The sequence below is a fragment of the Cololabis saira genome, chromosome 20 (assembly GCF_033807715.1).
Source record: "Cololabis saira isolate AMF1-May2022 chromosome 20, fColSai1.1, whole genome shotgun sequence".
In the NCBI taxonomy this organism is placed as follows: Eukaryota; Metazoa; Chordata; class Actinopteri; order Beloniformes; family Belonidae; genus Cololabis; species Cololabis saira.
The window spans coordinates 2,333,568-2,394,515 of record NC_084606.1 but is presented as its reverse complement, the minus strand read 5'-3'; the positions used below and the strand labels follow the sequence as shown (position 1 = coordinate 2,394,515).

General features: G+C 40.3%; 1 protein-coding gene across 1 annotated transcript; it reads left to right on the top strand.

The window, feature by feature from the left end:
• Nucleotides 1-15,275: 15,275 nt before the first annotated feature.
• LOC133420910 (NLR family CARD domain-containing protein 3-like) lies at nt 15,276-30,404 on the top strand. Its single transcript, XM_061710792.1, has 11 exons — nt 15,276-15,358; nt 15,600-15,603; nt 16,583-16,677; nt 16,784-16,862; nt 17,219-17,284; nt 17,565-17,772; nt 26,292-28,086; nt 28,424-28,597; nt 28,708-28,878; nt 29,612-29,661; nt 29,765-30,404. Exons 1-11 carry the CDS (start codon nt 15,276-15,278, stop codon nt 30,322-30,324), a joined length of 3,285 nt encoding a protein of 1,094 aa, XP_061566776.1. The 3' UTR covers nt 30,325-30,404.
• Nucleotides 30,405-60,948: the final 30,544 nt, after the last annotated feature.

The window sequence follows — 60,948 nt, the reverse complement described above, 5'->3', positions numbered from 1 at the left end:
AGTGGACACATACATTACTGCATTTAAATGCATTTATTTTGCCCTCTAGTGAACACATAAATTACTGTATTTAAATGCATTCATTTGCCCTCTAGTGGACACATAAATTACTGCCTTTAAATGCATTTATTTGCCCTCTAGTGGACATATAAATTACTGCATTTAAATGTATTTATTCGCCCTCTAGTGGTCACATTAGTTACTGCATTTAAATGCATTTATTTGCCCTCTAGTGGACATATAAATTACTGCATTTAAATGCATTTATTTGCCCTCTAGTGGACACATAAATTACTGCATTTAAATGTATTTATTTGCCCTCTAGTGGACACATAAATTACTGCATTTAAATTTATTCATTTGCCCTCTAGTGGACACATAAATTACTGCGTTTAAATAGATTAATTTGCCCTCTAGTAGACACATACATTACTGCATTTAAATGCATTTATTTTGCCCTCTAGTGAACACATAAATTACTGTATTTAAATGCATTTATTTGCCCTCTAGTGGACATAAAGGTTACTGCATTTAAATGCATTTATTTGCCCTCTATTGGACACATAAGTTACTGCATTAAAATTACTTATTTGCCCTCTAGTGGACACATAAATTAATGCATTTAAATGCATTTATTTGCCCTCTAGTGGACATATAATGTACTGCATTTAAATGCATTTATTTGCCCTCTAGTGGACACATAATGTACTGCATTTAAATGCATTTATTTGCCCTCTAGTGGACATAAACATTACTGAATTTAAATGCATTTATTTGCCCTCTAGTGGACACATAAATTACTGCATTTAAATGCATATATTTGCCCTCTAGTGGACATAAACGTTACTGCATTTAAATGCATATATTTGCCCTCTAGTGGACACATAAATAACTGCATTTAAATTACTTATTTGCCCTCTAGTGGACACATAAATTACTGCATTTAAATGCATATATTTGCCCTCTAGTGGACATAAACGTTACTTCATTTAAATGCATTTATTTGCCCTCTAGTGGACACATGAAGTTACTGCATTTAAATGCATTTATTTGCCCTCTAGTGGACACATAAATTACTGCATTTAAATGCATTTATTTGCCCTCTAGTGGACATAAAGGTTACTGCATTTAAATGCATTCATTTGCCCTGTAGTGGACACATAAATTACTGCATTTAAATGCATTTATTTGCCCTCTAGTGGACACATAAATAACTGCATTTAAATTACTTATTTGCCCTCTAGTGGACACATAAATTACTGCATTTAAATGCATTTATATGCCCTCTAGTGGACATATAAGTTACTGCATTTAAATGCATTTATTTGCCCTCTAGTGGACACATAAAGTACTGCATTTAAATGTATTTATTCGCCCTCTAGTGGTCACATTAGTTACTTAATTTAAATGCATTTATTTGCCCTCTAGTGGACACATAAGTTACTGCATTTAAATGCATTTATTTGCCCTCTAGTGGACACATAAATTACTGCATTTAAATGCATTTATTTGCCCTCTAATGGACACATAAATTACTGCATTTAAATGCATTTATTTGCCCTCTAGTGGTCACATAAATTACTGCATTTAATTGCATATATTTGCCCTCTAGTGGACACATAAATTACTGCATTAAAATTATTTATTTGCCCTCTAGTGGATACATAAATTACTGCCTTTAAATGCATTTATTTGCCCTCTAGTGGTCACATTAGTTACTTCATTTAAATGCATTTATTTGCCCTCTAGTGGACACATAAGTTACTGCATTTAAATGTATTTATTTGCCCTCAAGTGGACATATAAGTTACTGCATTTAAATTCATTTATTTGCCCTCTAGTGGACAAATAAGTTACTGCATATTTAAATGTATTTATTTGCCCTCTAGTGGACATATGAGTTACTGCATTTAAATTCATTTTTTTGCCCTCTAATGGACACATAAATTACTGCATTTAAATGCATTTATTTGCCCTCTAGTGGACACATAAATTACTTCATTTAAATGCATTTATTTGCCCTCTAATGGACATATAAATTACTGCATTAAAATACATTTATTTGCCCTCTAGTGGACACATAAATTACTGCATTTAAATGACTTATTTGCCCTCTAGTGGACACATAAAGTACTGCATTTAAATGCATATATTTGCCCTGTAGTGGACACATAAAGTACTGCATTTAAATGCATATATTTGCCCTGTAGTGGACACATAAATTACTGCATTTAAATGCATTTATTTGCCCTCTAGGGGACACATAAATTACTGCATTAAAATTACTTATTTGCCCTCTAGTGGACACATAAATTACTGCATTTAAATGCATTTATTTGCCATCTAGTGGACACATAAATTACTGCATTTAAATACATTTATTTTCCCTCTAGTGGACACATAAGATACTGCATTTAAATGCATTTATTTGCCCTCTAGTGGACATAAAAGGTACTGCAATTAAATGTATTTATTTTCCCTCTAGTGGACACATAAGTTACTGCATTTAAATGTATTTATTTGCCCTCAAGTGGACATATAAGTTACTGCATTTAAATTCATTTATTTGCCATCTAGTGGACAAATAAGTTACTGCATATTTAAATGTATTTATTTGCCCTCTAGTGGACATATGAGTTACTGCATTTAAATTCATTTATTTGCCCTCTAGTGGACACATAAATTACTGCATTTAAATGCATTTATTTTCCCTCTAGTGGACACATAAATTACTGCATTTAAATGCATTTATTTGCCCTCTAATGGACACATAAATTAAATAATTTAAATGCATTTATTGCCCTCTAGTGGACATATAAATTACTGCATTAAAATACATGTATTTGCCCTCTAGTGGACACATAACTTACTGCATTTAAATGCATTTATATGCCCTTTAGTGGACACATAACTTACTGCATTTAAATGCATTTATTTGCCCTCTAGTGGACACATGAGTTACTGCATTAAAATGACTTATTTGCCCTCTAGTGGACACATAAATTACTGCATTTAAATGCATTTATTTGTCCTCTAGTGGACATAAAAGGTACTGCATTTAAATGCATTTATTTGCCCTCTAGTGGACACATGAATTACTGCATTTAAATGCATTTATTTGCCCTCTAGTGGACACATAAATTACTGCATTAAAATGCATTTATTTGCCCTCTAGTGGACACATAAGTTACTACATTAAAATACATATATATTTGCCCTCTAGTGGACACATGAATTACTGCATAAAAATTACTAATTTGCCCTCTAGTGGACACTTAAATTACTGCATTTAAATTACTTATTTGCCCTCTAGTGGACATATAAATTACTGCATTTAAATGCATTTATTTGCCCTCTAGTGGACACATAAATACCGCATTTAAATGCATTTATTTGCCCTCTAGTGGACACATAAATTACTGCATTTAAATAAATTTATTTGCCCTCTAGTGGACACATAAGTTACTGCATTTAAATGCATTTATTTGCCCTCTAGTGGACATATAAGTTACTGCATTTAAATTCATTTATTTGCCCTCTAGTGGACATATAAGTTACTGCATTTAAATTAATTTATTTGCCCTCTAGTGGACACATAAATTACTGCATTTAAATGCATGTATTTGTCCTCTAGTGGACACATAAATTACTGCATTTAAATGCATTTATTTGCCCTCTAGTGGACACATAAATTACTGCATTTAAATGCTTTTATTTGCCCTCTAGTGGACATAAAAGGTACTGTATTAAAATGCCTTCATTTTCCCTCTAGTGGACATAAGAATTACTGCATTTAAATGCATTTATTTGCCCTCTAGTGGACACATAAATTACTGCATTTAAATGCCTTTATTTGCCCTCTAGTGGACACATAAATTACTGCATTTAAATGCCTTCATTTGCCCTCTAGTGGACACATAAATTACTGCATTTAAATGCATTTATTTGCCCTCTAGTGGACACATAAATTACTGCATTTAAATGCATTTATTTGCCCTCTAGTGGGCACATAAATTACTGCATTTAAATGCATTTATTTGCCCTCTAGTGGACACATATATTCCATCCATCCATTATCTTACCCGCTTTATCCCTTGCGGGGTCACGGGGGTCTGCTGGAGCCTATCCCAGCTCATTTTAGGTGAGAGGCAGGGGTTACCTGGACAGGTCACCAGTCCATCACAGGGCCACATATAAACACACAAACCATGCTCACAACCACACTCACGCTCACACCTACGGGCAATTTAGAATCATCAATTAACCTAATATTTTTTAACTAATAATTTTTGGACTGTGGGAGGAAGCCGGAGTACCCGGAGAAAACCCACGCAAGCACGGGGAGAACATGCAAACTCCACACAGAAAGGCCCCTGCCGGGCCTGGGAGTCGAACCGGGGACCTTCTTGCTGTGAGGCAACAGTGCTAACCACTAAGCCACCGTGCTGCCCTGTGGACACATGTGGACACATAAATTACTACATTAAAATTACTTATTTGCCCTCTAGTGCAGGGGTTCTTAACCTTTCTGACCTTGGGGCCCAACTTTTTCAGTACAGAGTGGCCCGGGGCCCATTAAATATAAACACTGTATAGCAGGGGTATTCAACTAAAACTTTAAGAGGTCCATTTAGAGAAAATTTACTCAAGCGAAGGTCCAGAACATTATTATATATATATATATATATACACATACATATATATATATATATATATATATATATATATATATATATATATATATATATATATATATATATATATGTATATGTATATGTGTGTGTGTGTGTGTGTGTGTGTGTGTTGAACTACTAAACTGGGGAAAAAAAGGATAATGGTGATCATTAATGGTGCTTAAGACAGAAAGGGAGCGGAGGGAAAGTACAGCAGGCATGTATGAGTGTAGTTGTGTGAATGTATGTTTGTGCACTGCCTGCAGTCAGGGGGGGACTGCACTCAGTGAGGGAGCCGCTCCGTCACATTCACTGACCAGGCGGAGACGGCTCTGCTCTTTCACTAGCCGGTTTATCTAGAGGAAGGAAACGAACAGCTTTACAGTCACAAACAAAGGCAGACTCCAACTCTAACGTCCTGGTCAAACTCCCAACAATTGAATTAGAACACCAGAAGAAAACTCCCCTCCCTCTTCCTGCCTCCGGCACGCTCCCTTCATGACATCACATTCCTGTGACCGGCAGAGAGACGAGAGAATTCAGGCTGATCTCCCCAACTCTCCCATATCAGGTTCGCTACAACACTTTCAACTTTATAAATTCAGAGTTTAATTCAGTTGTGTTATGAGGAAGATATTTAAGTTGAAAGAGGGATTAAAACCCTGTTGGAGGTTAATAAATACATTCAGGTCAATTCACCAAGTGATATCTGTGGCAGGGTGGAGGAGCTGCAGGCACTCAGATGTGGCCCGTCAACCTCTCCACCCTGCCAGCCTTATAAGGGAGAGACAGAGAAGCTGCTGCTGAGAAGCTGCTGTTGATGTTGGCTGATGTGCTTGTGCACGTGTGGCGGTGATTTGGATTAATAAAAGGTTCTGCACAAAACTCCGTGTCCTCTTTATCCTGTCGGCCGGCCCCCCGTAGCACTCGCCGTGCTACAATATCATTCTTTCTTAATGTTTTATGTTTTGGTTTTGGGCTGCTTGTGTCGGGCTGGTTTTCAGAGTCTCTTTCACCGCTTTTCCTCATCAGACCTGGCAACCAGAGCAGCTCGGCTGGGCCTTCCATGCACACTAACGTCTAATGTAGATAAAATGCAAGTCAAGCTCTCCTGGATGAAAGTCACAGAGAGGCTGACGGCATCACTTATGGTTTTTGTTAGGAATATTAATGTAATTAAAATTAAAATTCCTGAATTGTTTCTATAACTAACTGACACGTAGCTCTGGCGTACATACATACCACACGAGGCCACCAGAGGGCGCTATAGTTCCTGAAGCTAGAACACAATCAATCAGAGAACAGTTCTATTTGGAGCCGTGAAAGAATGGAACTCTCTTCCGTCAAATAGCCCTACGCCTGTAAACAATTCTGCACATGTAGACGTACACACACACACACACACACACACACACACACACACATACACACACACACACACACACACACACACACACACACTTATAATGATATTTATTTATTTTATATTTTATTATCATTATTACTTTTTAATCTAATTTTGTTATTGAGGTTATCTTGCATTATTACTATTACTATTAAGGTTATATATACCTATATTGTTTGATGCTGTTTGCTGTGTTGCTCGGTCATTGTGTTAAACACATGTCGTCGTTGTAAACTCTTGTAGGTTGAACACGTGTGTCTGAATTCTGCTACTCGGCTTGAATCCAACATCACTGGATGTCATTAGATTTTTATCTCCAGTTTGATACCCAGGCCTGGTCTGGCCATAGGGAGAACCGGGAGTATTCCCGATGGGCTGGTCTAGGATTGGCCTGCTGGCCTGCCGCCTGCGTAACTTTCTCTTTTTTTTTTAAAGGCTGCTGGTGCGCACTTTTTTTCTAATTTAAAGAGTCTGGCCAGGCCAATCAGAGGCCACTCAGGCCAGTAGCATTTGAGGAGGGCAAGATGATTGGTTTGTTTCGATTAACACCCGCCCCAACAGTCCGTATCACCAAAAAGACGCATGTCGCGTGTCTGTGTGCGTGTGCGTGTGCGTGTAAGCGAGTGGACCGGGAGAGGAAACGAGTCCAGAGGCAAATAATGGACACCCAGCCGGGTAAAAAAAAAGAGAAAAGGCGGCGCCGAGAGGGAGAGAGAGAAAAAAAGGCGCTGGAGGAAGACACGGCCAAATGTCAAAAAATAGTGGATTTATTCAATAACACCAGAAAAATAACTTATTTGAAAATGTTCACCTGTTTCAAGTACATTTTCACTTGAAATAAGTCTGAATCATCCCCCCTGAAATAAAAAGGGTCCAAATCATCCCCCCTGAAATAAAAACGGTCCAAATCATCCCCCCCTGAAATAAAAACGGTCCAAATCATCCCCCTGTAAAACTGCCATCCCTCCTTTCCATCCCTTATGTCATTTCATCAATGAATGTGGTTTTACTGCTATTTCAACATTTAGAGTCATCACCAGAAAAATAACACCAGAAAAATAACTTATTTGACAATTTTCACCTGTTTCAAGTAAATTTTCACTTGAAATAAGTAGGAAAATCTGCCAGTGGGACAAGATTTATCTTCTAAGCAAAAAAATCTTGTTCCACTGGCAGATTTTTCTACTTATTTTAAGTGAAAATCTACTTGAAACAGGTGAAAATTGTTGTTTTTTTCCAGTAATGAGTCTTGTTTTAAGTGTAATGAGATTTTTTTACTAAAATGAGACATTTTAACTAGAAATAGGACACATTATTCTTGTTAAGATTTAGAGTTTTTGCAGTGATCCATGTTACTTATCCTGTGAAGGACAGAGTCATATTGATAAGTTCAGAAAACTGTTTTTTATTGTTGTGTTTTGATGTATGTTGTGCTGTAATCAGCACAAATTATCTGTCCCCATATGCTAAAATCTACCATCCCCCCTGATTTTTTTTTACAACTCGAGTACTGATTATAATTATTTACTGATTTTGAAATTATTTATCTGGGCAACAAATGGGGTAGCCTATAATCATTCAATTATTATGTATATGAATACAAGGCCCAATCAAATGAGACATAGGCTACTCTATCAGAAAATATCAGAATACTTTATTGTCAGTGTACCTGGGTACAGTGAGATTTGAAGCAGCATCACCTCTCCAGTGCAAGACAATAACACTAGTGCAAACAATAAGAAATATTAGAAATATAAATAATATAAAAAATATAAAAAAGGTTAAGGTGCATTTGAATAGTTCTATTTTTTTTTTACAGACGACAGTATATACACAATTCAATTCAATTCAATTCAATTTTATTTATATAGCGTCTAATACAACAGAGTTGTCTCTAGACGCTTTACAGAGACCCATACCCAGAACATGACCCCCGAGCAGTTATTACATAAACAATGGCAGGTAAAAACTCCCCTAGTGGGAGAAAAACCTTAAGCCAAACAGTGGCAAGGAAAAACTCCCCTTTAGGAGGGAAGAAACCTTGAGCAGGACCAGGCTCATCAGGGGGGACCCTCCTGCCGAGGGCCAGACTGGTGGGTCAGGGACGGCAAGAGCACAGCAGGCAGGTGGAAGCAGCAACGGGATGACCGGGGGTGGGGACCGCAGGCCAGCACACAGCTCCCGAAGCTCCGGCCCAATCAGCAAGTCCCAGGTTGGGGTGCAGGGTCAGGAAAAGACTTGTGCTCCGTAATGCAAGCTACAAGCCACCCACGGCCACCTGCAGGACAAAAGAGAGAAAAGGGAGGAGAAGGGGGGGGGCAGCAACGGGATGACCAGGGGTGGGGACCGCAGGCCAGCACGCAGCTCCCGAAGCTCCGGCCCAATCAGCAAGTCCCAGGTTGGGGTGCAGGGTCGGGGAAAGACTTGTGCTCCGTAATGCAAGCTACAAGCCACCCACGACCACCTGCAGGTTCCGGTGTCCGGCAAAGGATGCTGCAACATGGACAAAAGAGAGAAAAGGGAGGAGAAGGGGGGTGCCAGCACAAGAAACCACAGGAGCGACTCTGACACACTAAAGTTTACACTACCTAGAGATTTACCAACACCAGCTAGAGGTTTACTAAACACTAACTATAGGCTTTACTAAACAGAAATGTTTTAAGTTTAGTTTTAAAGGTGGAGGTGGTGTCAGCCCCCTTAACCCAGATTGGAAGTTGGTTCCATAGTAGTGGCGCCTGATAGCAGAACGCCCGCCCTCCAAATCTACATTTAGATACTCTAGGAACTACAAGTAAACCTGCACTCTGAGAACGGAGAGCTCTGACAGGAACATAAGGCACTATCAGGTCTTGCAAATAATGCGGAGCTAAGCCGTTTTGGGCTTTATACGCAAGTAATACAATTTTAAATTGGATTCTGAATTTTACGGGTAACCAATGGAGTGACGCTAACACTGGAGAGACGTGGTCTCTCCTGCTAATTCCTGTCAGTACTCGTGCTGCTGCATTTTGGATCAGCTGGAGCCTATTCAGCAAATTACTTGGACAGCCTGCTAACAACACATTACAGTAATCTAGTCTAGAAGATACAAACGCATGAACTAGCTTTTCTGCATCACTCTGTGAGAGGATTTTCCTAATCTTTGCAATATTACGGAGATGGAAAAAGGCTATTTTACAAACCTGATTGACATATGGTTTAAACGACAAATCCTGATCGAAAATAACACCAAGATTTCTCACAGTTGCACTGGAAGCCATCGCAACACCATCTAATCCCTTCCTAAGATGCTCTGGACCAAGAATGATAACCTCTGTTTTATCTGAATTTAGAAGCAGGATATTTCTGGACATCCAGTCCTTGATGTCCCTAAGACATGCCTGAAGTTTAACTAACGGTTCTGTTTCATCCGGCTTCATAGACAAATAGAGCTGCGTATCATCAGCATAACAATGAAAGTGTATGCCGTGATTCTGGATTATACTTCCCAACGGCTGCATGTATAAACTGAACAAGATTGGCCCTAGCACTGAACCCTGCGGAACACCATAACAGACCCTTGACTGTTCTGAAGAAACCTCATGTACATGAACAAACTGGAACCTGTCAGATAGGTATGATTTAAACCAACATAGAGCTGTCCCTTTAATCCCAACAACATGCTCTAACCTGTGCAGTAAAATGCCATGATCTATAGTGTCAAAAGCAGCACTGAGGTCCAGTAGAACCAGTATGGACACTAACCCCTTATCTGAGGCCATAAGGAGGTCATTCGTGACTCGAACAAGTGCTGTCTCTGTGCTATGATGCATTCTGAACCCTGACTGAAAGACTTCAAACAGATCATTTCTATACAAATAGTCACATAACTGGCTTGAAACTGCCTTTTCCAGAATTTTAGACACAAATGGAAGGTTGGAAATTGGTCTATAATTAGCTAAGGTGTCTGGGTCAAGAGAAGGTTTTTTAAGTAAAGGTTTAATTACTGCGACTTTGAAAACCTGTGGTACATATCCTAAACTTAGGGATAAGTTAATTTGGTCCAGTATTGTCGTACCAATAAGAGAAAAAATATGTTTGAATAGACGAGTCGGGATGGGGTCTAACATACATGTGGTTGACTTAGCTCTATTAACGAGTGAAGTCAGCTCAGGGAGGTCTATAGGATCAAAACAGTCTAGAGACAAGTCAGAGCCTAGGGAAGTCGCTAAAGCTGAAGAAACACCTACAACCGGCTGGTTGATTTCTTCTCTAATTCTCGCGATTTTACTGTTGAAGAAGCTCATAAAGTCCTCACTACTGAGAGCTGCAGGAATGCACGGCTCAACAGAGTTGTGACTCTTTGTTAGCCTGGCTACAGTGCTGAACAGAAAACGTGGGTTACTTTTGTTATCCTCTATCAACGTTGAATAATAAGCTGTTCTGGCTTTGCGAATGGCTTTTTTATATACTATTAGAATATCTTTCCATTCACGATGAGAGTCTACAGACCTACAAGAGTACCACTTCCTTTCCATTTTACGCACGTTTTGTTTCAACATGCGGATATCTGAATTATACCAGGGAGTTAAGCTCCTGTGGCTAGAAACCCTCCTTTTCAAAGGAGCAACTTCATCTAAAGCTGAATGCAACAAATCAGCAGTGTTACTAGCAAGGAAATCAACATCTGCAGAGGTAGAACCCAGGTCACTGGCCTCGACTACATCACTATTTCGCACTGTCGTAAGATAAGCAATGGCCTCCCTAAATTTAACAATAACTTCATCAGACAAACATCTGCTAAAATAATACCTCCTATTTTGCACTTCAACATCAACAAAATTAAATTCAAACGTTATTAAGTAATGGTCGGATAAAAGGGAGTTTACAGGTGACACCAACAGACCATCAGTTTCAACACCGTAGGTGAGAACGAGATCGAGAGTATGATTAAAACAGTGCGTCGGTTTATCCACTTTTTGTGAGATACCCATTGATTCTAGAAGAGAATCGAAGGCTAATTTAAGATTATCGCTTTCAACATCCATATGAATGTTAAAATCACCCACTATGATGAATTTATCTGTGCTGATCAATAATCCAGAAAGGAAATCTGAAAACTCAGACAAAAACTCCAGATACGCACCAGCAGGGGGCCGGTACACTACCACTAACACAACTGGCTTCTCTGATTTCCGGCTCGGAAATTTCAGACCAAGCATGAGGCTTTCAAATGTATTATAGTTGCACTTAGGTTCAATTTTTGTTTGGAGACCGGAGTTATAAATTGCTGCGACTCCTCCGCCTCGGCCCGTGCTTCTAGGAATGTGATGATTAAAGTAGCCGGGCGGAGTTGATTCATTCAAACTAACATACTCTTCCTCCTGTAACCATGTTTCTGTTAAGCAGAAAATATCACTCCTGCTCTCTGTAATTATATCATTTACTAACAGAGACTTAGAGCTTAATGATCGTATATTTAGTAGTCTGCATCTAATTTTTCGGTCTGTAATTGGTACCAAATGTGCATTGGTTTTAATTTTTACAAGGTTATCTTGGTTAACGCCTCTATAACGCTGCACCTGGTGAACTTTTGGAGGGCGGGGATCCAGACACAATCTTCCTGTATGAACTATAGTGTATGAAAAAACACTGTAAGCACATGTTGGCTATTCAAAGGTGGTGATGGTGATGACAGCAGTCCTTCTGCGGCTTCAGGAGAAATTGCAGAGCAATTGGCAGAAGGTACAGAAGCATTTCTACAGTAGAGCAACAACATGCAAAAGTTGCAGACATATGAACACCACCAGGCATGGCCTTTTGACGTTTAGGCTCTCATCTGTAATGGTAACTTTATTGGCACTATAGCGTTTTTCTATTAAGCGATTGTGTTGTTGAATTTTTCTGTCTGTTGCTGACTTGCTGTTATAACAGCAAGTAAATCCAAGGTTTCCTGTTTGTGCTGGGATACATGTATGTATCCCAGCACAAACATGAAACCTTGGATTTACTGTAGGTTGGGGTTCATTAGTATGATGATGTGCCACTGAGGCAGTTGATATTCTACATGTCATGGCTATTTATGTATAGCTCTAACCTTGACACTACTTATTATATAAAACCTTTATTCTCTTCTATTAAAGTAGTACCATCACAAATACAGCAGTAAAGTTACTGTATATTCCAACCTTAGAAGTCACAGTAGGTCCCATATGTGGACTTCTTTGGTGGATCAACACCTCCACAGTTGAGTCATGGCCTGAAAATGTCCATGTGACATTAGGTAATGTTTTTAGTGGCTATTATTCTTTGGAGTGCGTTTTGATTTAAATCAGCCAAAAACATACATTATTAATAAAAAAAATTAAGGAAACAATTTTTGAAAAAAAAAAAAAATAAAAATAAACAATTAAAAAAAATAAATAAAAAATGAATAAATAAATTGAATAAAAAAATTAATAAAAAAATAGATGTATCCACTCATTCCTCTTTAAATTAATCCCAGTCTTTCTGCGCTGCTTGTTCCCTCTCCCGTCTGTCGCCATGACGATTATAAAACATCCCAACCATGATGGTTCCTCCTCCGTGCTTCACATAGATGTTCTCAGCTCCGCCCACTTTTCCTTGTTCGGGACTAAATTTAGCAAAATAATGCTACGATGACGCTAGTTCCTGGTGATGTGTGTGTGTCTGGTGTGTGTTACTGTGTATCTGGTGTGTACATGGGTGTGTATTCAGTGTGTGTGTGTGTGTGTGTGTGTGTGTGTGTGTGTGTGTGTGTGTGTGTGTGCCTGTTACATGACTGACTCCTGGCCTGAAAAAGTTTCCCAGTCCGGACCTGTTGATACCTATGTTTTAAAGTCTGAATTAGGCTTTTAATCAGGTTTGACATAATGACTAAAATCCCTGGAGCTGAAACCTCATGTGAATCGTTCTGACCGTGTTGCTGCTGCTGTGGTTGTCGAGGGCGGATCTGGGGCTTGGTTTTTTAGTGATTATGTTTTAACAGGATGTTTAGGTCAAAGGGGCTATCAAGAATGCTCCGCCCCCCCCGGCTGGAAACCTGCTCCGCCCCTGCTGGCAACCCTGGTTGTGTCGCAGATACTTTAGTCAAGTTTACTTTCACTTCCTCCTGGACGGGTTTGTGGGTGTGCAGCTCCGTGTGAAGGTGATCGGAGCAGTTTTTAAACTCCCAGCAGCTCCGTTTCTGGACAAAAGTGCCAGAGATAATTCCTGTTAACGGACTCAGCTGGAACTGAAGGACGAAGGAGCCGACGGTTTGACGTGTCCAGATGTTGGAGCGGAGTCGGTGAACGAGCAGCAGTTCAGGTAGGTGATGGTCAGCAGGACCAGAGCTGTTTCTGGTGACTGAAGCAGTTTTACCGTCTCCGTCCGTGTGGAGGAGGCGGAGATGCTGCTCTCCCGCTGTCCGACACTCTGAACCCGCTGGAGCTGAGCTGAGTTTTCAACCTTTCCCCGACCCTGCACCCCAACCTGGGACCTGATGATTGGGCCGGAGCTTCAGGAGCTGCATGCTGGCCTGTGGTCCCCACCCCTGGTCATCCCGTTGCTGCTTCCACCTGCCTGCTGTTGCCGTGCCTGATCCCCAGTCTGGCCCTCGGCAGGAGGGTCCCCCCTTATGGTCCAGGTCCTGGTCCAGGTTTCTTCCTCCTAAAGTTTTTCTTGCCACTGTTTGGCTTAAGGTTTTTCTCCCACTAGGGGAGTTTTTACCTGCCATTGTTTATTTAATAATTGCTCGGGGGTTCATGTTCTGGGTCTCTGTAAAGCGTCTAGAGACAACTTTTGCTGTATTAGACGCTATATAAATAAAATTGAATTGAATTGAATTGAATTGAATTGAATTTAATTTAATTTAATTTAATTGAGCGGAGACGCTGTCCGCGGAGACGATAAGGAGCTCAGTATCAGATCATTATTGTGTTTGTGGGGGAAGAAAGAGCTGCCGGCCCGAATAGATCAGAAATATGTGGAGACTAACGGTCCAAGTTCAGGTTCACGCCTAAAAGGAGGAAATGAACGTGATTAGAAACTCCTCCTGGCAGGGGCGAAAATCCCGGGGGGGACAGGGGGGACAAGTCCCCCCCATTAGTAAAGCTGTCCCCCCCTAGAATCATTTGAGACAGAATTAATAATTTTGGAACAATGCAGTAGTATTTAGTAGTGATGCACCAACATGAACATTTGTGGCCCAAACCCAAAATAATAATAAACAGTAAAATCTCATTACACTTAAAACAAGTAGAAAAATCTGCCAGTGGAACAAGATTTATCTTCTCATTACAAGCAAAACAATCTTGTTCCACTGGCAGATTTTTCTACTTATTTTAAGTGAAAATCTACTTGAAACAGGTGAAAATTGTTGTTTTTTCCAGTGATGAGTCTTGTTTTAAGTGTAATGAGATTTTTTTTAACTAAAAATGAGACATTTGAAGTAGAAATAAGACAGATATTCTTGTTAAGATTGTGGGTTTTTGTATCAGTGTATTATGTCAGATGTGCTGTATTATTGCACCTTCCACCTAATACCATTGTTTTTTATTGCTCTAAGAAAGCTCTTCTGCCTGTTTGCAAGATAGAGATGAAAATGTCAAAATGCTGTATTAAAGGAAGGATCAAACTTTTATTCCTTGTCCCCCCCTGGATTTATTCTCTAAAATGTTACTGTTTATTGTCCCAAACAACTATGAAACGGGATTTTCGCCCCTGCCTCCTGGTCTCCATCTAGTCCAATCGCCGGATGTTCTGGCTCCATTTTATGGAGAATTGACCCAGTTAAAGATTTAGACCAGAACGGCGTTTTTAACCAGACTGTAAATATGTTTCTTTCTGCTGTAAAGTTGGACTGATGGAGCCTCTAGTGGTCAGTGGAGGAACTGCAACCAGCCTTCTGGACTCTCTAGTGTCTCAGGTGTTTCAGTAATTCAGAGTCAATTATGATATTCTGTCCTGGAGACAGAAACTAAGAGCAAACGTGTGATTAAATGGAGTGTAAATGTGGGTTGAGGGTGTGAGCTGAGCTGCAGCTCCACGACTCCATCTAGTGGTCGGATAGTAGAAGTGCAGCAGCTTCCTCACTGCTGTCGGACATGAAGCTGAAGAGAAGATCAGTCAGAGCTGCTCGTTGTACATCTACCATGACATGTGTTTCCTCTGCAGATGAAGGTAGAAGGTGTGTGAGCTGAAGTGAATCCAGCAGCATGGGTCAGGTTGAGAGCAGAGAGGAGGGAGTCCTTCCCTCCAAAACCTCCCCCAGGGGAAAACCTGAGAGAGAAGAAGAGAGGTGAGATGATCTAACTGTCCATGACTCTTCTGCACGTCAGAGTTCAGCCCTCACGTCACCAAACACCTTTATTACAGGAGACGACCTGGACCTGGACCTGGACCTGGACCTGACCCTGGACCTGGACCTGGACCTGAACCTGAACCTGAACCTGGACCTGGTCCCAGCTGTGTGTCTTTAAAGAGTGATGCATCAAAGGATTTACCTATCGTTTTTAAAGATGCTCCTGGTTTTCCTTCAGAGAGGTGAGTTGTTTGTAAATGTTGTTTCTGAAAAACGTAACTGAGACTGAAACGTTTTTATTGTAACATGATTATTTTAGTTTGAGAAATATGTGTCTTGATAATTTTCACTTCAGTTTTATCTATAAAGCATCAATTACAATACAAGTTGTGTCTAGGATCTTTCCAGAGACCAGAACACGACCTGACGTCACCAAACACCTTTATTACAGGAGACAACATGAACCTGGACCTGGACCTGGACCTGGACCTGGACCTGGACCTGGACCTGGACCTGGATCTGAACCTGGACCTGGACCTGGACCTGAGCCCAGCTGTGTGTCCTTCAAGAGTGATAGATCAAAGGATATAATTTTAGATTTTAAAGATACCCAACATTCTCCCTCAGTGAGGTGAGTTTTACATAAATGTTTCTGAAAAACATAAGGGACTGAAATGATTTTATCGTAACATGATTATTTTAGTTTTAGAAATATGTGTCTTGATAATTTTCACTTCAGTTTTATCTATAAAGCATCTATTACAATACAAGTTGTGTCTAGGATCTTTCCAGAGACTGTGGTGGCAAAAAGTGTTGTTTAAAAATGAATGTCAGGACACCTCAGCTGTCTTTCTGAAGTTTTAATGAAAAGAGGAAAAATTACACTGAATTGAATGGAGGGTCACACAAAATACCGATCTGATCAGATGAACAGTCGGTCCAAATGCCCTCCCGCTGTGATCCGCCCATCCTATCTTATTGTCTCAGTCAGGCTGAGAACAAAGACAAAACATACGTATCACCCTGACAACCGTACTGTGTCAAAGGCGCATGACCTCGGCAAGGAATGTTCACTTGAAACAGGATCTGTGATCAGAATTTATATGTTATACCAAAATTTCCCATTACAAGACCAGAACATGTCCTGACGTCACCAAACACCTTTATTACAGGAGACAATCTGGACCTGGACCTGAACCTGGACCTGGATCTGAACCTGGACCTGAACCTGGTCCCAGCTGTGTGTCCTTGAAGAGTGATGCATCAAAGGATTTACCTATCCTTTTTAAAGATGCTCCTGGTTTTCCTTCAGACGGGTGAGTTGTTTGTAAACGTTGTTTCTGAAAAACGTAACTGAGACTGAAACGTTTCCATGGTAACATGTTTAGAGTGAACATTTCTCTGTTTTGTTGCCGTTGTTAGACGGTTGTTGATGTTTCCAGAAACACAGCAGACTATAAAGGGGGTGTTGGAGTCTCTTCTGAGTGACTGTAGTTCAGCGGTTTGTCCAGCAGGGGCATCTTTCTGCTGAGGTTGCAACATCATTTAGGGAGGAAGTTCTCCTCAGGTGGACGGTGTTGCTGGATGCAGGAGGACAGATGGTTCCTGGAACCATGTGAACATTGATCTGTTGAGAAGCTGGTCTTTGTGGACACTTGCTGGACCTTCTTGTACCACCAGATTGAGAGCTGGTACTGGGAGAAAGACGTGGACGTCCTCAGTCTCAGGAGGACCAGATAACCTTTAACATGACAGGAAGTCCTCTGGTGGACTGTCCTCATCCAAACATGACTCCATGGACCTTCAGACATCATGTGACCTAGTTCTTCATGATTCCTCCACAGAGTGGACCAGCAGATCCCAGAGTCCCCCAGTGGTCCGTCTGTCCAGCAGCATCAGACCCAGCTGGACTCCATCTTTCAGGTCTGTCCATGAACAACAACTGTCTCCATCTGTCCTGATGTCCATCTGCATGCTGGTCTCTGGAGACCAGTGGACTGTCAGTCTGTCCATTGGTCTGATGTTTGTCTCCATGCTGGTCTCTGGAGACCAGTGGACTGTCAGTCTGTCCATCATGGACCTGATGTTTGTCTCCATGCTGGTCTCTGGAGACCAGTGGACTGTCAGTCTGTCCAACATGGACCTGATGTTTGTATCTGTGGTTTCAGTCTGGTTGTGTCCTTCATGTGGTCTTCTGTTCCAGCTGCTGGAGGACGACATCATCATGTTTGTGAAGGACGAGCTGAAGAAGATCCAGAAGGTTCTGAGTCCAGATTACCCAGAATCCTCAGAGAGTCTGGAGGATGATGAAGATGAAGAGCAGAAGAGCATCAGAGAGACATTCATGAAGATCACGGTGAAGTTCTTGAGGAGGAGGAAGCAGGAGAAGCTGGCTGACCTCCTGCAGAGAAGTAAGACGTTTCTCTGAATGAATGAATGAAAACCTTTATTGTCCCTGTAGGGAGATTCAGTTTGTCGGCCAGCAACAGAACAGTTTAAGAAGAGTTAAAATAAGTTAAAAAGAGTTAAGTTAAAAAGCAGAGTAGATTAGTTGGTAATAAAAACAGTTTAAGAGAATAAAAGTCCAGTATATGTGCAAGAGCAAGTAGTGTGCAAAAAGTGCAAGTGTGCAAAAACACAAGTCCTCAGATCCCCCCGCCTGTTTCTGTCTGGTGGTCCGTTGGCAACGCCTGGTTGTGGAGCCTAATGGCCACAGGCACAAATGAGTGGCAGCCCTGCAGTCTGACATATTGGTGTCAATTGGTGAGGTAATTGTGGGTCCAGGCCACCAGGGTGTCCTCCACACTCAGTGGAATTGTCCTGTTGTTGGGAGGGGATTGGGGGGGTGGGGGGGTTGGGACTGTGGCCCGGTTGGTAGGTGTTACTTGGGGAAGGGGGGGCGGGGCTACCCAGGGAGACCCTGACTGTCCTGTCGATGACCCGGGCTGCTCCCTGTTGGATGATTGGTCGAGCCTGTTAAAGTACGAGTTAATCTCATTTACCCGTTCCCGATTTCCCTCCACAGCAGCCCTAGGCTGCTTAAAGCCAGTTATCTTCCTGAACCCTCCCCACAACTCCTTGGAGCTGTGGGCCACCAGTCCTCCTTCCAGCTTCTCCTTATACTCCTCTTTTGCCGCCCTCAGCTCCTTCTTCAGTTGCTTTTGTACCGTCCTGGCTCCCTCTGTGTCTCCTGCCTTGAACCTCCTCCTCTTCTCCCTCACCAGGGATTTTATGTGTCCAGTAATCCACGGTTTATTGTTTGGAAAACACCTTACTCTCCTAGTGGGCACTATACTCTCCTTACTGAACCTGATGTAATCCGTCACACAGTCCACAAGACCATTGTTGAGGAATATATCAAAATCAGTTCATAAGTCCGCTCGTGGTATAGTGAGTTTTTATTCAGCCGGCGGTGAGCGGATCTACACAGACGAGTGTCTGGTTGATATGCAGACCCAGAGTGGCTCGACGACAAGACTTTAATACCGTAAATTCAAGGCGCAAAAGGCAGGGAATACACAAGCCAAGTGACAGACAAAAAGTAATTTACAGTTGGATGTGATCTGTGGCCAAATGTCCCCATCGGGCATTTAGCATGACTGTCACTAAGTTCCAAATCACCCCATGGGGTGCTCTAGTGTTCCAAGTCTGTTTGAGGCAACTTCCCCTGCAGAAGACGACATGTCTTCTGCAGGGGGGGTAGGAAGCTGATATTCAGGTCGACCACGGTGCTCTTACAATGCCTCATCAATTCACATTTTTTTTGGAGTTACAATGGAGTACATAATTTTAGTAGAGTGATACATATTTTGCAAGTGAACCTTAAACATGTGATCAGAAGCCAAATAACAACAAGCCAACAAAGCAAATTCAAATATCAAGTAACCAACGTGTCCTAACTGTTCTTTAAACCAATCAAACAAACTAGTTGTGACAGGTGTATGTAACGTTTTAGCAATATCTTTCAAGTGATCCGTTATTTCTTGGATGGTGGCATTTTGGTCAGGTATAAATATACAACATTGAGTTTTAATCACAGCACAAGTTATCTGTCTTGTTCCTGTGACAAATGTGAGTGTTTTGGCGTGTACAATGCATCTGCTTCTGGGCCTCTGCGGCCTGCGCTGCTCCTCTGCTCCTCTGCCAGTCGTGGATTTCTTGGGGTGTTGAAGTTCAGCTACTTCTGGGTTTTCCAGGTCTGCGTTGTTTCTTTCCCTGGCTCCGATGGTGGTGAGGACGAGGACCCCCAGGAAGAAGAGGGAATCAGCTGGTTTCCGGTGCATGGTGGAGGTGTTGTTTTCTTGCAGTGGGATGCGTGGAACCAGGTTAGACGCCCCTCACACTTGACTGCAGTGTTGGTGGTGAGCAGGACGTGTTGAGGTTTGGACCAGCGAGGTTTTCTCTGACACAAAGTCTCCGGGTTGGAGGTTGTGGCATGGTTTGCCAATAGGAAGAGACTGGACAGCTTTCACTTTTCTGTGGATTGACTGAACGGCAGAGGTTAGGCAGAACAAAATGATATCATGGATTCATCCATGGCATGGAAGTCCATCTTCTTCATATATAGGACTGAATTACTTGGTATAGTCATAGGTCTACCCGTAATCCTTTCATGAGGTGTGAGTTTGTGCTTCCTAATGGGTGTTGACGGGTGTCAACATTGTCCATTTAAGTCCAGTTTAAAATTCTCTATACATATAAGAACATTTTCATACAAGAACATTTTCATATCCCTCACATTTTGGCATATGAATAAAGTCTATTTGCAGAGCTTCAAAAAGAAAAAAATCACAGTGGGGGGAAGTGTTGATAATGTTTGCAATATTTTTTCATAGGATGCAAATCTTGGAGCTTATCAGTCTTTCAACACTATCTGACACATTCCCCCTTTGCTCACATGTGATCAACTATGTGACATACGCTAGTCACGGGTAGAAGAATGTAGGTGTCACAACGCGGCCGTCGTTGCTGACCCACAAATTATTTACATTTTTACAACCATGGGAATGGTTCAATCTGTGTTTCTTCACATCAGTAGTCTCTTGTAAGAGGGCTACATCATTAGGAGAAACCAGGTCGTTAGCGGGTATAGAAGGGCAAAGCTTTACATGGACAGGTAAGCCAAATTTGGCAGTTTCTTTTGCTGCATGGTCAGCCGAAGCATTGCCTAGTGAAACAGGGTCCTTGGTGTGGGCTTCACATTTAACAAAGCAATAGATGAAGGTAGTTGACATGCTTCTAACAGTTCAGCAATCAATTTACCACGTTTAACGGGTGTCTCCGAGGATGTGATAAATCCTTGGTTCGCCTACAATATATAAAATTGTGTACACAACCAAAAGCATATCTGGAATCTTACTATATTGTAACAGTTTTACCTTTTGATCAGTGTATATAGTTTCAGCTACTTGGGTGGAGCTGGAGGAGGGAAAGGCAGCGCTTTCAACAATTAAGAATTATCACAAATTGTATAACCTGCGCATGGTATTCAATTTTTATAAGCAGAGCCGTCAGTGAAGAAAACAAGAAAAGTCAGGACAAGTAGGGTTAAAGACAGAGGTGTCAAAAGTATTCATATTCATTACTCAGGTAGAAAGGTGGTAAAGAGGGAGCTGAGTCGAAAGGCGAAGCTCTCGATTTACCGGTCAATCTGCGCCCCTACCCTCACCTATGGTCATGAACTTTGGGTAGTGACCGAAAGGACAAGATCGCGGATACAAGCGGCCGAGATGAGTTTCCTCCGCAGGGTGGCTGGACGCTCCCTTAGAGATAGGGTGAGGAGTTCGGTCACCCGGGAGGAGCTCGGAGTCGAGCCGCTACTCCTCCACATTGAGAGGAGTCAGCTGAGGTGGCTTGGGCATCTGTACCGGATGCCTCCTGGACGCCTCCCTAGGGAGGTGTTCCAGGCATGTCCCACTGGGAGGAGACCCCGGGGAAGACCCAGGACACGCTGGAGAGACTATGTCTCTCGGCTGGCCTGGGAACGCCTCGGACTCCCCCCGGAAGAGCTGGAGGAAGTGTCTGGGGTGAGGGAAGTCTGGGCATCCCTGCTGAGGCTGCTGCCCCCGCGACCCGGGAACGGATAAAGCGGGAGAAGATGAGTGAGTGAGTGAGTGAGTGATTACTCAGGTAGAGGTATAGATATTAGAGTTTAAAAATACTCCTGTAGAAGTTGAAGTATCAACTCAAGTTTTTTTCTCAAGTAAAAGTATAAAAGTACTGGTTTCAAAACTACTTAAAGTATAATAGTAAAAGTAATGTAAGGGGGGAAAAGCCATTAAGGCTAAAAACCATTGAAAATGAATGCATCTTAGTATAATGCAAATATATTAAAGAACCATATATGTGTACTATTGAGCATTAACATGTGTTTCAGAGAGCAGACACGTACAAACCAATAGGGTGTCGGAATGGTATTATGTTTATACTTTTCATCCAACCACAACCAAATTCACTCTATCCGGATGGCACAATTTAACTGGATCGTTTTTTTAAAAAGGCTGAAATGAAATAGAGTAAGGCTGTTTTTAAAATGTAAGGAGTAAAAAGTACAGATAATTGCGTTAAAATGTGAGGAGTAAAAGTAAAGTCTGAAAAATAATTACTCCAGTGAAGCATACATAACCAAAATTTCTACTTAAGTAAGGTAATGAGGTATTTGTACTTTGTTACTTGACACCTCTAGTTAAAGATTAGTTGGACATGCTTTCAGAAAAGGCTTATAGACACTATAGTTGGCTCACAGACAGATTTCCATGCGTTTACATGATGAAGTTACCATAGGCAGGAGAGAGATTATGTGGGCTCACCAGCAGTTCTCATTTTCTTAGTTTGAGACGTGTGACGTGGGCCCTTTTGTTGATTGGTGTGAATTAATTAATTGGCTGGTTCCTCTGCGCCTCCTCTTTGCGCTCAACCTGCTGTAGGAAACACTTTGAACATGCATTAGTATTTTCATACATTTCAGATTATTTTTTTTCTGCGTTATCCAGCCCTACCCTTTGTTGAGGGAAATTAGCAAATATATATGTTGCATGTACCCTGGAGGAAATCCATCAATCTGATCTCGTGACAGACCACAATTCTCTTTTGCTGTCAACATTATTTTAGCATAAAGTTCCCTGGGATTATCATCTTTTCCTTGTTTAAGTTTTGTGAGAGGAGTAAAGTCAACCAGTATTACTTCCCTCTGAACTGTTAAGGCAATAAATATTGTAAAAAAGGTCTGAGCTTGCTCTGGTGTGATTTTGGCAACAGTTGTGGGATTAAAGGGAATTCTACAAGCATCAAGTACTTTGAGCATCAAGTACTTTACTTTTCAAATAATGTGGCAAAGTTAGTTTGACAGCTGTTTCCTCTAGCCATTTTTGTTTATTTATTTAAAATCTCTTATCATTTAACTGGTTCTCTAATTTCATTTTTGTCTGCGTTGTGTTTCTTCTAGTTGAGCCATCAGCTTTTTTATTTTGATCCATAAGCGAAGCTATTTGGAATTCTGCATTACGGCGTCTACTTTCATCCCTCCAAAGAGGGAGTGGAAGTGCTTTAGTTATTTTAACCATATTTAATACTAACTAAGTAACAAATAAAACTAACAAATAAAACTATTGGTACCGTAATTACCATACATGTATTTAATAGGACCAGTCAACTCTTTCTCTGACTCTCTAACTGAAAAAATTCCCAAAAACTTTAAATTTTTCTTTCTGTAAAATCCCTCCAAACAACTTTCAATTACACTTACTTTTACCCACAAATCACTTGGTAATTCTTCCAATCATCAATCTACTTCAGAGCATACAAATCATTCCTGTTGATGTAAGGAGAGCGCGTCAGATCCTTGCAGAAATAAAATATACCTCCAAGTATTTTGGGAGAGCGCGTCATCCCCACTTATAAAATAAAAACAGTTCCTCTACATAAAGTATATGTCTATTTCTCACAAATATCTCAGTGTTCCAACACTTCTTATGGACCTCAAGTCCTGCATATGCTATAAGTCCCACTGGACTATTCTTTTGGTCCTCAGACCAACCATGGCGTTCTGGCCATTTCACTCTTTAATGTTACCCAAGATATTAAACCTTTTTAGAAGAGCGAGTCAAATTCTAAGGCAGGATAAGCAAAGCATTCTCACAACACAATCAAATTCAAGCGTTATGAAATTGTCAGCATTCCTAAACATCTCTACAATAACTTTTCCCAATAACCCCTTGCTCACAACCACACAGCGGACTTACCTAAAATTTCAGGATGACGTCAACCATTCTCTGCCACTCCAGTCCACAGACTTTCGACAACAACTCAGCAACAATAATTTGGGATTTTGTAAGTGGATCCCTTACCTCTGAAAATTTAGATAGAGTCACTGGTTGTGCAGTTGTTCTGGAAAAGGAGTTCCCATCGAAGGTCTATTGTCATCCGGGTCACAGCACCAAATTGTTGAGGAATTTATCAAAATCAGTTCATAAGTCCGCTTGTGGTATAGTGAGTTTTTATTCAGCCGGCGGTGAGCGGACCTACACAGACGAGTGTCTGGTTGATATGCCGACCCAGAGTGGCTCGACGACAAGACTTTTATACCGTAAATTCAGGCGCAAAAGGCAGGGAATACACAAGCCAAGTGACAGACGAAAAGTAATTTACAGTTGGATGTGATCTGTGGCCAAATGTCCCCATCGGGCATTTGGCATGACTGTCACTAAGTTCCAAATCACCCCATGGGGTGCTCTAGTGTTCCAAGTCTGTTTGAGGCAACTTCCAAGGTGTCGTCTTCTGCAGGGGGGGTAGGAAGCTGATATTCAGGTCGACCACGGTGCTGTCACAATGCCTCATCACCATCGATGTCCTCCCTGTGGACACTCTGGAACATCTCCCAAGTCAAGTCAAGTCAAATTTATTTATAAAGCACATTTCACATTATGAGCATGGACTCAATGTGCTCAAAATACATAAACAAACAAACAAACAAACAAACAAACAAACAAAATTACAAGTTTACAATAACAGAAATAGATAACAAGTGTGACAAGAGAAAAAACAATAATAACAACCATAATTCCATTTTAACAAAAGTGCGATCACCCAGCCAACCATGAGTTTAGGCAAACGCCTGTGCAAAAAGGTACGTTTTTAGTCTGCTTTTGAAAGAGTGGGACCGTAGTGACTGAAAGCACCATGCGCAGATCTAGTGTGGAGTCTAGGTATGATTAGAAGACTCTTATTTGATGATCTAAGGGATCTGTCCGGTATGTATTCAGTCAGCATGTCAACTATGTAAGAGGGAGCTAAGCCATTCATAGATTTAAAGACAATAAGAAGTACTTTAAAATCTACTCTTTGTTTAACAGGGAGCCAGTGCAGAGAGGATAAAACAGGAGTGATGTGTTCATACCTCCTGGTTTTGTTTAGAATTCTGGCTGCAGCATTTTGAATAAGCTGGAGTTTATGTAACACTTGCTTTGTTAGTCCTGCAAAAAGTGCAATAATCTAATCTACTGGACATAAAAGCATTAACCAGCTTTTAGGAGTCTGATTGTGACGGAAAGCATCTTACTTTAGATATATTTCTGAGATGATAGAAGGCAGTCCTTGAGACATTAGCTATGTGTTTCTGGAAGTTAAGATCAGCATCTAAAATAACACCCAAGTTTTTGACAAGTTCACAAGGTTTTACTGACAGAAGAGTTAATAAAGGGAGAATATGTTGCCTCAGAGCACTTGGACCAATTAAAAGAATCTCTGTTTTTTCTTCATTTAGCTGTAAAAAGTTTGTTGCCATCCAATACTTGATATCTGTAATGCACTGAATGAGGTCATTTGGGCTCAAATGATTGGCAGTAACAGATACATATAATTGTGTCATCAGCATAAGAATTATATTGAATATTATGATGCCGAATGATGGACCCAAGTGGAACATATACAAATTGAAAAGTAGGGGACCTAGAATTGACCATTGTGGGACTCCATATTGAATGCTGATATTATCAGATTCACAGCTGCCGACCGAAACTGCCACTTACCTCTACCACTTCTACCACTTAGATATGAAGAAAACCAGTTAAGAACTGTAACGCTGTTCAAGGTGCTGGAGCAGAATGACATGGTCCACAGTATCAAAAGCTGCACTAAGGTCCAGAAATAAGAGAATAGAAACTTTGTGGTTGTCTGTGTTAATCTTCAGATCATTGATAACTCTGACCAGGGTAGTTTCTGTACTGTGATTTTTTTTTAAACCAGACTGGTAAACATCAAACAGGCATATTATATTATATTATATGACAGATACCTGTGTAATTGTTGGTAGACAACCTTCTCCAGAATTTTCCCCAGGAATGGAAGGTTTGAAATGGGCCTGTAGTTCTCAACAGTGAATGGATCAAGGTTACTCTTTTTTATCAATGGTGTTATAATAGCATGTTTGAGACCTGACGGGAAGATTCCAGACTGTAGGGAGGTATTTACAATTTTGAGTACATCATTACCAATACAGTTAAAAACATCTTTGAACAGTTTAGGCATAAGATCAAGAGAGCAGGTCGCAGAGCTCAGCTGTTGTACTACTTCCTGTATGTCACTGCACTGAGTAAGGGTGAAGTTGGAAAGAGTGCTGGCACTGCGGTGCAGAGCAGAGGGAGAGGGGTCACGTCCACCAGCAGAGGAAGCCGCAATATTGTTCCTAATGTTCAGGATTTTAGATTTGAAGTTTAATGCAAATTCATTACATTTATCAGAGGAGTGGAACTCAGTGGGTATTGGTCTAGGAGGATTAATGAGTTTGCCAATTGTGCTTTGGGAGGAAAACGCTTCGATACTCCTCATTGAACAGATCAGTGAATGTTGAAATGTTGATTCTTTAGAGGAAGTAGAACTTGTTGTGGGCTGGTTTTAATCACTATGTGGTTTTCTTTATTTCATCTTTATTTAGAAACCATCGCTGCCGTTTGTCAATCCAAACTCAAACGTCAGCTGCAGAAGAAGTACCAGCATGTGTCTGAGGGGATTGCTAAAGCAGGAGAGAAAACCCTTCTGGAGCAGATCTACACGGAGCTCTACATCACAGAGGGAGGGGCCGGAGAGGTCAACCATGAACATGAAGTCAGACAGATTGAAGCAGCTTCCAGGAAACCACACAGAGCAGAAACAGCCATCAGACAGGAAGACATCTTTAAACCCCCACCTGGAAGAGATGAACCAATCAGAACGGTGATGACGAAGGGAGTGGCCGGCATCGGGAAAACAGTCCTAACACAGAAGTTCAGTCTGGACTGGGCTGAAGGCAGAACCAACCAGGACATCCAGTTCCTGCTTCCATTCACCTTCAGACAGCTGAATGTGCTGAGAGAGAAGAAGTTCAGCTTGGTGGAACTAGTTCATCACTTCTTCTCTGAAACCAGAGGAATCTGCAGCTTTGAAGAGTTCCAGGTCGTGTTCATCTTTGACGGTCTGGATGAGAGTCGACTTCCTCTGGACTTCCACAACTCTACAGTCCTCAGTGACCCCAGAAGGTCCACCTCAGTGGACGTGCTGCTGACAAACCTCATCAGGGGGAAACTGCTTCCTTCTGCTCGTCTCTGGATCACCACACGACCCGCAGCAGCCAATCAGATCCCTCCTGAGTGTGTTGACATGGTGACAGAAGTCAGAGGGTTCACTGACCCACAGAAGGAGGAATACTTCAGGAAGAGGTTCAGAGATAAGAAACAGACCAGCAGGATCATCTCCCACATCAAGACATCACGGAGCCTCCACATCATGTGCCACATCCCAGTCTTCTGCTGGATCACTGCTACGGTCCTGGAGAACGTCCTGGAGAACGTCCTGGAGAGCAGAGAGGGAGGGGGGCTGCCCAAGACCCTGACTGAGATGTACATCCACTTCCTGGTGGTCCAGGCCAAACTGAAGAAGGTCAAGTATGATGGAGGAGCTGGGACGGATCCACACTGGAGTCCAGAGAGCAGGAAAATGGTGGAGTCTCTGGGAAAACTGGCTTTTGAGCAGCTGCAGAAAGGAAACCTGATCTTCTATAAGAAAGACCTGAGAGAGTGTGGCATCGATGTCAGAGAGGCTTCAGTGTACTCAGGAGTGTTCACCCAGATCTTTAGAGAGGAGAGCGGCCTGTACCAGGACCAGGTCTTCTGCTTCATCCATCTGAGTGTCCAGGAGTTTCTGGCTGCTCTTCATGTCCATCTGACCTTCATCAAGTCTGGAGACAACCTGCTGGAGGAAGAGAAGAACACCTTCAGGTGGTTTAAAAAAAGAGCTATGACTGACCTCTATCAGAGTGCTGTGGACAAGGCCTTACAGAGTCCCAACGGACACCTGGACTTGTTCCTGCGCTTCCTCCTGGGTCTTTCATTGGAGACCAATCAGAACCTCCTACGAGGTCTGCTGAAACCAAAACACAGAAGTTCACAAAACAATCAGGAAACAGTTGAATACATAAAGAAGAAGATCAGTGAGGATCTGTCTGCAGAGAGAAGCATCAACCTGTTCCACTGTCTGAATGAACTGAACGATCGGTCTCTGGTGGAGGAGGTCCAACAGTCCCTGAGGTCAGGACGTCTCTCCACAGATAAACTGTCTCCTGCTCAGTGGTCGGCTCTGGTCTTCATCTTACTGTCATCAGAAGATCTGGAGGTGTTTGACCTGAAGAAGTTCTCAGCTTCAGAGGAGGCTCTACGGAGGCTGCTGCCGGTGGTCCAAGCCTCCAAGAAAGTTCTGTAAGTACCAACAGACACATGTTGGACCTCTGGAGTGGAGGCTAGTTTCTGACTACGTCTGGTTTTACCTCCACATTTCATGTTTTCTTCACTTGTTTGGGTCTTTTTTCAGCACAACCTCACATGAGTGAGTTTACGCTGGTTCTTTCATTTCCAGACACTTTAATGACACATTGGACCTAAAATCACACTTGCATGAACTCTGACAAGGAAACACTTTCATTTCTGTTTGTCCTGGGGGGGCAGGATGAGCTGAAGACCAGCAGAACAGTTGGAGACACATTTTCTTCCACGACAGTGAAATAACCTGGTTGTTGTTATTTTCTTCCGTCTACAGACTGAGTGGGTGTAACCTCTCAGGGAACATCTGTCCACTTCTGTCCTCAGTTCTCAGCTCTCAGTCCTCCGGTCTGACAGAACTGGACCTGAGCAACAACGACCTGCAGGATTCTGGACTGGAGCAGCTGTGTCCTGGACTGGAGAGTCCACACTGTCACCTGGAGTCTCTCAGGTCAGGATTCATTCAAGTCTTCTCCAGGTCCAGAGAACATGCTGCTAAACGTGTCTGCAGCAGGACACTTGAGCAGAGGACATGCATAGACCTGTGTTGTGTGTCTGCAGGCTGTCAGGCTGTCTGATCTCAGAGGAAGGAAGTTCTTCTCTGGTCTCAGCTCTGACGTCCAACGCCTCCCACCTGAGAGAGCTGGACCTGAGCTACAACCATCCAGGAGAGTCAGCAGGGAAGCTTCTGTCTGGACTGGAGGATCCCCGCTGGAGACTGGATACTCTCAGGTAGGACACTCTCAGGTAGGACACTCTCAGGTAGGACACACTCAGGTAGGACACTCTCAGGTAGGACACTCTCAGGTAGGACACATTCCGGTAGGACACTCTCAGGTAGGACACACTCCGGTAGGACACTCTGAGGTAGGACACACGGCAGGGGATCAGGTAAAGACAAGACTAGATATACACAGGGGATAACGAGACACAGGTGACCACAATCAGGGCAGATGGAAACAGGAGGGAAAGAACTGAAACTAAAACTGGGGGAAATGTCAAACCCTGACATCACCCCCTCCTAAAGGGACAGATCCCAGATGTCCCAACAAATATAACAAAAAATCAACCCAGGGTGGACGGAGGAGGCCGGGCCGACCGACGAGACAGTTCGGGGGGTCGCCCTCGTGGCCGGGCCGACCGGTGAGACAGTTCGGGGGGTCGCCCTCGGGGTCCAACAGTTGATGGGGGGGTGTAGTGGATACGGGAGTGTCCAACAGGTGATGGGGGGGGTGTAGTGGATACGGGAGTGTCCAACAGGTGATGGGGGGGGGTGTAGTGGATACAGGAGTGTCCAACAGGTGATGGGGGGGGGGGGGTGTAGTGGATACAGGAGTGTCCAACAGGTGATGGGGGGGGTGTAGTGGATACAGGAGTGTCCAACAGGTGATGGGGGGGGGGGGCTCTGACATCTCTGCTTCCTCTGAGAGAGACTGAGCTGGTCTGATCCTCCTCCTCCTTCCAGGGTGGAGCCTGCTGGACAACGATGGCTGACACCAGGAGGTCCGAGGAAGTGTAAGTGTGTTTTTATTCAACCATCTTCACTCTTTCATGAGTCCATCAGTGATCAATAACTGATCAATAATAACTGCAGATGCTTGTTTGTTCTCTCCATCAGATTCCTGTCAACTCACCGCTGACACTAACACAGTCCACAACTACATCAAACTGTCTGATAACAACAGGAAGATGACACGTGTGTTGGAGGATCAGTCATATCCTGATCATCCAGACAGGTTTGATGTCTATCCTCAGCTTCTGTGTAGAGAAGTTCTGACGGGTCGCTGTTACTGGGAGGTCGGGTGGATCGGACATGTTTCTGTATCAGTGAGTTACAGAAGAATCAGCAGGAAAGGAAACTCTGGTGACTGTAGGTTTGGAGGAAACGATCATTCCTGGAGTCTGAACTGTGATCCAGGTCTTCTAGGTTATCAGTACTGTGTCTTGCACAATAACAGAGAAACATACATCACCTCCTCATCTCCATGTCCAGACTCTGACAGAGCAGCAGTTTACGTGGACGTTCCTGCTGGAACTTTGTCCTTCTATGAAGTCTACTCTGACAGACTGATCCACCTCCACACCTTCAACACCACCTTCTCTGAACCTCTCTGTGCTGGATTTGGACTCTGGCCCTGGTCCTGGCCTGATTCCTCAGTGTCTCTGGGTCCAGTTTAGTCTCCAGAGTCTCCTGTCAGAGAAACTGTCTCTGCTGGATCCTGGACTTGGACTCTGGTTCTGGTTCCTCAGTGTCTCCATGATGATGATCACCATTTATCTTTAGTTTTTTGGTTTATTCTATTTTTATTTGATTTTTCGCACATTTAAACATTAAATCATTTACTGGATTGTTGATGTTTGATCATAAATTAGATTTTTATCTCATTATTCTTGTTTTTTTCTTGATTCTGTCTCTAAATGTTTTCATATTTGACTTCAGGTTTATATTCTTAAAGTCTTGTTTGTTCCCTGAAACAAAGTTTGAGCTTCATCTAAACATTTCCATTTTACATTAAACTTTTCCAGTTTGTACAATATTTGATTGATTAATCTGATTGTTTTAATTTGATTCCTTCAGTTTTCAAAGTTGTTGATGTAAAAATGAAGTGAGAAGATGGAAATATTCATGTAACATCCAACATGTAAAAACATCAGCAACATGTTTAAAAGTATTCAAGTACTCTTGAAACCAGTTTTTTAAGGAACGGTGTATTTACTGCAACTTTAAAAACATGATGTACATATCCTAATTTTAGGGATAAATTAATCTGGTCCAGTATTGTCGTACCAATAAGAAAAAAAAATATGTACATATTTCTGTGCAAAACATGTTTAGATAAATGTAAATGACCTTTTATGTTGCATGTGCTTGGCAAACATCAGAATGTAACATGTTTCCTGCTGGGTATTGATCTGCTGCCAAAGGTCTGAATAAAACAATCTGAACAGAAAAAGTTTCATTTCTGTAGGCAAAGGCAAGGCAAGGCAAGGCAAATTTATTTATATAGCACAATTCAACACAAGGTAATTCAAAGTGCTTTACATTGACATTAAAAGCGGCAAGACATAATTAGACAGTAAATAATTCGACATAATTAGACAGTAAATAACAAATATGATTGAATAAGATGATAAGAAAAGAAGTAAAATAATAAAAAGCACAAGCTGTTAAAAATAAGGGCAGTAGAATACAGCAGGTAATTTTAATTTAAGAGTACGCTTGAGTAAACAGTAATGTTTTTAACCCTGATTTAAAGGAGCTGACAGTTGGAGAAGAGGAAACTTCTTGTTGCTAAACAAGAACAATCTATACCTGTCCACTGACTGCGACCACTCCCTTTCCCCCTCCCTTTAGGGGCGCAGTCAGCTCTGTAAACTAGGGTACACCCAGAGTGAATAAAAGCAAGGAAGCAGCAGAGACAAATCAGAGTATGTTGGAGATCTTACAAATCTCGACTGCTCTCCTTGCAAGTAAATTCTAACGTGTTTGTGTCTTTCTTTGTCTCCAGAGAGTTTGATGTTACAAATGTTACGTGCCTGAACCTAACATTTAATTGGTCCTTCGAGCCGGATGTCAACATATCTTACGGTTCCAGCGGTTCGACGTGAACGCGGTGGACAAGACCTTGGCCAAGGCACAAACCCTTTTGACGGGACCAACTTCGGTTGACCGCTGGGACCCGAGGATTGACGACATCCGAAAGCAGGAGAGCTAGACACAACACAGGGTAAGTCAGTCTTATTATAGTAATATAGTAATAAGAGTTGAAGAGACCTGAATTGATAAAGACGTCTGAAGTATGTTAAAGGCCTGAGGAAGGATATACGGGTCCTCTACTTAAGAGAAGTAGTTTTTAATTGCCGTTAAAAGTTGTAAGACCAGTTAAATTCCGTGTGGGAGGACGGACTCCTCTACTCAGAAAGTAGTTAAATTCCGTGGGAGAACGGACTCCTCTACTCAGAAAGTAGTTAAATTCCGTGGGAGGACGGACTCCCCTACCGAGATAAGTAGTTAAATTCCGTGGGAGGACGGACTCCCCTACCGAGATAAGTAGTTAAATTCCGCGGGAGGACGGACTCCCCTACTGAGATAAGTAGTTAAATTCCGCGGGAGGACGGACTCCCCTACTGAGATAAGTAGTTAAATTCCGCGGGAGGACGGACTCCTCTACTGAGATAAGTAGTTAAATTCCGTGTGGGAGGACGGACTCCCCTGGCATAGAATAAGGAAATAAGTGCACACACGAAAAAAAAAAGGGGGTTGTGAATGAATGAATGAAAGGGGTAATATTTCAATGGAAATATTCCCATACTAAAAAGTGAGGACGCAGGTTGGGTCTGAGTGGATACAAAGGTAAGAAGTCTCCACCTATAAACGGTAGAAGTGAGACTTACCACTCAGATTTTTTACCAAACTCGTCTCACGTAAATAAAACATAAACCAGTGTTAGGTCACCCTAGGTGACGCCAAACCACTGGTCCAAAAGAAGAAGAAGGAAAAAATAAAACTGGGAAACGGGTCAAGTAAAAACTTCGAGAGTAAATTGAAGTCAAACGACTGGAAATGTATAGAAAAGACAGACCCCAAACAGGTTAGATACCTACAGATATGGGTGGAAAAGTTTGGTTATGACGGAAAATTAAATTCCCACAAGTTTAACCAAACTTGGTGACAGGATAATTAAAGAAAGCAAGGGGGTTGAAACATGGAAAAAGAAATATGGGTATGAGTATGTTCACTATTAGAAAGATGCGGCCCAGCGCTGGGAAAACGGAGAGCGTAAGGCAATAGAGAAAACGCAGGGAGAATAAGAAAGAACAAGGCAAGTGAAGAGAGAGAGAAGGAAGTTTTATAAACGTCAGTAAGAAGGAATAGACGAAGAAAGCCTCCTCAACCAGAATCAGGTTGTTGAATTTAAAAGGTAAAAACAATGTATAGTTTAACTGCACTGATAGACAGTTTTACACCTCCCTAAGAGCGGAAAGAGAAAGAAATCTTGGAAAGTAAAATAATAAGTGACTAATCTGTTCCTTATAATGTCAATCAGACGTCCAGGTCACAGTCAGAGATGTCTTCACAGTCATCTAGTATATAATGATTAATCACTCAAAAAGAATACATTGCAAAATTTCAGAAATATTAAACTATTTCTGTGAAGAGTTGTTGTTTACACCTGCAGGGAAGCTGTCATGGTGAAGACGGATTTGTATTTCAGATGTACATGCCTTTGACACACAGTTTTGAAAAGACATACTGACTAGGTAAATTAGAGTTTGATTTCAGCAAGCTTCAGCATTTGTTCTTTGGTACTCGTCATAGTCAAAGATAAAGTGGTTTGGTAGTCAGCACCTTCTGTTTTATTTACATTTTAGAGTACACAATCTACATTTGTTTTTGGAAGTAAGCTTGTCTCTGTATCTGATTGTCTGTAGCTGGTGGATAACAGATTTCATTAGACTTTCATGAAAAAGGGCTAAATAGATGAAATGGTTATTTCATCATACCTTTGTATTTTTGTTCAGTCCACAACAGTTCATTCTTAGAGAAACAAAATGTTAATATAATGACTCTTTTTCTGAGGCCACTATTTTTTTGTTGTTTTTTTGCCTTAGTTTTCTTAAGGAAGTGAAAGAAACTCCTTCCCAATGCAGGAATATTCCCAGGAATGACAGCCTCATCTCAGTTGATAGATTATATGAATTAATATGAAGAAATATGACACTGCAGTGGTAGTGCCTTACAATATGCTCAAGTAAACTTCATTAATGAATGGATTCAGTCATTCATTCTGTGTCATCTCCTGGATAAGGAGAGGACACAAACAAACAGACAAACTGGTTATCTTCTTCATATAACAGCATATTTGCAGATTGTACCGCAACTCATGTTTTGATTAGATATCCGAGGTGTCTTCAGTATTCACGTTCATTGCTCGGGTAGAAGTATAGATACTGGAGTTTGGGGGTACTCCTCTAGAAGTGGAAGTGTCAACTTAAGTTTTTTACTCAAGTAAAAGTATAAAAGTGCTGGTTTCAAAACTACTAACGAAGCATCTTAGTATAATGCAAATATACTAAAGAACCATATATGTGTACTATTGAGCATTAACATGTGTTTCAGAGAGCAGCAGATATGATGACTAGTTGCATATAAAGTATTGTAATGGTGCAAAAAGTCAAACTTCATGTTCATGTTATCATTTATCCTAACCTTTATTGGAATGTACATCCAAGTTTAGTTGCAGGAATCTGAGGGAACGGATGTAAGAACAAAACTGGACAAGAACATCTGAAACAACCACAACCAAATTCACTCTATCCAGATGGAGCAATTTAACTGGATAGTTTTTATTTAAAGGCCCAAATGAAATAGAGTAACGAGGCTGTTTTTTTTTTTTTTAATGCAATATGGTGTCCAAGTGCAAGGGTCACAGGGTGTCTTGGTATCTGATGTTGTGTTTTGTCCTCTTTTCAATAATTAATCTAGTATTTATTTTAGTAGCTGTGAGCCTGAGCTCTATGTCTGTACTGTACAAGTGTATGAAACGTTTAAGCATATTGGAGCGTAAGGGTTATGGTTAGGGTTGCCAACCATCCCTTGAAAAAAGGAAATCGTTCCGTATTTATAAATTAAAGTATGTATCCCATATTGAGCTAAAATGAGACGCGCTTCGTCCCGTATTACTGTGAGAGTCAAAGAATAGTCATAAAATGCCAATGGAAAATGGCATTGAACTGTTCATAAGTTTTTGTTGTTTTTTTTTTAGTTTTATTACAACTGCAGCCTACAGTCATGCCTTTTGAGGCACGGATATAGATAAAGTTTTCTACAGACTTTCTGGTTGCACATTTGTTATTGCACCATAGAATGTGCAGTATTATGGATGTTCTTCTTTCTTTCTATTGTTTTATATACATTTATACAATTTTAAGTTAAACAGGACAGGGTTCTGTTCAAGAAAGACACTTGTTTTGTTTTGTTTGAGCGGCTTAAGTCTGATGACTACTCGCTCGGTGAGCTTTGTGATCGGCAGTAACGGTAATGCGCTATCTTGTATAGAGGATCTTTGGCCTCATGTCTCAAACAGGAGGGATGATAGACCAAAATGGGAAAAGTATTTACAACGTATGGCTTTAATCTATACTAAAAGGTTGAAAGGACAAACGGCACCATTAAAAATCGACTGAAAAAAATGTATGGAAGAAACCGGTCGAAGTTGGGTTGAATGTTTGGATCTAGTAAAAATGTACTTTAAACATCACTGTTTAAGTACGCCGTACGAGATGTTATTCGGCAGGCCATATAAGCTCCCGGCCTTTAAACAATTCAATGTTATTTATTTATATAAGCATCTAATACAACAGACGTTGTCACCAGTGGGAAACTGAGGAAGAAACAGATTTTATCTGATTACATGAGAGAGATGCTGGAAAAACAAATACATTTGAATGACGAGTCCGATACGCCTATCGATCCACAAGAAGATCAACTAGTGGAACCTGGAGACTGGGTCCTGGTACGGAGCATAAGGAGAAAGAAAAACATTGGCATTCCGCCAAGTGGGAAGAACCACATCAGAAGCTGCTGACGACGCCCACGGCCGTTAAGATAGCAGAAAGGAGTACGTGAGTACACCAATCACATTGTAAAAAGATTATTTCAGAACAACCCTCAAAACAGGAGTCTCTGAGAACAGAGCCTGGTAATAGAGCAGATCTGTCGCCAACTAGAGGCAGGTAGGCTCGAAAGCCAGTGAAGAGCCTGCAGCATTCTCAGGATTAACGAGACCCGCTTAGAGAGGAGGCTGTTTTGAAATAACAACAACAATGATATCCTGGACAAACTTGTCCAGAAAACAGAGGACATGCGTAGTCCCCTGCAGTCCCAAGCGCTCAGATCTTTAATACACCATACGTGGGCCTGTTGCTCTGGGCATGGTCATCGGGTGCTGACCCTTATTTCCCAATCATAATGTGTGTAAATGACACCATGAAAAGTACTGACTTACGCAGGGTAAGCAACTACACACAGACAGCTGGGGTGTCAGCCATCAGTGTGTCATAATACCATCAGGGTGTCTTCTACTGACATGGATAGATAGTTCCATGTTGCCACCGGAATTTCAGGACAGAATAACAATTGGATGCTTATGACTGAGCAGGCGGCACAAACCGTGGGACAGGATTGCCTTGTGTGTATGGGACCAAGGGCCTTGCTACAGGTCGTTTCCACCACACTAAACCAAACCTGCTTAGTGACGGTTATGAATTCCACTTATCTGGCACTCGATTCATATTGCGTGGCGTGGGATAAAGTGTATCCCTTGACTGAAGCACAAGAAAAGAAGCCAGTGTTCTCAAAGGATGTGCCACGTTTAAATTTTACCTGCTTTAATATGACAGGAAATGGCCCCGTATTGGGCAGATTGCGAGCAGACTATTGTGCAGATGTTTCAGAAACCAATCACACTTTCGTTCCGGTGAGCAGGGCAGACATCTGGTGGTGGTGTGGTGATGAACGCCTATTCGACCGTTTACCAAAAAACGTTACCGGCCTGTGTGCCATAGTCTCTCTGATTTGTCCGGTCAAGAGTAACTCCAGTAACAGTGGACGGTTTACTGTTGGCCATAGACTATGTGCTGCCCGAACGCTGGCACCGGGACAGATGATCCGCATCGTGGATGAAGGGCCACGATCCCACCTACATCGACTCAATAGGTGTTCCCCGCGGAGTATCTGACGAGTACAAATTGGTTGACCAAGTCGCCACAGGATTTGAAAGCCTACCTTTAATCTCCGCTTTGTTTCCCATTGTACCAAATAAGAATGCGGACCGCATTAATTACATCCATTACAATGTACAACGTCTAGGAAACTATACCGCGGATGGGTTTGGGGCCGTGCATGAAAAGTTGTCCACAACCTCATTGATGTCATTTCAGAATCGAATAGCATTGGACATGCTGCTGGCGGGAAAAAGGCGGAGTGTGCACTCTGTTCGGTGAACAATGCTGCACTTTCATCCCGAATAATACCGCCTCGGACGGAAGCCTGACTAAGACCATTCAAGGACTTCGAGCCTTAAACGCTAAAATGAAGGAACATTCAGGGGTAAATACCTCCATGTGGGAGGATTGGCTGAACGTGTTCGGATGCTACAAAACCTTGGTAGCCTCGGCGCTCACATCCATAGCGGTGTTCGCGGCTATCCTCACACTGTGTGGCTGCTGTTGCATTCCGTGTCTCCGAGCTCTCCTCAACAGGTTGATCGTGACGGCCCTTGGGCCTCAACCGCCAGAATCACTACAGGAGACATACCCCCTGCTGGCCACGGATTCCTCAACAACGGACAACGAGGACGACAACGAAGGAGAAGAGGATGATGACATCGACGACCACCCGCACCTGCCGGACCTGTTCCCTGATCTCGGGACTCATGGAGATGATGAACATTGCTGATCTCTGAGTGTAAATGTGTGACTACAACAGAAATGAACTCCTAGTTGAAAATCTTTTGAGAAGACTAGATTGTGATATGAAGTATGATGTGTTGTATAAGCATGCATGATAAACAGGAGGGAAGTGTTGGAACTATTGTAAATAAATAATACGTTATCATGCTTGCTATTAACAGAACATATGATGACTGGCTTACGCCTGTGACACACTGATAAAATAATGCTGTGTTTAAGTGATTATAAGTACTGCACAAGAAGTTTCCGGATATCAGCATAAAGCAGATATCTGCAGAGAAGAGGAAACTTCTTGTTGCTAAACAAATGAGAACAAGAACGAATCAATGCCTGACTCAATACCTGAATCCGCTGACTGTGACCACTCCTTTCCCCTCCCTTTAGGGGCGCAGTTAGCTATGTAATCTAGGGTACACCCAGAGTTAATAAAAGCAAGGAAGCAGCAGAGACAAAGCAGAGTATGTTGGAGATCTTACAAATGTCGACTGCTCTCCTTGCAAGTAAATTCTAACGTGTTTGTGTCTTTCTTTGTCTCCAGAGAGCTTGATCTTACAAATGTTACGTGCCTAAACCTAACACCACCATGTGGACCAGACTACAGGAGTGAGGTTAGTCACCATGTGGACCAGACGGACTACAGGAGTGAGGTTAGCCACCATGTGGACCAGACAGACTACAGGAGTGAGGTTAGCCACCATGTGGACCAGACTACAGGAGTGAGGTTAGCCACCATGTGGACCAGACAGACTACAGGAGTGAGGTTAGCCACCATGTGGACCAGACTACAGGAGTGAGGTTAGCCACCATGTGGACCAGACTACAGGAGTGAGGTTAGCCACCATGTGGACCAGACTACAGGAGTGAGGTTAGTCACCATGTGGACCAGACTACAGGAGTGAGGTTAGCCACCATGTGGACCAGACTACAGGAGTGAGGTTAGCCACCATGTGGACCAGACTACAGGAGTGAGGTTAGTCACCATGTGGACCAGACTACAGGAGTGAGGTTAGCCACCATGTGGACCAGACTACAGGAGTGAGGTTAGCCACCATGTGGACCAGACTATAGGATTGAGGTTAGCCACCATGTGGACCAGACTACAGGAGTGAGGTTAGCCACCATGTGGACCAGACGGACTACAGGAGTGAGGTTAGCCACCATGTGGACCAGACTACAGGAGTGAGGTTAGCCACCATGTGGACCAGACTACAGGAGTGAGGTTAGCCACCATGTGGACCAGACTACAGGAGTGAGGTTAGTCACCATGTGGACCAGACTACAGGAGTGAGGTTAGCCACCATGTGGACCAGACGGACTACAGGAGTGAGGTTAGCCACCATGTGGACCAGACTACAGGAGTGAGGTTAGCCACCATGTGGACCAGACTACAGGAGTGAGGTTAGCCACCATGTGGACCAGACTACAGGAGTGAGGTTAGCCACCATGTGGACCAGACAGACTACAGGAGTGAGGTTAGCCACCATGTGGACCAGACGGACTACAGGAGTGAGGTTAGCCACCATGTGGACCAGACTACAGGAGTGAGGTTAGCCACCATGTGGACCAGACTATAGGATTGAGGTTAGCCACCATGTGGACCAGACTACAGGAGTGAGGTTAGCCACCATGTGGACCAGACTACAGGAGTGAGGTTAGTCACCATGTGGACCAGACTACAGGAGTGAGGTTAGCCACCATGTGGACCAGACGGACTACAGGAGTGAGGTTAGCCACCATGTGGACCAGACTACAGGAGTGAGGTTAGCCACCATGTGGACCAGACTACAGGAGTGAGGTTAGCCACCATGTGGACCAGACTACAGGAGTGAGGTTAGCCACCATGTGGACCAGACTACAGGAGTGAGGTTAGCCACCATGTGGACCAGACTACAGGAGTGAGGTTAGCCACCATGTGGACCACACTACAGGAGTGAGGTTAGCCACCATGTGGACCAGACTACAGGAGTGAGGTTAGCCACCATGTGGACCAGACTACAGGAGTGAGGTTAGCCACCATGTGGATCGGTTTGAAACCATCCTTTCATTTTTCTGCGTTCCTCAGGTGCCAGTGGAATCGCTCGAGCTCACTGGAGTCCAAATTCTCCAAAGTGTCCTTGAACCACATTTTTACCTTAAAGAAATAAATCATCATATATTAAGTCTTAAAATCTGAATTCTTGACAAAGAATCAGATGGACTTGAACAAACTCAGGAACATCCAGAAATCTGAAAATGGGTTACAGACGAGTGTTTCCCAACCCTGGCCCTCAAGGGTCGCTGCCCTGCATGTTTTAGATGTTTCCCTGCTCCAACAGGCCTACGTTTGGACCTGCAGGTCTTCTTGGCGGGAGCTGCAGGACTAAATCCAAGAGATCCCTGTGCGGTCTCTCTGACGGCAAAGAGCAAACGTGGAAGACCCTCATCCCTCTCAAGACAGACCTGCACAACATAGACTTTAAAGTCTGATGAAATCGTTCCCCCAAGACTCGGAGTGACAAGGACTCGATGTTTGATGCAAATACTGTGAAACCTCTCTGAGGATTTCAGTGAACTGCTGTCTGTGATCTGTGTTGATTTAACCGTGTAATCATTGTTGCTGATTTTAACATCCATGTGGACATTCCTCAGGACAATCCTCAGGACAACCCTGAGGACATGAGGACAACCCTCAGGACATGTGGACAACCCCCAGGACAAATGGACTAAAGACCTACCAACTTTGGGCCGATGCTGCATGTAACAGAGAGCAAACACAATAGGGGGCGGAGCTAGACCTGCTGGCTCTGACGGTCTGAGCATCTCAAAGGTTAGTGTGTCTGATGTGGGCATGTCTGAAACAAACAGATCCAACACCACCAGAGATCTTTTCTCTTTTATTATCAGAACAAGGCTTGCTGCAACCAGGGGCCTTATGTACTAAGAGTGCGGCGCACAAAAAACGTGCGTACGCCACTTTCAACGCTCACGGTCGGATGTACAAAGAATGACGTGAACGTAGAAAGCTGCGGTCCGTCACTCACACATTACAGTAAGGCTGGTGCACGCACTTTTCTGAGGTTTTGTCCGTTGGCGACACTCACTGGTGATGCAGTGAAGTGCAGAACGTAACGTCAACAATAAATTCACGACCACGTGAAGGAAACGACAGTCCCCACATCACCAGATAAGTTACACAAGAGTGGAGCTGCAACAATCTCACAATCAACCTCATGATCTGAACAAACAACTAAAGGAGCTCAACGATGGAACCTGCAAATCCAAAGCGCTATAGAGGAACCTGCTGATGTATCAGATCACACCGACCTGCTGGTCCAGGACTAAGACTGGACCATCAGCTGGTTCAGGTACCAAGAGGATCTTCTGGATCTCTGCCCTGAACTGGACCAGCTGCTCCGGTTCAGACCAACATGATCTTTCAGCTGGAGCTGCTGACAGGTCGGAGATCTGTCTGTCGTCATGACGACCGTATGGGAGGACTACTGGAGATAAAAGCCAGACCCTAAACATCCCATAACTGTGTCTGGACAGAAATACATTAAAAATAATTTTGCAGCAAAAACCGGTTCTTTAAAGTTGTCTTTAAAAAAAAAGGTGTCACGGAAATGTGATGTGTCTGTTGTAGAGACAACTCTGTTGTATTAGACGCTATATAAATAAATAAAAATGTGCATGTGTGAACTGATGTGATTCAGCAATGATGAAATACGTTTTTATTGAATGTTTAGGCAACTTTCAGAGTCTGATATGGGGTCGGCTGCAGGTTCTGCAGGATCCAGAAAGTGTTTCTGATTTCTTCTGATTTGTGGCCGCGGGAGCGCGCACAGCAGCCCGCTGAGCGAGAGCGCTACAACGTCAGAGTTTCAGCTTATGAAACTCAAGAATGAGATCAAGTCATATTTAGGCAGAAACAACTTTTCATTAACTGTATTTGGCCTTCAATCAATATTTGGCAGGTAAAAAGACCCATTTTCAGGGGAGAAATCAGATTCTGGGAGGCAATCACTCTTTGGCACGACACAGGGATCTAGACCGGTCTCTCCTCCTGCGGATGAAACACTCGAGTTACAGCAACTTTGCTCTTTATTTCTCACGTTTGCCCCTCGATAATCCCGTTGGAACAAGTTGTCTTTATTTCTGCAGCAGAGGAATCAGATTATGATGCTTGATGTTTTAAATATAAATGTATTTTGTTCACATTGATATACTTAGAGGTGATCGCGGACATCCATAATGTGTAAGACTAAATAAACGTGTACATTGGTCTTAATCCGTTAGTATATAATATGCATGACAATAAAGCAGAACGAGGAGCCGTTTTTCATCCACCAAAAATTCTGGTGTCGGTTCCTAAAATACAAACAAGAAAAGCAGAGTGTAATGATGCACTAACGCTGGCCATAAACATTCACAAACCCGTACGATCATAATAAAACCAAAACTCTTCACGGAACGCAACGCAAAGCAAAGAACACCATAATGTAGGTGTCAAAGTGAATCCCAGAAGGGCCGGTGTCCTGCATGTTTTAGATGTTTCACTGCTTTAACACACCTGATTCTAATTAATCATCGTCACCAACTTGTCATCAAAGTCTGGATAGTTCTGTTAATGACACAGTCACTTGTATCATGGTGCAATGAAGCAGGGAAACATCTAAAACCTGCAGGGACACCGGCCCTCGAGGACTGGAGTCCGACACCAGCTGAAATCGGAAGAAATGCTTCAAAATGAATTATTTATTCCAGCTCAGAACCGATTTTTTTTTTTTATTATTTGTTTTACCTGTTTTTGCACATTTCTTGTTAAGATGAGCGGTTTTTAATGGATAATTATCTTCAATATCATATTCAAACATATATTTGAGGGAGGAGACGGGGCGGAGTGTTGTGCTCCCGCATGTGCACTCAAATCCACGCTGATTGGGATGTACAGAGAAACCTGCGTGGATTTGGGCGAACGCACAGCTTTGTACATATGAATTCTTGCGTTCATGTGGATTCCACGCACAGTTTCACGTTGAAATCCACGCACTCTTAGTACATGAGGCCCCAGGTGTCTTTGCTTATGGCAATGAAAACACTCACAGTCTTCACCAATGGCGGAACATACATTTTTATGCACCAATTTCGACGTGCGTCTCCGTTCAGCAGTTGGGGATTGTGTAACTTTTAGAGGAAACACATTTTTATACGTTAGAATCAAGGTTCTAAAACCTTGTCCATTTGCTTCAGGGACAAGTTCATAGGTGTGAAACATCGTTCTTTTCAAGTTAGCACTCAACGGCAGAGACCACAACTAATTTAGTGCAGTAGCCATGCACTCAAAGGCAACAAAATAAGAGTCAACCGAAACGAAGGAACTAACGTGGTGTGCTTACTGACGTCAACGTGTGTGCTTTAAGGTGACGTAGCTATGGACACGGGTCAACTTTTTTCAAGAGCTCTGATCCGGAGATGCCTCGCTTGCACTGACAGCTCTTTGTTGTGCGTCTCCACCTCCTGAATATGAAAGGGTTAAGCGGAGATCTTCGGGGGGACAGACCTGGTTGATGTTCAGAAACTGGATCAATGTCCACACTGGATCACTGAACACTTGAGCAACCTCTGCTACCTTCTCATCCGCCCCGTCTATAGCGGTAGACGTTTCTAACAGCCTCTCAGACGTTAGCTGCTCTACTTCAGCTTTGTCAGAGAGTTTCTGACAGAGTTTCGGTTCTTCCTCTACAGACTACGAGACTGCCGCACTTCTGGAGTCTCTGGTGGTCAAATTAGAAATTGCAAAAGTTGGCCCTTCTGCGTTAGCATCGAGTGACGGGTCTGTTGGAATGAGGATGTATTTGTTGTCTGTAACATGATTTGCTCTGAAAGAGAGAGATCTCTGCAGCTGAAGAAGCTGAAGAACAAGGAACTCTTTAGTTTCTCCTTCAGGAACAGAGGAGGTTGTGATTTAAGACTGGAAGCAGTTTGACTTACAGTATAGTCATCACTCCTGGAGTCGTCCTGGTCCTCAGACGTCACATCGTCATGTGTTTGAAGCTGACTGCTGCAGAAATGGAGAGAAAAGAGGATTGGTCTGCAGATGCTTGACTGTGATTGGTTGACAGGTCCAAGTAACAGCTTCTGAAGTCTTGTTGTGAAGCAATAACACTCTATGTACAGACGGCTGCTTCAGTCATCCACTCAAAGGCATCAGTCAAGGTTTGTGTTATTCACCTTGAACTCTGCATCACAGACGATCTCTGCTGCACCTTAACTGCTTTATTCACGTTCTGTCTCTTCCTCTAGTGTTTGTGTTCTGAACAAATCATTACAAACTTCTGAAGTGGACTATTTTTGAATAATTAGCTCTGTTCTGAGCCTCAGCTGAGGATACGGAGTTGGCTAATGCTACTGCAAGACCACAACAGCCAACATTAGCTCAGGTTCTGCAACAGTGACAGACAAGAGACGACCCACGGTGTTGGGACTGAGCGGGCTGTTGGTGCGGCGCTAGCCGGGGGGCTAGTGCTGCTAGCGCTCCCAGCGCCACCGGGCCGCGGAGGAAAGCCCAGCCGGTGGAGGTTTGTTTATAATTGTTATTCTACTCATTTTATTTATTTTTATTAAATGTATCTGTTGCAAATGAAACCTGCCTTCCAATTCAGTGTATTTTTCATTGCATTTTTAGCCTAGTTATTTTTGTGGTCTAAGGGACCCCTCCTTGAACCGCCACCTTACTGTGGTGGAGGGGTTTGTGTGCCCGAGTGTTCGAAATATGTCTGTAACCAGATCTAAGAAAGAGGATTTTGATTTTGATTTTATTAGGATCCCCATTAGCTGATGTAGATTACATCAACTACTCTTCCTGGGGTCCGATCAATGAAACAATAAAATGATATGATTGAAAAATAAGAATACAGTTCAGAAATACACTAACATCACAACAACACAACAACAAATAAACTAACATCACAAAAAAAAAAATTACATAGACAACATACAGTCTATAAAAGTAACAACATTTAACAAATCAGCAATTTTAACGAACATCACAAAAAGATTTACATAGACAACGTACAGTCTATAAAAGTACCTGCCATTAGCAAATCAGCTAATTTAGCAATTCATTTAGCAAATAGCAGCAAAGCATAGTCTTAACATCCAATCACATATAGTTCATGTGATTTTGAAGGGGATCATCACATATAGTGTCAAAACACACTCAGATACAGCAAGACACACCGTAAATAAATCATCTATGGTTACACTACCTTCTGTGAGCTATGTATTTCTTCACTTGTTTTTGAAACTGACCTTGCACTCGGTTTTAGAAATGTAACCCGGAAGATAATTCCATTCAGCAATAGCTCTGTAGAGTACTGTTTGTTGTTTGAAATGTGTTTTTGCTTTTGGAACACAGTATTTACCACTAACTGCATGTCTGGTGGGATATGAGTGTGTGTCAGCACTGAGTGTAAGTTGTTCATATAGACAGTCAAGGATTTTCAGATGATAAATGTCTCTCACAAAGGAGATTAGGGATGATTTTAACCTTGCTCACACTGAGCCATGCTGCTGCCTTCACACACTTCCTGCCTTCATCTGCAGAGGAAACAACATCAACTCACCTTTACCTGATGCAAGCGGGACAAATGTGGTGTAAAGCCTGGATTAAGGTTCTGCGTTAAACCAATGCAGAGCCTACGCCGTTGCCGTGACACTGTTGCCACGACGCCGTTGCTGTGACACCGTAGCCACGACGCCGTTGCCGTGACGCCGTAGCCACGACGCCGTTGCCGTGACGCCGTTGCTGTGACACCGTAGCCACGACGCCGTTGCTGTGACACCGTAGCCGTGACGCTGTCGTGAACCTTCGGACTTCTCCGTCACTCCATTTTTCCACGGTGCAGTTCCCCCCCAGAGCGCAAGTTGATACTTTGTTTAGCTTCCGGCTATTCCGGTCACAGTGAATCAAAGAGATAAGGACAACTATTGTGCAAAAAAACGACACAACCCAAAACAAAACAAAAAATCCACACACACGAAGAAAAGAGCACTGAAAGTTCACGACTGCTTCACGAACCGGAACCAGAAATGCGTTGCTACCAAGAACCAATCACAGCCTCTCGATCTGCGTTGGTCTGCGACCTCTTGACGCGTAGTTACAGTTTTTAGGAGGTGTGTCAGGCTACGGCGTAGCGTGTGGCGTGGGGTGCATGACACGGTGCAATCTGCGGTGCACGCTCGGCGTGGATTTAACGCAGAACCAGAATCCAGGCTTAAAAAGCAGCATTACTGCATGTACCAAAACCAGTGGACCAATACTGCCCTCTGCAGGACGTTTGGCAGCACTGGAAACTGGAGGAAACTGTGTCCTGAAAAACATGGAGGTAGATTTGTGTCTTAATTATTCAATCAAAAAAAAGATTGCTTTAATCAAAAAATATATTTTCAATTAAAAAAAAATTCACTCCAATCAATTAAAATGATTTCAATCAAAGAAAAAAAGTGTTTGAATGCAAAAAAAATATTTAAGACTCAAGACTCTGTTTTCTGTTTGGGCTATATTAAGGGTCGGACATTTGTGTCTTTATCATTTAATCAAAAAAGTTGCTTCAAAAAGGGATACAAATATTTCCAATGAAAAAAAATCACTATGTGAGAACCAAAAAATTGCATTTGAACACTTTTTTTGGATTGAAAATATTTTTTTAGATTTGAAGTGATTTTTTTTTTGATTGAAGTGAAAAAAGTTTTGAAGGCTTTTTCTTTTTTATTGAATCATTTTGACACAAACATCCCGCAGTGGGCGGAGCTTCCCCATTGGTCAGACATGTTTGAGTGACAGGTCTCTACACCAACCACGTCTTTCTGACAAGCTAGTTATGGTCGCCAGCCAGACCTGCGTGAAGCTGCCCCCCCACCCCACACTAAACTCGTTTGTGCTGCTTTAGTTTTTAAGATATCACAGGTTTTTTATTATTATTCACCTATGGTCATGAACTTTGGGTAATGATCAAAAGGATAAGATTGTGGATACAAGCGGCGGAGGCCAAACAAATTGTAACCACAGGTGTCACTCATGACGCTGGTGACGTTTCTGTCTCATAATGTGACGTTCTGAAGCCTAAATGTCTGTTTCTCTCCGTTTACAAGCAAACGTGAAAACTGAGTTTTTGAAAATCTCCACTTTGGCCAGAGTTTTCAGAAATTATCGTTTTTGGAGACTGAGCTCAGTTTTCGTGTAAAAGAACGGCTAAAACGCATGAAAAAGCCTCCGTTTAAATTACTGCATTTAAATGTATTTATTTGCCCTCTAGTGGACATATAAATTACTGCATTTAAATGTATTTATTTGCCCTCTAGTGGACACATAAATTACTGCATTTAAATACATGTATTTGCCCTCTAGTGGACACTTAGACTACTGCATTTAATTACATTTATTTGCCCTGTAGTGGACACATAAATTACTGCATTAAAATTACTTATTTGCCCTCTATTGGACATATAAGGTAATGCATTTAAATGCATTTATGTGCCCTCTAGTGGACATATAAGTTACTGCATTTAAATGCATTTTTTGCCCTCTAGTGGACACATAAGTTACTGCATTTAAATGGATTTTTTGCCCTCTAGTGGACACATAAATTACTGCATTTAAATGCATTTATTTGACCTCTAGTGGTGACATAAGTTACTGCATTTAAATGCATTTATTTGCCCTCTAGTGGACATATAAATTACTGCATTTAAATGCATTTATTTGCCCTCTAGTGGACACATAAATTACTGCATTTAAATACATTTATTTGCCCTCTAGTGGACATATAAGTTACTGCATTTAAATGCATTTATTTGCCCTCTAGTGGACATATAAATTACTGCATTTAAATGCATTTATTTGCCCTCTAGTGGACACATAAATTACTGCATTTAAATACATTTATTTGTCCTCTAGTGGACACATAAATTACTGCATTTAAATGTATTTATTTGCCCTCTAGTGGACAAATAAATTACTGCATTTAAATGTATTTATTTGCCCTCTAGTGGACAAATACATTACTGCATTTAAATGTATTTATTTGCCCTCTAGTGGACACATAAATTAGTGTATTTAAATGCATTTACTTTTCCTCTAGTGGACATATAAGTTACTGCATTTAAATGCATTTTTTGCCCTCTAGTGGACACATAAGTTACTGCATTTAAATCTATTTATTTGCCCTTTAGTGGACAAATAAATTACTGCATTTAAATGTATTCATTTGCCCTCTAATGGACACATAAATTACTGCATTTAAATTTATTCATTTGCCCTCTAGTGGACATAAAATACTGCATTTAAATGCATTTATTTGCCCTCTAGTGGTGACATAAGTTACTGCATTTAAATGCATTTATTTGCCCTTTAGTGGACAAATAAATTACTGCATTTAAATGCTCTGGTGGACACATAAATTACTGCATTTAAATGCATTTATTTTCCCTCTAGGGGACACATAAGTTACTGCATTTAAATGTATTTATTTGCCCTCTAGTGGACACATAAGTTACTGCATTTAAATGTATATATTTGCCCTCTAGTGGACACATAAATTACTGCATTTAAATGCATTTATTTGCCCTCTAGTGGACACATAAATTACCTTTTTTAAATGCATTTATTTGCCCTCTAGTGGACACATACATTACTGCATTAAAATGTATTTATTTGCCCTCTAGTGGACACATAAATTACTGCATTTAAATGCATTTATTTGCCCTCTAGTGGACACATACATTACTGCATTTAAATGTATTTATTTGCCCTCTAGTGGACACATAAATTACTGCATTAAAATTACTTAATTGCCCTCTAGTGGACACATAAATTACTGCATTTAAATACATGTATTTGCCCTCTAGTGGACACTTAGATTACTGCATTTAATTACATTTATTTGCCTTGTAGTGGACACATAAATTACTGCATTTAAATTACTTATTTACCCTCTAGTGGACACATAAGTTACTGCATTTAAATGCATTTATTTGCCCTCTAGTGGACACATAAATTACTGCATTTAAATTACTTATTTACCCTCTAGTGGACACATAAGTTACTGCATTTAAATGCATTTATTTGCCCTCTAGTGGTGACATAAGTTACTGCATTTAAATGCATTTATTTGCCCTCTAGTGGACATATAAATTACTGCATTTAAATGCATTCATTTGCCCTCTAGTGGACATAAATTACTGCATTTAAATACATTTATTTGCCCTCTAGTGGACATATAAGTTACTGCATTTAAATACATTTATTTGCCCTCTAATGGACATATAAATTACTGCATTTAAATGCATTTATTTGCCCTCTAGTGGACACATAAATTACTGCATTTAAATACATTTATTTGTCCTCTAGTGGACACATAAATTACTGCATTTAAATGTATTTATTTGCCCTCTAGTGGACAAATAAATTACTGCATTTAAATTTATTTATTTAACCTCTAGTGGACAAATAAATTACTGCATTTAAATGTATTTATTTGCCCTCTAGTGGACACAAAAATTAGTGCATTTAAATGCATTTACTTTTCCTCTAGTGGACACATAAGTTACTGCATTTAAATGTATTTATTATCGCTCTAGTGGAAATAAAAATTAGTGCATTTAAATGCATTTATTTGCCCTCTAGTGGACACATAAGTTACTGCATTTAAATCTATTTATTTGCCCTTTAGTGGACACATAAGTTACTGCATTTAAATGCATTTTTTGCCCTCTAGTGGACACATAAATTACTGCATTTAAATGCATTTATTTGCCCTCTAGTGGACACATAAGTTACTGCATTTAAATCTATTTATTTGCCCTTTAGTGGACATATAAGTTACTGCATTTAAATGCATTTTTTGCCCTCTAGTGGACACATAAGTTACTGCATTTAAATCTATTTATTTGCCCTTTAGTGGACACATAAGTTACTGCATTTAAATGCATTTTTTGCCCTCTAGTGGACACATAAATTACTGCATTTAAATGCATTTATTTGCCCTCTAGTGGACACATAAAATACTGCATTTAAATGCATTTATTTGCCCTCTAGTGGACACATAAATTAATGCATTTAAATGCATTTATTTGCCCTCTAGTGGACATATAAGGTACTGCATTAAAATTACTTATTTGCCCTCTAGTGGGCACATAAATTACTGCATTTAAATGCTCTGGTGGACACATAAATTACTGCATTTAAATGCATTTATTTTCCCTCTAGGGGACACATAAGTTACTGCATTTAAATGTATTTATTTGCCCTCTAGTGGACACATAAGTTACTGCATTTAAATGTATATATTTGCCCTCTAGTGGACACATAAATTACTGCATTTAAATGCATTTATTTGCCCTCTAGTGGACACATAAATTACCTTTTTTAAATGCATTTATTTGCCCTCTAGTGGACACATAAATTACTGCATTTAAATGCATTTATTCTCCCTCTAGTGGACACATACATTACTGCATTAAAATGTATTTATTTGCCCTCTAGTGGACACATGAATTACTGCATTTAAATGTATTTATTTTCCCTCTAGTGGACACATAAATTACTACATTAAAATTACTTATTTGCCCTTTAGTGGACATATAAGTTACTGCATTAAAATTACTTAATTGCCCTCTAGTGGACACATAAATTACTGCATTTAAATACATGTATTTGCCCTCTAGTGCCGTGATTCCCAACCCCCGGTCCCCGGACCGGTACCGGTCCGTAGAGCTGTTACTACCGGGCCGTGGAATGGCTTGTGTTCCGATCATAATTAGGGCTGCAACGACGTTGTCGACAAAAAGCGATAATCAAAATTGTCGGCAATTGTCACCAGACGTTTTTTTCCCAATGGAGTGAGGCATCTCACTTCACTTCACCTCATACAATCTCTGCCGAGACCCGCGTCTCAACGCTGCTTTTTTTCTTTTTTTTTTCTTTTTTGCGTCTCCCCGCACCAGACGACTGCGCTCACTGATCAATACTGCAGATGCTGATCAATGATATGAGCAGGGGTCCGTTTCACAAAGCAGGTTTAGTGAAAACTCTGAGTCTGTTAACCCTGAAATGAGGGAAACTCTGAGTTTTCCGTTTCACAAAGGGAGGTAACTCAAACCAGAGAAAGAGAGGTAACTCTAGCCTGTTTCACAAAGAGAGGTAACTTAAGCTCTCGGTCAGTTACCGTAGTAACAGACTCTCTCAAACTAACCTGGTCGGGACCAGGTTTATATCGTGAAACCTGGAGTTTTTCTGCGTCTCCGCCTCTTTCAGAGCCACACGCACATTTGATTTCCTCATTCATTCAGTCAACAGGCGAGTTTTGGCGAAGTTCTGCCGTCTGTCATTAAAAACAGAGTCATATAGTACTGGAGATGAGGGGGAACGGCATCCCCCCTGAAATAAAAACGGTCCAAATCATCCCCCCTATAAAACTGCCACCCCCCCTTTCCATCCCTTATGTCATTTCATCAATGAATGTGGTTTTACTGCTATTTCAACATTTAGAGTCATCACCAGAAAAATAACTTATTTGACAATTTTCATCTGTTTCAAGTAAATTTTCCACTTGAAATAAGTAGGAAAATCTGCCAGTGGGACAAGATTTATCTTCTCATTACAAGCAAAAAAATCTTGTTCCACTGGTAGATTTTTCTACTTATTTCAAGTGAAAATCTACTTGAAACAGGTGAAAATTGTTGTTTTTTCCAGTGATGAGTCTTGTTTTAAGTGTAATGAGATGTTTTTTACTAAAATGATTTTAACTAAAAATAGGACAAATATTCTAGATTGTGAGTTTTTGCAGGGATCCATTTTACTTATCCTGTGAAGGACAGAATCATATTGATAAGTTCAGAAAAGTGTTTTTTATTGTTGTGTTTTGATGTATTTGATGTAAGCCCAGTGGATATTTAAAGCTTACAGAAGGCTGCATTTAACTGCTGCTATGTCATTCCTGCAGTATTTCTGCAGCTGTTTTGGTCACTGCTATTATTTGTAATATATTATATTATTTGTAATCAGCACAAATTATCTGTCCCCATATAATAAAATCCACCATCCCCCCTGAATTGTTTTTACAACTCGAGTACTATATATATTAGAAGTCCATTGTCACGAACACGGCATGTCCTTTTGATGAAGACACAATTGATGAAGGTGCAGAATTAATGCGCAGAGAATTAAATATTCGTCGGGTGATGGTTATACGCGTAATACATGTATATTACATAGTCTCATTACAAGCAAAACAATATATGTTAATCCTTTATTTGTTATAATTTTGATGATTGAATTGTTTAATGAATTTTTTGAGATTTTTTATTTGGGGTTTTCATAAACTGTGAGCCATAGGCTAATCATCAAAATTATAACAAATAAAGGCTTGAAATATCTCACTTTGCATGTAGTGGGAAATAATATTTGTTTCACCTTAAGTTGAATTTACTACGAATGAAGTTTTGCAATATATTCAAATTTTCCGACCTCCACCTGTATATTATTACATGAATAAATAAGAGCATAATACAGGGGTCTCCAACTCCGGTCCTGGAGAGACCTATCCAGCATGTTTTAGGTGTCTCCCTGCATGAATGACAGCAGCAAAGTTGAATAAAATATCTATTTTTCATTGAAGTACCCATCTTTCTCGTGTTTATTATCATTTGCCACATAATTAAAGCAACCTCATACTAAATTTAAGAAAACAATTTTTGCATTTTTTTGTCATACCATTTCATCCAAAACTTGTATAAATCGAAATGTGTTTCTTTGAGTGGCAGGCCTGTCATGGCTTGGCGGACAATAAGTTCTGGTACCCGACCGGACTGAACAGCGCCATGCACAGGTGCTGTATGCAGGTTAGGTTCAGTCTGCTGCAGAGATGAGCGGACCTCAGCAAACCTCCATGAGCCGTTTCTTTACGTTGTTCGAGTAAAAGAAATAGTGATGAACAAGTGGAAAATCCTACCAAAAAGAAAAGCAAAAGCTTTAATCGTAAGTACGACATTATGTATATAAAATACGGATTTGTTGCAACGGGCGATTTGGAGACGCCAAACCCACTATGTATTTTATGTGGAGAAACGCTCGGCAACGAAGCAAAAGAAGCCATCCAAGCTTCAAAGACACTTAAATACAAAACATCCTTCTCTCAGAGACAAACCAGTGGAAGGAAAAAACGTGACTAAGATTTGCAGAAGCAAGTTTTAAAGGCCACAACATCAGCTAACGTCGCTGATGATAGCCTGCATTTTAAAATGCATTGTTTTTTTCTAAAATGTTTATTAAAATTGACATAAATTGTCAACCGGTCCCTGAGCTTTTTGTTTATAATTCTGCTGGTCCTTGGCACAAAAAAGGTTGGGAACCCCTGCTCTAGTGGACACTTAGATTACTGCATTTAATTACATTTATTTGCCCTCTAGTGGACACATAAGTTACTGCATTTAAATTACTTATTTACCCTCTAGTGGACACATAAGTTACTGCATTTAAATGCATTTATTTGCCCTCTAGTGGACATAAATTACTGCATTTAAATACATTTATTTGCCCTCTAGTGGACATATAAGTTACTGCATTTAAATGCATTTATTTGCCCTCTAGTGGACATATAAATTACTGCATTTAAATGCATTTATTTGCCCTCTAGTGGACATATAAATTACTGCATTTAAATGCATTTATTTGCCCTCTAGTGGACATATAAATTACTGCATTTAAATGCATTTATTTGCCCTCTAGTGGACATATAAATTACTGCATTTAAATGCATTTATTTGCCCTCTAGTGGACATATAAATTACTGCATTTAAATGCATTTATTTGCCCTCTAGTGGACACATAAAATACTGCATTTAAATGCATTTATTTGCCCTCTAGTGGACACATAAATTAATGCATTTAAATGCATTTATTTGCCCTCTAGTGGACATATAAGGTACAGCATTAAAATTACTTATTTGCCCTCTAGTGGGCACATAAATTACTGCATTTAAATGCTCTGGTGGACACATAAATTACTGCATTTAAATGCATTTATTATCCCTCTAGGGGACACATAAGTTACTGCATTTAAATGTATTTATTTGCCCTCTAGTGGACACATAAGTTACTGCATTTAAATGTATATATTTGCCCTCTAGTGGACACATAAATTACTGCATTTAAATGCATTTATTTGCCCTCTAGTGGACACATAAATTACCTTTTTTAAATGCATTTATTTGCCCTCTAGTGGACACATAAATTACTGCATTTAAATGCATTTATTCTCCCTCTAGTGGACACATACATTACTGCATTAAAATGTATTTATTTGCCCTCTAGTGGACACATGAATTACTGCATTTAAATGTATTTATTTGCCCTTTAGTGGACATATAAGTTACTGCATTAAAATTACTTAATTGCCCTCTAGTGGACACATAAATTACTGCATTAAAATTACTTAATTGCCCTCTAGTGGACACATAAAATACTGCATTTAAATACATGTATTTGCCCTCTAGTGGACACTTAGATTACTGCATTTAATTACATTTATTTGCCCTCTAGTGGACACATAAGTTACTGCATTTAAATTACTTATTTACCCTCTAGTGGACACATAAGTTACTGCATTTAAATGCATTTATTTGCCCTCTAGTGGACATAAATTACTGCATTTAAATACATTTATTTGCCCTCTAGTGGACATATAAATTACTGCATTTAAATGCATTTATTTGCCCTCTAGTGGACATATAAATTACTGCATTTATATGCATTTATTTGCCCTCTAGTGGACATATAAATTACTGCATTTAAATGCATTTATTTGCCCTCTAGTGGACATATAAATTACTGCATTTAAATGCATTTATTTGCCCTCTAGTGGACATATAAGTTACTGCATTTAAATGCATTTATTTGCCCTCTAGTGGACATATAAATTACTGCATTTAAATGCATTTATTTGCCCTCTAGTGGACATATAAATTACTGCATTTAAATGCATTTATTTGCCCTCTAGTGGACATATAAATTACTGCATTTAAATGTATTTATTTGCCCTCTAGTGGACACAAAAATTAGTGCATTTAAATGCATTTACTTTTCCTCTAGTGGACACATAAGTTACTGCATTTAAATGTATTTATTATCCCTCTAGTAGAAATAAAAATGTATGCATTTAAATGCATTTATTTGCCCTCTAGTGGACATATAAGTTACTGCATTTAAATGCATTTTTGCCCTCTAGTGGACACATAAGTTACTGCATTTAAATGCATTTTTGCCCTTTAGTGGACACATAAATTACTGCATTTAAATGTATTTATTTGCCCTCTAGTGGACAAATAAATTACTGCATTTAAATGCATTTATTTGCCCTCTAGTGGACATATAAATTACTGCATTTAAATGCATTTATTTGCCCTCTAGTGGACACATAAAATACTGCATTTAAATGCATTTATTTGCCCTCTAGTGGACACATAAATTACTGCATTAAAATTACTTATTTACCCTCTAGTGGACAATTAAATTACTGCATTTAAATGCATTTACTTTTCCTCTAGTGGACACATAAGTTACTGCATTTAAATGTATTTATTATCCCTCTAGTGGAAATAAAAATGTATGCATTTAAATGCATTTATTTGCCCTCTAGTGGACATATAAGTTACTGCATTTAAATGCATTTTTGCCCTCTAGTGGACACATAAGTTACTGCATTTAAATCTATTTATTTGCCCTCTAGTGGACACAGAAATTACTGCATTTAAATGAATTTATTTGCCCTCTAGTGGACACATAAATTACTGCATTTAATTACATGTATTTGCCCTCTAGTGGACACTTAGATTACTGCATTTAATTACATTTATTTGCCCTCTAGTGGACACATAAATTACTGCATTAAAATTACTTATTTACCCTCTAGTGGACACATAAATTACTGCATTAAAATTACTTATTTACCCTCTAGTGGACACATAAAATACTGCATTTAAATGCATTTATTTGCCCTCTAGTGGACACATAAATTACTGCATTTAAATGTATTTATTTTCCCTCTAGTGGACACATAAATTACTGCATTAAAATTACTTATTTACCCTCTAGTGGACACATAAAATACTGCATTTAAATCTATTTATTTGCCCTTTAGTGGACACATAAGTTACTGCATTTAAATGCATTTATTTGCCCTCTAGTGGTGACATAAGTTACTGCATTTAAATTAATTTATTTGCCCTCTAGTGGACACATAAATTACTGCATTAAAATTACTTATTTGCCCTCTAGTGGACACATAAAATACTGCATTTAAATGCATTTATTTGCCCTCTAGTGGACTCATAAGTTACTGCATTTAAATGCATTTATTTGCCCTCTAGTGGACACATGAGTTATTGCATTTAAATGCATTTATTTGCCCTCTAGTGGACACATAAGGTACTGCATTTAAATGTATTTATTATCGCTCTAGTGGAAATAAAAATCTATGCATTTAAATGCATTTATTTGCCCTCTAGTGGACATATAAGTTACTGCATTTAAATCTATTTATTTGCCCTCTAGTGGACACATATATTACTGCATTTAAATGCATTTATTTGCCCTCTAGTGGACATAAAATACTGCATTTAAATGCATTTATTTGCCCTCTAGTGGACACATAAAATACTGCATTTAAATGCATTTATTTGACCTCTAGTGGACACATAAGTTACTGCATTTAAATGCATTTATTTGCCCTCTATTGGACACATAAATTACTGCATTTAAATTTATTCATTTGCCCTCTAGTGGACACATAAAATACTGCATTTAAATGCATTTATTTGACCTCTAGTGGACACATAAATTACTGCATTTAAATGCATTTATTTGCCCTCTATTGGACACATAAATTACTGCATTTAAATGTATTCATTTGCCCTCTAGTGGACATAAAATACTGCATTTAAATGCATTTATTTGCCCTCTAGTGGACACATATGTTACTGCATTTAAATGTATTCATTTGCCCTCTAGTGGACATAAAATACTGCATTTAAATGCATTTATTTGCCCTCTAGTGGACACATATGTTACTGCATTTAAATTTATTCATTTGCCCTCTAGTGGACACATAAATTACTGCATTTAAATGAATTTATTTGCCCTCTAGTGGACACATAAATTACTGCATTTAATTACATGTATTTGCCCTCTAGTGGACACTTAGATTACTGCATTTAATTACATTTATTTGCCCTCTAGTGGACACATAAATTACTGCATTAAAATTACTTATTTACCCTCTAGTGGACACATAAAATACTGCATTTAAATGCATTTATTTGCCCTCTAGTGGACAATTAAATTACTGCATTTAAATGCATTTATTTGCCCTCTAGTGGACACATAAAATACTGCATCTAAATGCATTTATTTGCCCTCTAGTGGACACATAAAATACTGCATTTAAATGCATTTATTTGCCCTCTAGTGGACAATTAAATTACTGCATTTAAATGCATTTATTTGCCCTCTAGTGGACAATTAAATTACTGCATTTAAATGCATTTATTTGCCCTCTAGTGGACACATAAAATACTGCATTTAAATGCTTTTATTTGCCCTCTAGTGGACAATTAAATTACTGCATTTAAATGCATTTATTTGCCCTCTAGTGGACAATTAAATTACTGAATTTAAATGCATTTATTTGCCCTCTAGTGGACACATAAAATACTGCATTTAAATGCTTTTATTTGCCCTCTAGTGGACATATAAATTACATCATTTAAATGCATTTATTTGCCCTCTAGTGGACATATAAGGTACTGCATTAAAATTACTTATTTGCCCTCTGGTGGACACATAAAATACTGCATTTAAATAAATTTATTTGCCCTCTAGTGGACACATAAATTACTGCATTAAAATTACTTATTTGCTCTCTAGTGGACATATAAGGTACTGCATTAAAATTACCTATTTGCCCTCTAGTGGACACATACATTACTGTATTTAAATGCATTCATTTGCCCTCAAGTGGAAACATAAATTACTGCATTTAAATACATTTATTTGCCCTCTAGTGGACAAATAAATTACTGTATTTAAATGCATTCATTTGCCCTCTAGTGGACACATAAATTACTGTATTTAAATGCATTAATTTGCCCTCTAGTGGACAAATAAATTACTGCATTTAAATACATGTATTTGCCCTCTAGTTGAAATATAAATTACTGCATTAAAATTACTTAATTGCCCTCTAGTGGACACATAAATTACTGCATTTAAATGCATTTATTTGCCCTCTTGTGGACACATAAATTAATGTATTTAAATGCATTCATTTGCCCTCTAGTGGAAACATAAATTACTGCATTTAAATTACTTAATTGCCCTCTAGTGGACACATAAATTACTGCATTTAAATACATGTATTTGCCCTCTAGTGGACATATAAGGTACTGCATTTAAATACATGTATTTGCCCTCTAGTGGACATATAAGGTACTGCATTTAAATGCATTTATTTGCCCTCTAGTGGACACATAAGGTACTGCATTTAAATACATGTATTTGCCCTCTAGTGGACATATAAGGTACTGCATTTAAATGCATTTATTTGCCCTCTAGTGGACACATAAGGTACTGCATTTAAATGCATTTATTTGCCCTCTAGTGGACACATGAGTTACTGCATTTAAATGCATTTATTTGCCCTCTAGTGGACTCATAAGTTACTGCATTTAAATGCATTTATTTGCCCTCTAGTGGACACATAAATTACTGCATTTAAATGCATTTATTTGCCCTCTAGTGGACACATGAGTTACTGCATTTAAATGCATTTATTTGCCCTCTAGTGGACATATAAGGTACTGCATTTAAATGTATTTATTTGCCATCTAGTGGACTCATAAGTTACTGCATTTAAATGCATTTATTTGCCCTCTAGTGGACACATAAGTTACTGCATTTAAATGCATTTATTTGCCCTCTAGTGGACATAAAATACTGCATTTAAATGCATTTATATGCCCTCTAGTGGACACATAAGGTACTGCATTTAAATGCATTTATTTGCCCTCTAGTGGACTCATAAGTTACTGCATTTAAATGTATTTATTTGCCCTCTAGTGGACTCATAAGTTACTGCATTTAAATGCATTTATTTGCCCTCTAGTGGACACATAAATTACTGCATTTAAATGCATTTATTTGCCCTCTAGTGGACACAAGAGTTACTGCATTTAAATGTATTTATTTGCCCTCTAGTGGACTCATAAGTTACTGCATTTAAATGCATTTATTTGCCCTCTAGTGGACACATAAATTACTGCATTTAAATGCATTTATTTGCCCTCTAGTGGACTCATAAGTTACTGCATTTAAATGTATTTATTTGCCCTCTAGTGGACTCATAAGTTACTGCATTTAAATGCATTTATTTGCCCTCTAGTGGACACATAAATTACTGCATTTAAATGCATTTATTTGCCCTCTAGTGGACACAAGAGTTACTGCATTTAAATGTATATATTTGCCCTCTAGTGGACACATAAATTACTGCATTTAAATGCATTTATTTGCCCTCTAGTGGACATATAAGGTACTGCATTTAAATGTATTTATTTGCCCTCTAGTGGACTCATAAGTTACTGCATTTAAATGCATTTATTTGCCCTCTAGTGGACACATAAATTACTGCATTTAAATTTATTCATTTGCCCTCTAGTGGACATAAAATACTGCATTTAAATGTATATATTTGCCCTCTAGTGGACTCATAAGTTACTGCATTTAAATGCATTTATTTGCCCTCTAGTGGACATAAAATACTGCATTTAAATGCATTTATTTGCCCTCTAGTGGACACATAAATTACTGCATTTAAATGCATTAATTTGCCCTCTAGTGGACACATAAATTACTGCATTTAAATGTATTTATTTGCCCTCTAGTGGACTCATAAGTTACTGCATTTAAATGCATTTATTTGCCCTCTAGTGGACACATAAGTTACTGCATTTAAATGCATTTATTTGCCCTCTAGTGGACATAAAATACTGCATTTAAATGCATTTATTTGCCCTCTAGTGGACACATAAAATACTGCATTTAAATGTATTTATTTGCCCTCTAGTGGACTCATAAGTTACTGCATTTAAATGCATTTATTTGCCCTCTAGTGGACACATAAGTTACTGCATTTAAATGCATTTATTTGCCCTCTAGTGGACATAAAATACTGCATTTAAATGCATTTATTTGCCCTCTAGTGGACACATAAGGTACTGCATTTAAATGTATTTATTTGCACTCTAGTGGACTCATAAGTTACTGCATTTAAATGCATTTATTTGCCCTCTAGTGGACACATAAATTACTGCATTTAAATGCATTTATTTGCCCTCTAGTGGACACAAGAGTTACTGCATTTAAATGTATATATTTGCCCTCTAGTGGACACATAAATTACTGCATTTAAATGCATTTATTTGCCCTCTAGTGGACATATAAGGTACTGCATTTAAATGTATTTATTTGCCCTCTAGTGGACTCATAAGTTACTGCATTTAAATGCATTTATTTGCCCTCTAGTGGACACATAAGTTACTGCATTTAAATTTATTCATTTGCCCTCTAGTGGACATAAAATACTGCATTTAAATGTATATATTTGCCCTCTAGTGGACTCATAAGTTACTGCATTTAAATGCATTTATTTGCCCTCTAGTGGACATATAAGGTACTGCATTTAAATGTATTTATTTGCCCTCTAGTGGACTCATAAGTTACTGCATTTAAATGCATTTATTTGCCCTCTAGTGGACACATAAGTTACTGCATTTAAATGCATTTATTTGCCCTATAGTGGACACATAAATTACTGCATTTAAATGCATTAATTTGCCCTCTAGTGGACACATAAATTACTGCATTTAAATGTATTTATTTGCCCTCTAGTGGACTCATAAGTTACTGCATTTAAATGCATTTATTTGCCCTCTAGTGGACACATAAGTTACTGCATTTAAATGCATTTATTTGCCCTCTAGTGGACATAAAATACTGCATTTAAATGCATTTATTTGCCCTCTAGTGGACTCATAAGTTACTGCATTTAAATGTATTAATTTGCCCTCTAGTGGACTCATAAGTTACTGCATTTAAATGCATTTATTTGCCCTCTAGTGGACACATGAGTTACTGCATTTAAATGCATTTATTTGCCCTCTAGTGGACTCATAAGTTACTGCATTTAAATGTATTTATTTGCCCTCTAGTGGACTCATAAGTTACTGCATTTAAAT

What these genes read in the sequence shown, in the direction of transcription:
- LOC133420910 (XM_061710792.1), top strand. Translation starts at nt 15,276, where the DNA reads ATGGGTCAGGTTGAGAGCAGAGAGGAGGGAGTCCTTCCCTCCAAAACC. An exon ending in CCTGGTTTTCCTTCAGACGG is followed by an intron (nt 16,678 to 16,783) that starts GTGAGTTGTTTG and finishes TGCCGTTGTTAG; the next exon opens with ACGGTTGTTGATGTTTCCAG. An exon ending in AGCTGGACTCCATCTTTCAG is followed by an intron (nt 17,285 to 17,564) that starts GTCTGTCCATGA and finishes CTTCTGTTCCAG; the next exon opens with CTGCTGGAGGACGACATCAT.